At 37.1% G+C, this 60,948-nt stretch overlaps 2 protein-coding genes across 5 annotated transcripts in view; both read right to left on the bottom strand.

Annotated features, from left to right (window-relative positions):
• The window catches only part of LOC149064783 (protein DENND6A), a 33,489-nt gene extending 19,640 nt beyond the window's left edge, over positions 1–13,849 (bottom strand). Inside the window, exons 1-11 of the mRNA XM_089254826.1 lie at positions 13,302–13,849; positions 11,213–11,251; positions 10,574–10,726; positions 8,769–8,849; positions 8,563–8,668; positions 7,380–7,459; positions 7,218–7,283; positions 5,377–5,432; positions 2,086–2,146; positions 1,083–1,144; positions 70–165 (exon numbers count right to left, since the gene is read on the bottom strand). Of these exons, the coding sequence (XP_089110952.1) occupies positions 70–165; positions 1,083–1,144; positions 2,086–2,146; positions 5,377–5,432; positions 7,218–7,283; positions 7,380–7,459; positions 8,563–8,668; positions 8,769–8,849; positions 10,574–10,726; positions 11,213–11,251; positions 13,302–13,493 (992 nt within the window). The 5' untranslated portion in view covers positions 13,494–13,849. The remainder of the gene's footprint in view (positions 1–69; positions 166–1,082; positions 1,145–2,085; positions 2,147–5,376; positions 5,433–7,217; positions 7,284–7,379; positions 7,460–8,562; positions 8,669–8,768; positions 8,850–10,573; positions 10,727–11,212; positions 11,252–13,301) is intronic.
• Positions 13,850–36,077: 22,228 nt separating this feature from the next.
• LOC149064784 (suppressor of tumorigenicity 7 protein homolog) lies at positions 36,078–60,720 on the bottom strand. Of its 4 annotated transcripts, none has more exons than XR_016195755.1 (15): positions 60,498–60,719; positions 58,220–58,302; positions 55,776–55,959; positions 55,170–55,340; positions 53,050–53,128; positions 52,679–52,733; positions 51,001–51,100; positions 50,045–50,142; positions 49,817–49,931; positions 45,405–45,477; positions 44,741–44,843; positions 43,463–43,613; positions 40,506–40,598; positions 40,170–40,414; positions 36,078–36,335 (listed from the first exon to the last, which is right to left on the bottom strand). XR_016195755.1 is itself a non-coding variant. In XM_089255493.1 (15 exons), exons 1-15 carry the CDS (start codon positions 60,646–60,648, stop codon positions 36,240–36,242), a joined length of 1,692 nt encoding a protein of 563 aa, XP_089111619.1. In that variant the 5' UTR covers positions 60,649–60,719; the 3' UTR covers positions 36,078–36,239. The 4 variants fall into 4 exon arrangements, 3 of the variants coding, with proteins under 3 accessions (XP_089111619.1, XP_089111618.1, XP_089111620.1); XM_089255493.1 differs by having other exon boundaries at positions 40,170–40,309; XM_089255492.1 differs by having other exon boundaries at positions 40,170–40,309; positions 40,506–40,613.
• Between the last annotated feature and the right edge of the window lie 228 nt (positions 60,721–60,948).

Consider the following 60,948-nt stretch of genomic DNA (forward strand, 5'->3'; position numbering starts at 1 on the left):
AGTGATTTCTCCAGTCCCTTGGAGTTTGTTATAATGGGATTCGGCTGTATTATAAGTTGCATTACTTACGGTGCTTGAACTTGAGAGGTATATTCTTTAAATTCACTATCATGAATGGTGAAATATGGCCGGTAATCACAACAATATCGCAGAGGCCACATCATTCTAAAAAAATTTGTCTTCACTGTTATCACAAAACAAAATATATTTCTTACACAAGACTCATAAGTAGGAATTTGACAATCATGTATAAAGTATATATAAAAAGAATCACTCATCTATTTGACTTGAAAGAGAAAAATATTAGAAGAAATACTTACCTTTCAATTTGAAAATATAAAATTAATACAGAATGAGGAAAAACTTCAGCTTAAATAAAAAACTTATTTCATGTATAAAATTAACAGAAAATGTAAATTTAGAACTTTTTGTCTACTTATTTGACATAAAGGAGGTGCACAACCTCCAGCCTGCAGACTATATGTAACCCGCCAAAGAGTTTGATGCGGCCCATGAATAATGTTTACAGAAGAAAAGTATAAATATGCATGACACGGTGCATACCTAGACTGACCATATTTCCTGGATAAAAAATTTTTAAAAACCCAGAAAATATACTGTGTATCGCTAATTAACACCAAAAAATTCGTCGAAGGAAAGCAAAGTTGCCACTTATTGATTGAAAAATGATGGGAACTGAAATGCTACTACAAGTACCAGTTGATCAAAATAAAATTTATGAAAAAAAAATGTTTGGTTTCACAAATATGTGAGAGGAGTAATTATGTGCCTTCTTAATTATGATAGCTAAAATTATAATTATCCTCATATAATTTATAAGCCATGATCCATGATTTCAATAAAAAATAAAGATTTAAATAAGTTTTGTAGGAAATGCAGGAAAAAACTGAAACCTTTTTCAAGAAATTTGGGATGGCTAAAATTACAGCAATGTACCAGGATGTGGCCTACAAGAAATAGCAATACTGCATATCTGGCCTGTGGACTGAAAAGGTTGTGCACGTCTTGAAATAAATGGACCTAAAACAGTCTTGTTTTCATTTCGGGTCAAGTTTTCTCACCTGACTAGCGCTAACACCATATCAGCACATACTGTTGGTGAAGAGGCCATGATCACAATTGGCTGCAAGAACACAAAAACACTGTATGTCAAAATAAAAGTTTTGGAGTGTATATTGATACACGTATACACATATTAAATTTGTATTCATTAATATGCAATACAAATCACATCATTACAAAAACAATTTTTGACCAAAACAGCGAAAACTAGCAACCACAGATAATTCTGTTCTCCTCACAATATAAATTGTTTTTTGGAGTCTTCCACAGTCCAATCTGTCAGCTCCCTCGACAATGCACAGCAAATTGTGAAGGCATTTAAGATTTTAAAGAATGATGCTCGTTTAAGACCACTTTCAAAAGCATAGTGCAAAATGTGTAAATTACAAGCTCAGGTGTAAATAAGTCAAGATGAACTAGATGGTTTTACTGCATTGCCATTCCTTTTTTAAAGTGATTTGTTTCCATTTTACTGTTCAATACCAGTGTAATCGTTTTTGAAAAATAAAGCACTTCCATTTTTCTAGCTCTTTTTGTTTTTTTTCAGTAGTAGCTCTTTGCCGAATATTATATACATTGTTTATGCCTCAGTATGCCCTAAAAATACAGAAAACAATGGAATGCTATTGAGTAGCATCAAAATCACCAAACCTAGAATAGGCCTATGTATCCAACTGCTTTGTAATGCAAATTGTTGTTTCACCTATACACAAAATGTGCACCATAATTTTAAATGATGAATGTTAGTTACTGTGCAACACAGTGAAGTAGCAAATACAGAATTATTTTTTCCATCCAGACAGAAGTTTTTAATGACTACTCTACTTGTTAAACCCTGAAATTAAGAAGAAAAATTAATACACCAAATGGTCTAAATAACCCGAAAAATGATACAATTTCTGCTATTTCTGCAAAATGATACAATTCTGCTGAGTTGAACTTGAAAAATATTGATAGAACACACATTTTTTTTTTACATAACACTTATAGATCCATACTTACTTCGGCAGTGATAACAAGTTCCCAAAGCAACTGTATATGAGACAGTACAGGAAGGAAACACCTGCACAAATGATAAAAATGTGTTTTTGCATGAACTATACATGTGAGAGTATGTTACAGTAAATGTGACAAATTGGTAATTATGCATATTCGCCAATCTAGTAAATTTGATGAATTTCACTGTATTTATCACTTTTACTTTCAAATTATTCATAATATCCAAAGCTTATTGGTAAATTTGAAGACTGTTACAAAATTATAACATTTACAGTGATTATAAATAATCCTCATCGTATCTGGTAAATTTGATAAATACTTGAAACTTATTGCTTTCACAGTTGATTATGCATAATACCATGTATCGGGGTAGAATTGAAAGATTAGTTAAAAAGGGAATTTATTATATCACAGAATTCATCCAATAGGAGTTTTATAAGAGTTATTTCTGGAAAAATTCAGAAAAATTAGTTCATTAATCCGAGTTCATCTATCCAATTCAAACTTTGGCTCACAAGTATGGTCATCTAAATAAAAAATCTTATCATGGCAATGGAATTTATCATATTCACCAATACAAAACGACGATTAATAATCGGCAAATGTGAGGAATTTAATATGATTTATCATGTTCACCAACAATACGGTGAGCATTATAAACTTTAAGCTGCAGTAAGCTATAGTAAAAGTGATATTTTTTATATTTATCAAATTTACCAATGGCGTATGTGTATTATGCATTAAATATAGGGAAATTCCTCAAACTCAACAAAATGATAGGCAGATTTATCACATTTACCATAACAAATATAAGGTATAATACAAACAAATCTCAATAAGATGAACTCACTGTATATGAATTCAATACCCATCTTGCTTGATGATATTGAAAATAACAGCAATTCAACCATTTAAGTCAACTTAAAGTTACAAGATTTTCTGTGAAAAAATATATTCTCTAAATTTAAGCCTAATCACAGTAGTATCGCTCAGATGATACTTTGATGCAGAGTTTTTCTGCATCTGTCCTCCATTCATGTTTATTCTGTATAATATTCTAAAACTTTGTAATTTGTATTTCCTTCCCTATCTTGCTCTATTACCAACTAGATTCAAAAAATGCTACATCACTAGGGGTATTGCAATTTATTCTGAAAAATTGAGTAAGTACACTATGGCAGTAAACTACCCTAACTGTCCTGCGTCCCTGGAACTAAGGTTGTTGAAAAACCTGGGTCCCCCTTTTAAGGCAAATAAAATCATTGTTACACCAGTTACTAAACTTGGTATGAATAATTTCTTGTGCCCCCCTATATAACTTTGTCTTCTTAACAAGCTTTGACTGTAATATACATATGAAAGTTTCCTCTCACAATTCACAGCAGAGTTTAAAAACGATAAACTCCCATTCCTAAATGCATTGGTTACAAAACAAAGCATGTTCTTCCATACTATAGTTTTTCACGAAAGTCATCATCTGTTTTGTTACCATCCCCATGCCAAAAATCGAACCATATTCTCAACATAAATACAAAAATTATCAGTTTTCCACTCATACATAAGAAGAGCCTTCAAGATCTGTAAAGAGTCAAGTTGATTTCATTCCAACCATTTGCTATAAACCGTGGTTTCAACACCAATCTAATTATTAACATTCACAAATTTTGCAAAGTGAACTCTGCTACTTCCCTCAATAACTAGCCCAAAGATATGCCCAGGGACAGTGTTGCTCTTCCATTTGATCTAAATTTAGCATGTAAAATTAAATAGCTGGTTCAGCATTTTGAATTTTCTGTTGTGGATATGCCAGTGAAAAACTTCAAGTTAAGACACCCTCCACCTTCCCCAAAGGCTCCTCTTCCACTAAACTGATAATGGGAAATTTATTACATTCTTTGAAATGACTGTCCAAAATAATGTTGGTCAAACCAAAAGATCTGTTAAACAAAGATTCAATGAACATTGAGTTATATTAATAACTAGGAAATGGGCTGATCCAGCATTGCTTCTCATTGTTAGAACGAGAATCATAATTTCTGGGGAGGAGGGCAGAGTTGTACAGAGTGAAATCCAAATACCTTCTGAATTTCTATGAATCTGTATTCATTAACATTTTTAAGGATACATTAAAAAATTATACAAAATCGACAGCAGCAATTCCATCATCATAGCTATTTTTGAGGTAATGTTTGCACCAGCCAAGTGAACAGCCAAATCCAATTTGTCCAATTAGAGGATCGGGATGATGGCCAAGTGTGATGGAATATAATGAAAGTTATGGATGTTTCATTCTTGTAGATTAAATGTTAATTACGGGCGCGATCAATGGTGAGGAAAGTGTGTGTGTGTAAAGACGTTTCATCGGAAGTACAATCGGTGAAAACGAAAACCCCGTTGCTAGTAGGAATATATGGAATTTATGGGCATCTTTTTGTCGGCCACCTCGTTGGGCGTTTGGCCTGTTGTGGCGTTGTATTTGTATTTTCAATTAATGAAAAATTTTCGTGGCCCCTCACAGGGGCGGTGTCCGATAAGCTTCCAGGTCAGGGCCCCATGGAAATGTTGGTGCTACAGGTGCCGTTTCAACGCCATTCATGGTGTGAGTTTTTTATAGTGTCGATCATTTTGCAATGCATGGAAGTGGTCGGCTGAAGTTGGTTTTCTGTGGTTCCCAACTTCGAGGCGCAAATGCGAGCCGATCTCCCCGTTAAAAAGTCTCGCCACAGAGAGCAACAGACCTACAAACAGCACAAATATTCAGTCCCGACACATCACTCACTTCACTTCTGACATATAGATGGCAGCACTGAAAAATCATACACAACACTAGATACGCACTCAGACTGTTAGGTACACACAATTACACTTCCGGCACAACTCACTAGGTAGAAAATTGCCTATGGCGATAGACCTGAGTTGTGCTCCGTTTAAAAAAAAAAAAAAAGATTAAATGTTAAGTCACACAGTGAAACCTTTGAAAATGGAATCCAGGAATGCCGAAACAAACACATGAGGTTATTTAAATTCTTTCACTATTTGTCTTAAAAAAGTGGTTTGAATTGCAAATTTATTAATGTAATATTTGTGTACAAATTTTGTATCGCACAAAAAGCCATTTCAATGAATATTCATCAAAGAAATAATATACACATGGTTATTTCAAACAAAAACTTTGGAAACTCATAAATTTGAAACTTTTTTTCCATGTTGTGCATGTTAAACACATACATTTTGCATTGAAAATAAAGCTTATAAAGAATGACAAGAGATTATGGCAGGAAAAAAAACTCTCACCTAAATATATCTACTTCATGGACAGATGACACTGCTAACGAGTCTGTAAGGGATATCTGAAGAAGAAAATTTGATTCAATATTGGATCAATATAAAATAATATGATTTTAATATTGATGTTCTAATGCCAGTATTTTGTTACACATTCAATTAGAAAAAAAAAATTAATCTCTCACAAATTTTGGAACATAGAGATATTCAACTGAAAAATATTAAAGCAATCCTGGAAATACCCTTGGCAAAAGTTGAATAGTAAAATATAATCAATAGCACAAACAACTAAAATAATATGAATCCACCTTAAATCTTACCTTACAGAATTTTATGTGGTGTATTGGAAGCAAAAATACTTTTGATGCTATATTAACAGTGATAGCAGAAATGCGGTAGAACTTGGTTAATTCAAATTTTAGATAATTCAAACTTTTGTGAATTCCCCTTGAGTTTTTTTTATCTAATTTAATGTTAATGTTTCTTGTTTAATTCAAACTTTTTCCAATTTTTTGGATTATTCGAAGTTGGAGGAGAAAAATCATGAGTTTTGTATGATCAAATTTAGTTTAGGGAAATTCCACAAGAGGACAAGCTTTGCTTTTCTCGATCCAGTTGTTAAACAACAAATTTTTTAAAACTAATAAAAGTTTGAAAATTCCGGTATTCTCTATTATTATTTTTTTGATAATTTAATACCCATTTTAACACTATTCAACTGTAGTGCATCAAGACAATATACCACTTAAATGGTTATGCTTTTCCACCAATAGATCAAGGTTTACTAATCAATATCTGAATCTTCCTACTATCATTGAGGATATGGAAAGTATTGGAAAGTTCAGACTAATACATTAATTAAAGTACATTCCTTGACAGCATAAGGATAAGCAAAATTTGGGAAACAATTTCATAACAGATGATCATGAACTGTTTCCGTAAATCAGGCTTTGAACACTGTCAAGAAAGTCTGCGGTAATACTCGTTCCAGAGCAGTGGAGTAATATAGCAGTTAAAATCTATTATAATTACAAATTATCAAAATTTGGGAAAGAATTTCATACCTGATAAAATTTAATTAATAATTATTATCGTATATGAATGTTGATGATTAAATTACATTCGTAGTAATTTTGCCGATCAAGGATAGATTAGTTGGATGATTCAAACTTTCCCCAGTGACTTTGGACATCAAATTAAATTAACCAGGTTCAACTACATAGCATCCTGAAAGTGCTTCAAATTATAAATTTCATCTCATGACTTCTACATCAGATAGGCTGATGGGGGGGGGGGGGGGGTCTTTAGCAAAGGGGTCCTATCTCCAGGATGCAGAGGCCTTTTATATGTATCCTCTATTCAGTGTTTTGTGATTTTTTTTTTCATTTTGTAGGAGTTGGCACTTTGCTACCTAATGCCAAGGTCACAGGGACAGCTCTAATATTTTTTAACTTTTCATGTCATTTGAGATTATCCCAACTTCACTTACTGGCACATCTCCAAATCAATTTCCAGATTATTTAGAAAATAAGAAAAGGTTTGCTGTCATGCACATAACACTTGTTCGTATTTCCAGGGTTTTCCTGTAAATACGGAACAAAATCTGCTTAATCGCTCTCTGACAAAAACAAAAATTTCTCCAGCTTTCCTTGTCTGAAACTTGTAAAGAAGAAATATAGGCTAATTTAAAATCTTAACATTCCAAAAGTTATTTCTTCCTTCACAGCAATCCTTCCCCCCCCCCCCACTTTTATCAAGTATTTGCATACTTCCCCTATATTGGAAACCCTGAAATACTGCATATGAATATGCACAATTACTTTATGGAAAAAAAAAATATGATTGCATACTTGCACAGCTGAAGATTCACTCTGGGGAGAGATTGAATGTTTGTCAGACTCTTTCGGTATCCGCACCTAAAAAGAAAATGTTAAACAGAATAATTGGGTCATAGTTTATGCACGTTAAAATAAGATTAAGACGAATCAGATCCAGTTTTGAAAACAATTTACCTGTAAAACAGAGCCCATCAATGGAAGATTCAATAAAGCACCAGGTTCAGGTGATGGCCACTGATCGATATCATGGCAGGCTATATGGAACAGGAAAGTTTTAATTTTTTGAGCAAAAAAGCAATCTGGCTGTGTGCACACCAGTTAGGCATGCTAGACAAGGCAGCTTTTAGACAAGCTTAATCACTGTTCACATTGATTTGTATGGCACAATGCACACTGGTTAGTCAGACAAATTGAAACATTGCATCGTCCAAATCAATGTGCACAAAAAATGACTAAGCTTGTCAAACGTTGTCTCGTCTTATCGTGTCTAACCATTGTGCACTCAGCATAAAAAGCTTTTACTACAGTAAAAGCTCCCCCCCCCCCCCAACTATACATTCATCTCACCAGTTTTGCTCTTTATTCAATTTGAGATAACTCATTAGCTAGGACTGCCAAACCCCTTCAAACTGAAATTGTATTTATAATAGATAACATGAAACTAATTGTATGTTGGTGGGGGAGGAACAAAAACAGAGGTTTTTAGGAAGGTATTTGAAAAATTTCAGCACCTCAAGTTAGCCAGAACACTGAACTTTCAAGACATTAATCATTTAGACTCCATTGAAATCTTTTATGTGTTTGTATGGGAAATTGTACCTCGCTTAAGAGACTTTAACTTAAGTACTTATTGTCAGTCCCACCCATTGCATGATTTTAGGGGAGTGATAGTATTGCTGTACTGCATTGCTTTACCCTTTAATATCTGAAAGAAATATTTGTTTTTTCCATATTTGTTTTTCAGTCACATCATTTGCTTTATTAAAAATTTAATTTTTACAATATCACTTTGAATGCTCATAGATGATTGAGTATTAGAAGGGATCATATTTAATCCACATTCCTCACTTAATTTTGAATATTAGGGTAAACATAAATTCAAGCTGAGATTGAAGTTAGGTTGACTTGATTTTTTTTTTTCACTAGGTGAAAAAAACCTTTCAAACAACAAATTTATAACTTCAATTCAATAAAATGACTCAAATTATTAGCACATAATAGGCATACATGACATGCTACATTTATATCAGAATATTAGGAAGAACCATCCAATTTGAGTTTGAATAGCACCCAATGTTAAATAATCAAATAATATTAAACATAAGAATGTGACCAAATAAAGTTTGCATAAACTCACCACTCTCAAGGCTAGGTTCACCTTCATCAAAATAAAGTGGAGCAATAACCGACAAGACTTTCGTGAAAAACTTTGTTAATGGCAGTTTTGTGATGAGTACCATAGACTGTTCCAAAACAAATGGACAAAAGTTAGCGGAAAAAAAGTACGGAGGGGGGTAAAATTTCACATATTAAAGCAGCATATTGAACTGACCATATATTTACCTTTTGAAAATAACCCCTTCGAATACTCTTGTCTTTTACTTGGCGGAAGTAAACAAATCCATAGAAATATGAAGGTTCTATCTGAGGAAGGAAAAAAAATTATGATGCTGAAATACTGCCTTGAACTATAAAAAAAATTTTTAATAAATTTCTGAAAATAATCTCCGAGATTCATGGCACTACAGTTATCAGTTTACTACAGTTATTATCATGGCACTAGTATTTTGAAAATTTTTAACATGTTGCTTATGGAGTACTTTCTATATATAAATAAAATTAATTTTCTGTCTGTATATTTTCTTTACACAAATCTACAAATTTAGACTGATCGTCACCATATTTTAAATAAGCCATATACCAAATAGGACCCAACTTGAACAATAGACTACTTCAGAAATTTGTCAGAGCTGGGAAAATGATCAAAATGGGCAAAAAAAACTCAGGCAATAATGGTTCTTGGGCTACAACACACAATGACTTTCAAAGCATTTACTTTGAGCACCATGGTTTCCAAATAATACGTTTCAGACATGCTTATTTCTTTACAGTGGTTTTTCACTCTTAGGTTCCCAGTATAAGAAAACCCAAGCAGTGATGGGTATTAGAGAGATTTAGATGGCTTTTTTCTCAGCCAGAGATATCAAGGAAACAGTTATTTTCCGGATATTATGCTGAGGTGAGCTCGGAAAGAAAAGTCATCACGTCTCCGCCGGGACTCGAACCCAGGCCCTCTTGCATACCGGGCAAGCATGCTACCATCTACACCACTGGAGACACATGAATCTGCCTTCCTAATTTCACGCACTGTGTCGTGAGGCGCTGAAGTAGAGGCATTAGTAGCCTCTCTTAACTTCAGGAAATGGCCCCCGGGTGGGACGGTTTAGAGAGATTTAGATGGCTTTTTTCTCAGCCAGAGATATCAAGGAAACAGTTATTTTCCGGATATTATGCTGAGGTGAGCTCGGAAAGAAAAGTCATCACGTCTCCGCCGGGACTCGAACCCAGGCCCTCTTGCATACCGGGCAAGCATGCTACCATCTACACCACTGGAGACACATGAATATGCCTGAGAATCTGCCTTTCCTGAAGTTAAGAGAGGCTACTAATGCCTCTACTTCAGCGCCTCACGACACAGTGCGTGAAATTAGGAAGGCAGATTCATGTGTCTCCAGTGGTGTAGATGGTAGCATGCTTGCCCGGTATGCAAGAGGGCCTGGGTTCGAGTCCCGGCGGAGACGTGATGACTTTTCTTTCCGAGCTCACCTCAGCATAATATCCGGAAAATAACTGTTTCCTTGATATCTCTGGCTGAGAAAAAAGCCATCTAAATCTCTCTAAACCGTCCCACCCAGGGGCCATTTCCTGAAGTTAAGAGAGGCTACTAATGCCTCTACTTCAGCGCCTCACGACACAGTGCGTGAAATTAGGAAGGCAGATTCATGTGTCTCCAGTGGTGTAGATGGTAGCATGCTTGCCCGGTATGCAAGAGGGCCTGGGTTCGAGTCCCGGCGGAGACGTGATGACTTTTCTTTCCGAGCTCACCTCAGCATAACATCCGGAAAATAACTGTTTCCTTCAGTGATGGGTATTTTCGCTAGTCTATAAACAAAACTGATGGTTCTGTTTGATTCATTAGACACATTTAAGGATATAATTCATGTACAATGATTTCAGCAAAATATAAAATTATGATTACAGTGATACTTTGGCTAAAAGAAATAATTCATTGCCAAATTGCATCACTTCAATTGTATTTTGATCGATCAATTAAAAAAATAATTTAAGTATATAGTCAGGCACATTACTGATAATGGCGGTGGACATGATTTATTATAATCCTCGTGGGCTTGAATACTCATCCGTCGAATAGGACATTGTCTGATTCTGAAGAAGAATTGAGTATCACCCATACAACCAGAGTTCGAATCTGGAAACGCCATGTAGCATATGCTTGTTTTCTGAAAAAACAAACAAAACTTATTTATAAGCAAACAGATTTAACAAACAATTGCCATCAATATACGAGTAATAAATAAACAGATTAACAAAACACTTTATGTTAATGGTTAGTTAGTGTATGACAAGTAACGGGACAAGCAACGTGCCTGTGGGTCACAAGGATCCACTTAATGTCAAATGACTCGAGTCATGCCTACAGAATCATGTATGGCAGAAATCTGTGGTATTTGGCAATGGTATACACATACATGTTTCTTCTGTGTGTGTGGAATGACAATGTACCATATCCACCAAAGCTTGACAAATCAAAGACCTCAGATCCCTATGGTGACTAAAAATAATATTGGCATCTAAAATTTTACATATATGATTGCTGAATTAGAGCGTGTAAGGATGACACAAAATTTTCTGATCTCATTGAAAAAGCATTATCTAAGATCAGTAGGCTATCAACTAACTGAACTAAAAAAATGAATATGACTCACCTCCTTTTCCGTAAGCTTCACATGACTGGGATACATCAACTGTAAATCAGTTAAAAACATATTAAAACCAGAAAATACATGAAAATATCTTCAATTTTTTTTTTTCTAAACATTAAAACACTTATTTAGATGCATGTGATTCCATTTATATTTACAGCCATCATCCAAAGGTAAGGCCAAAACATCTGTGTACCCAGCAAAGACATCATAGGCTATTATTATTACGATGGGGAACAACCCAAGCATTGACAGATATTTTTACTAGTCTATAAATAAAACTGATGATTCTATCCAACTCATTAGAAAGATTCAAGGATTTAATTTTCCATGATTCACTGACATTTTGCAATAATTTCTTGCCACCATCAGACACTTTATGGTTCATCATGGGAGCTGGTGCTCAATGAATCTGTAGCCTACTCTTAGAGTCTTTGCATTTCTTGAACAACGAACTAGAATCACGCTAATCAAAACAGCTCAAAAAGAGTAGGCCTACATAAAGAATAAAAGAATGAGCCGCCCCAGGACTATCTTGGATATCACGAATCTCTAGCCACTGGAATCTCTGTAAGCTTGTCCCTAAGGTCTGTTTACAATTTAATGTTAAATGAGATTTAGTAGTCAAGATAAATTTTAAGTTGCTACCTTCTCAAAAAAATGTCCACACATCATGGATATAATGACTGCTCATTGGGTAATTTTAATACGAAGCCCACATGCACATAGGTCTACTTAACCAAAAAAATTTGAATTCGGTTAATTTACCACTCAACTAAATCACTTGACAACTTAGTGGCATGTATACGGACGGACCTTAACATCAGCATACATTTCGAAGTACTTGACAACTTAAAATTTAGTTAACTACTAAATAACTTAATGCCTGTAAACAGGTTTTTAATTACAATTTAATGTTATCAGTGACACCCACTACATAAGCCAGTGTATGGGCTAAAGTTTGGACCAGTTCTGAAAACACTCGTACAGTTGAACTATTCTTTTGAGCATCATTAAAAAGTATTGTCATGTGTCCTCTTGCAAGTCAGGGCCATCTTAAGAGCATCATGGGCCCCCGGGCCAATTGGTTTTTTCTGAGGCCCTACCTGGAAAATTCTTGAAAATTTCAGTTAGTTCTAATTTTTGTGAGACTTTCTTTTCTTAAGGCCCCAGGCCCATGTGTTAAGATGGCACTGTTGCAAGTTACTAAGGACATTGATTTCATATTGATATCTTGTGTTCATATCTTTATTACATCAATAACAGCTATTGGTGAGAAATTATCTTTTGGTCGCATGATGCCTTTTCCTTTTTTCAGCCTACCAACTCTAGTTATATAGCTATGTGACAATTTTCGGAAGAACTACAGAATAATCGGCTGCCTTTTTAACTTTTTCTCCAACAATACCTTGTCAACATTGTTGAAGCGTCATCTATCAGTGGTCCTCTCAGCTTTGATAGGGATATATTTTGTTGCTGCTCCCTGGCATCAAACATATGAACCAGGCAGTCGCCTACCTTGTTCTATTTTTCATCTACTACATGATAGTAGACGAACATCTTACCACTTTTCTACTTGCACTGTGTGCTGACCTGGGTCTCAGTCACTGTTTCAATCACTTCCATACTTTGATCCTCTCTAGATCACCAACTTGGTCACTCCCAGGCCTGCACATTGTTTTGGTCACTCACATGCTTGCACTTTTCCAAGGTCACTCATTCGTTCTTTCTCTACTTACACACTGTATGGATCACTCTTTCAGTCACTCACATGTTTGCACACTCTGTGTGGTTTGATGTGTTTGCACACTTTCTAGGTTTTTTGTTGCTTATTGACCCAATGCCTCTCTATATGTTATATTTTGGTCGCTCACTCACTAACCTACTCCCTCACTCTCTAGATATAAGCGGATTTGTGGTTATACGATTACTCTTTCCTTAAATTTGCCACCTCTCCGAACTCGCCGCCCTGGGCTACAGTCCGATTACCGCCCCCGTAAATACGCCTCTCAATACGTTTCAACACACCATATTAAACATTTACTTTTCATAAAAGTGGGGGGGGGGGAACTTTTGAAATTTGGTGACTTACTTCCATGGCTTGCCCGAGTTCCAGGTCGAACGTGACTACACAGATGCAGTAAATCCATTGCGAGAACGTGTCCCAGGGCAACACCGTGGGACTGAGCGGGCTCGAGTTCAACTTGTTCAAACATTTCAAACTTCTCTGGTCCAACGCCGCGTGAACGTTGTTTTCGTTGGCATCGTTCAGCTGTACGTCCATAATATCACCGTTTGTTGATTATGCCTCCTCCGGATAATAATAATAATAATAATAATAATCTATTATATTTCATGACCGGCCGACCCCCCACCTCCGAGAGAGATTCAGTGCATATTAAAATAATAACAATAATAAAATTTATTGTGTGTGTGAGATAATCCTTTCACATGTTGTTTATGACGGCCAAGATGATTGGAGAAGTTCGCTACTACACGTACACACACACATGCACATGCACACAAACAAAGGGAAGTGGGGCAGGGGGAGAGAAAGGAAGGGAAGACCGAGAAAAGCGGTAACGCGACGGCGCGTGCGTATTCGGGATAATCTCGTTATTATCATGGCCGTGGATCCACACCTCCCTATCCCCCCCACTCTCCCCATCATGGGAATTATACACAGCTGCTGTAGAATAATTCCATTCTTCAATACGTCAATTCACAAAACTGCTGTAATGCAGACCAATCACGAAGTTTCTGTTGTTGTCCCAGCTAGAGGGAGGGGGGGGGGGCGCTGAGCGGGCAGCGAAAATTTGAGGAATGGGTGATCAAGATGAAAGTAGAATGGAAAAAGGCGGCAGAACCATTATTCCGCATCTGCAGGGAGAGAGGAAAGAATAAGTCGGTGAGCGACCTCATGCCCCCCCCCCCACAAGGGGTGGGCTGACAAGGCTCCAGCCCTGGGGCCCGGGACAATTTTCACTTTTTTTTTTTTGCTTTTTCACTCTATAAATTCATCATAAAAGGGCACGTGAAAGTCTGGTCGGGGGAAAGGGGGGCCCGCAAAAGATCCCAACCTAGGTCCCTACTCCAGGATGTGGGGGCCATGAGCGACCTAAAGAGTGACCCAGACCATTTCTCCTCGAGATACAGTACGTATGTATTCCAGAAGGTAATGCCCATACTAGAACCCCTTTATACATGACGGCGTCTAGAAGATAAGGTTTGAATGAAATTTGCGCCCCCTCTGGACCAGCCCCGGGGCACGAGACCTGCGTGACCCCCCCCCCCCCACACCTTAGGAAATGTACATACTTGCTGTCTAAAATTATATGCAGATCTTGTTTTCATGAAGCTCTTCCGATGTGAGCCCGAGGTGGGCGGCACTGCCAGAGAGTGTGCACGCACGTGAATGACCTAGAAAGTGTGCAAGCATGTGGGCGCTCACAAAAGTGACCTTCAGAACGATACATATGAGAGGGATTGAAAGAGTGACCGATAGAGTGAGATAGGCACCTGTGAATTACCTAAAGAGTGAGTGACTTCCTAAAGCGTGAGCATGGTAGTGATCTAAGAGTGCGTGATGGTGGGAGTGGCCTATAGCAGTGATTTTCAATCTGAAAGCTCGCGGCCCGAATGATTAATTTTTTTTGGTGAGTGGAATTCCCGGCCATATACACGACCAGGAAATGAATAAGGGTAAAATAAAACTCGTGGCACGAGCCACGGCCTGGAGGTTGAGGAATACAGACCTAGAGTCAGTGTACTAGACCTATATACATAATTATGGGAATGACCTACAGCGAACCCCAAACTAGTCAAAATACAATATTTTATCCTGTTTTGCTACTCCTAAAATTTAGCGGCCCAGTGTTGCCGCACCTTCCTCCATGGTACCCAGAGGGTTTGGCTGACAGCGCTCTAGCTCTGGGCCAGAAACAACTCTCATAATTTTTTTGCTTTTTCACGCTCCAAATTAACTATAGAAGGGACCCATGAGAAAAGACGGAAGGGCCTGCAAGAGATCCCTACCTAGGGTCTCGCTCCAGGATGTGGGGGCTACTGTGGGTGCCGAGCACCCATCAGTATTATGTACCACTGATCTGAGCAACCACAGAATTATGACCCCCATAAGGATGGGGCTGAGAAGGTTAAAGCCCGGGACAATTTTATTTTGTATTTTCACGCGAAAAACACATTATAAAAGAGCCCGTAAAAAATCCGACTTGGGGCCCACCAAAGATCCCAGTCTAGGGGTCAGGCCCAGAATTGATTTAGGAAGCAAAATTTTCTATATAAAGACCAAGCCAAGCACCCGCATAGATGCATAACACTTCCGACGTCTCTGAGGATCAGACATTACCCTACAGTAAAATTAGAAACGGCTCTGAAGTAGGGCCCGGTGCCTGGCTCATGCCCCCTCCCCACTCCACGAAACCCAGGAGGGAGAGCCAAATCCACCAATCGACCTCCTCCTTCAATCAGGTTTGTAACCAGAAACGATTATTTAATATAGCTGTCGCCCTGGACTCAATACCGTCTTAACGCATGGATCCGCTCACGCACAGCCCAGAGGCCTCATGAGAATGAGATCTGGTTCAAATGTTCAAGATGAGTAAGCAACACGTTATGCAAGCACTTCCAGCCAGGAAAGAGAATCTTAGAAAAGTCACTTTGCCCGAGGGTCCACGAGACGTCCCTACCTAAGCGCCAGAATCAATTTTGGCGTCCCCCTCCCCGTAATTTTTAACGAAAAAAGAGAAAATTTAGCCCCTTTCCTGGCAGTGCCATCTTAACGCATGGGCTCACCCGGGCACGGCCCGGGGATCTCAAGAGAAGAGGGCCTCACAAAAATGAGATCCGGTTGAAATTTTCTAGGATTTACCAGGAAAGGCCTCCGAAAAACCACCTGGCCCGGGGGGCCCATGATACTCTTAAGACGGCCCTGCTTCCTGGTCCGGCGCATCAGATCACCGTTGCTTCAACACGTTGCTCGTGAGCACCATGATGCTCCCTGAAGCACCCAGAGTGCTCGATGCTTGCGTCCGATTTGGTGGTCGCGAGCACTTGATCATCAACGTTCTAATTGAACACCTTGTGAAAATGGCATGCAAGGATTGAAATGATCCTGATTTTATACATTCGTGTGTCAAGCGTGCTGTAAGGGTGCTCTGCTTTTGATGATAGATGCAGGCAGTGCTGACGACTAGAAAATGATTGAAGACCTCTGTCATTAGGTGGTCGTCCCAAGCTCAAGATACCACTTGTTTTCGTTGTTTTTGTTTGATATGCGTGCTTGCTTGCCACAGCTCAACAAGTATCACCAAGTACCTAGCGGCCTTCAAAAAATACCCATGTTCTCTGAAAAATTTGTTTATTTGCATTGACAATCCATCATAGTCTTCAATTCACCATCGTAAACTTGATATCGGGACAATGCCACCCCCCTCCCCACAATATTACCACCGTGTATATTTTACAAAATATCCATGGAGATCTTCGGTTTGAGAGCCCCCCCCCCCCAGTATTTTTGAGCACTTCGAATATTTATAATAATTTTACGCTCAAATATGTTAATTCAACATAAGCCAATATATGACGAGCAATTTTGGGGAAATAGAAATTTGTGGGCCTTGAGCATACTGTATGTCCCGTTTGGCCATGCGAGAAAACGGCACTGTCGACTCTCTTATTGATCTACTGGTGTAAAAAAGTTTGTTTTAAATAAAGAGTAAAATCTTTGGGTGGGCTCTAGTCATGGGTGACTTGAGTCTAACAACTTAGACATCGTTTCGATGCCTTAGTGTTTTAGCCGCATCAGTGAAACGACCTGGAACATTCGCAACTGTGTTCCTAGCTAGATTATAATTGTAGCAAAAATTAGTTTTCTCTGAATCTCATTCAGTTCGATATTTAGGCAAAACATTTTTTCCAACTTTTCTGCAGTTATCCCCTTTCCCCCTGCAATTTGGCGCCCTTTCCACAGCGGCAACCCTGAATAGCCCGCCTTCCACTTATACTTGTTGGGGTCATGAATGCGTTGATAACAAAACATTTCATGAGGAAAAAAATATTTTTTTCTGAATTAACATGTAGTACTTAGATTGGGATTAGCCGTTCATAGTGGTATTTTTCTTTTCGTGATCCCGTTATCAGTCATTGTATCTAAACAAATGATAACAGACATTAACATCTCCGAATATTTTTATTTATTTTATCGGGCATCACATCGATTATATGATCAATACTACACATTATGCATTACCATCAAAGTTCTGAAGATGAACAAATGAAATAGTTGTCAAGAGATTTCAGTTAATTTTGGATCCATAAAAAAAAGGGAGGGGAGGAAGATATAGAAATTATTTTTTTGTAGTCGACAAAATTGTAATTAAAAAGCAGGATCAATAGAAATCTAGTGGAATATGAGGGCAGAGGCGAAGAAATTTATGGTTGTGCCGCCGTCTACTCATTCTGGTCTAATTTACTTGATCATTTATTCATCAGATTTGCCACCCTAGGTTATAGTCCACTTGCCCCCCCCCCCTCCCATAGACGCACAAAGGATCGAACTTAGGAACGGGCAAAAAAATTTTCTTCCCGAGAAATTGGGAGTTATCACCCTTCAAAAAAAAAAAAACCATTTGAATTAACAGAAATTGGTTCCCCACCCGTAAATATGCGTCGGCCATTAAGTCACTATTTTTGTCGCTCATATGTTTTCACACCCTCTAGGTCACTCTTTTCTTCCTTCACTCAGGTCATTTACTCGTTTGGTCACTCTCATGCACAATTCTCTAGTCTAGGTCAGTGGTTCTCAACCGGGGGCCATATGGCCTCAGGGAGGCCCCTAGGATATTGCGGGGGGGGGCACAGATGAAAATCTAGCAAAAGGGGAGCCACGGCTACTGATGCGGGGGTCACGAAGAAGTTTGTGGAATTAAATTTTTTTAGTCACTCTGACTAAAAAAAATTTAATTTCAAACAAAATGTGTATAGAGTATATTTTTCGCAATTTCTCCGCTATTCAAGTAACATTAACATGAGGAAGGAAATAAAAAAAGTGTTGCATGTAATCTCGGTGGGTTTACGACTTGGGGGTGACAGTAGGCCCTGACACAAACTATAGAAGAGGTTTAAAGGAAAATGAAGTAACTGTAAAGACAGAAGTGTTGTGTGTGTTCGAAGACTTTTCATTCAAAGAGGGCTGCCATAAAGAAAGCAGACAAAGATTTGTTGACCATTCATTGACATTCTTTCAAGTGCTGGTAGTAAATGCAATCCAAGAAGTATATGGGTGAAAAATGAAAGCTTGTAAAAAAAAAACCATCGTTTTTTCATGCAATTACAGACGGATAGCCATCTAGTTTATCACAAAGCTATCTTCAACCGGCACTGAGTGGTCTGATCATTTTTGTCGCACCACGGTCATTTTCTGCACACGAGGGCTAATTAGACCCCGGGACCTGCAATTTATTGCCGATTCCGAACGGCAGGCTTGTTTCTTATACTCATCGAGAGGTTGGTGCGCTAATCTGCTCGATGGGAGACTCACTGCGGTAGCAATTTTTCGCTGCGGTCAAGTCGCCATTTTTTGTTGTACCCCCCCCCCCCTATGTCAGGAAAGTTTTCTGACAAGGACGAACCGGGTACCGAACTCGCGGCACCTCTAAACCTGGTGGTCTGATGGGGAATATATTAATAAAAATCGAATAAAGAATGATTGCTCTGGGGTATTTTTTTATGAATTTTTGGGGAGGGGTGTGCCAACCCATTGCCCCCACTGAAAATAAATAAAGTCGAATTCAGTTATAACGAACTCCATCCAAGAGACCAAATCATACATGAGGAAAAATACCCGCGAAATTAAATTTTTTAAAACTACATTGCTGTATAACTTAAGAAACTGTAATTGCATAAATTTGCTGTTGTGTCTCAATCGCAAGTGTTCATATGTCATTCCTTTCAATTTAACAGGAAAAACGTGATTTTAAACATATTGTTGCGGATAGTTTTCCACAAGACTTCGAGATTGCAAAACAAGAAGCAGTTTGACGGACGAACAATTTATTTACAGAACAGCAATTTACACGTATTTACAACCTAACCAGAGAGCTAACAACTTTCTTGCAAAGTTTAAACGCAACTGACTTCAGCAATAGAGTCTGTCTATTCGAGTCTCTTTTAGCCTGTCTAGCCTCTCTGAATCTGCCATCTGAAAACCGAACCGAAACCGAAAACCGTAATTGGTCAAACGGGGTTCCAATGGATAGTTATAATCCATCAAACCCCCTTCATCATGACTCTGCCAATTCCTGTGCAGTAGTGCGCTTTGCAATGATAGTTAGATTCTAATAAGGTGGGTGAAGACGTAGGTTCACCTGAGACCCAAGGGTTTTTTTTTGTTTTTTGTTTTTTTTTCGTTCAAAAGTTTTCAAATGTTCATAGACCTGGCAACACAGGTCGAGGCATGTGTAGAAAATTTTTTGGTCTTTTTAATCGTGCTTTGTGTCTACTGTCGTATGTTGAAATCTCCGCAAGGTCTGGAAATTCAGAATCGTTCAATTTATCAAATAAGTTCTTTGCCAGTTTCTTTGCAAATGACGTAACATCAGCCACTCCGGAATCACGTCTGATATTAACGTTTCTAACGTACCAAGGTAGTCCGGTGTATCTCCTCAGAGTCTTGTTCTGAAATCTCTCCAGAGCGATGATATTCATTTTCTTCGAGAACAACCAGACAGGCGCAGCATACAGAAGAATCGGTCTAATTGCCATCTTATACAGAATAATTTTATTTCGAATTGAAAGACTTGAGTGCCTGTGGCTTAGTCTGTTGAGAATGACCGAGGACACGGTCGCCCTACGGATGGCATCAACACACTGCCGGGAGAAACTGAATCTCTTTTCCATTATCACCCCCAAATATTTATTGTGAATGACTGGGTTGATTATAACTCCTTGTACCTCTATGTGTGCTTGTTGTGGTAATGAGGACTTGTTAGTGAACCACATGAATTTGGTTTTATCTGCATTCAGTTCAACACGGGTTCGCACACACCAGCGCTCGACCAATCTTACCATTTCTTGCAAGTTTGAAAGGGCCTTGCCAGGGTCCCTATCTGTGCAACAAAGGGCACTATCGTCGGCATAAAGAGCGGTGAAACCCTTAGGGGCAACTGGGAAGTCATTCATATGAAAATTGTGTAGGATAGGACCTAACACACTTCCTTGAGCTATTGATGAACGAATCTGTCTAGAATTAGATATTGAGTCATTTATCTGTACTCGGAAAGAGCGCGAGTCGAGATAATTGCTCACAAATTTGATGATGTTATACGGCATTCCCATGCGAATCATCTTAAACAGCAGCCCATTGTGCCAAACTTTATCAAAAGATTTCTTTAAATTGAAAAAGGCTACTGCTGCAGTGTCTTTATAAATTTTGGCTTCTTGAATTCGTTCTACGAACCGCAATAATTGAGTGGTGGTCGAGTGCTTGCTGCGGAAACCGTGCTGCTCTGGACCGATAATGTTATTGTCCTCTACAAATTTGTGTAGTATGATAGCTACCACTCTCTCAAAAAGTTTCCCTAATGAACTGAGAAGTGAGATTGGGCGCCAATTCTGTGGATAGTGTAGGTCATGTCCAGCTTTGGGGATGACCTTAACTTTAGCGAGTTTCCATTCTGCCGGAAAGTGGTTTGTACGAAGTAATTCGTTGAATATGTTGACCAGCTGGCGAACCATATTTTCGGGGAGATTCTTGATAGTGTTGTTGGTGATGGTGTCCTGACCAGGTGCTTTTTTCTTTTTGAGGTTTTTGATAATGTTTGTTACTTCTTCAGTGTTCGTAGGAAATAAAGCAGAGGGTTGTTCTGGGGGAATATCCCTAAAGAATACTTGAACTTCTCTGTCAACACTGGCAATAAGCTGAGGAGGAGTGTTATCACATGGAGAGAACTGTCTCTCATATGTGTCAGCAAATACTTCCGCTTTATCACTGTCACTATATACTGTTCCGCTTGTGCCGGGTTTACGGAAAATTCACCGACAACAATTCACCGCCGGAAAATTCACCGACAACAATTCACCGCCGGAAAATTCACCGACAACAATTCACCGCCATGCAATTCACCGCTAGGAAAATTCACCGACCAACAATTCACCGCCATGCAATTCACCGCGAGGAAAATTTACCGACCAACAATTCACCGCCATGCAATTCACCGCTAGGAAAATTCACCGACCAACAATTCACCGCCATGCAATTCACCACTAGGAAAATTCACCGACCAACAATTCACCGCCATGCAGTTCACCGCTAGGAAAATTCACCGACCAACAATTCACCGCCATGCAATTCACCGACGACAGTTCGATGCGAGTCAGTTAGCGAGGGAATGAGCGATTGGGTTACTGAGTGAGTGAGTGACCCAGTGAGGGACTGATTGACCGAGTGAGTAAGTGATTCAGTGAGCGAGTGGGTTACTGATTCAATGAGCGAGTAAGTCAGTCCGTGAGTGAGTGAGCGAGCTGCTAAGTGAGTGAGCGATCTAGTGAGTGAGTGATCTATTGAGTGAGTAAGTGCCATGTCCTAAAGATATGGTGGAAAGTTTAAATAATGACTTTATGAGAAGAAATTCAGATGATACGGATTCGGGTTGCTGTATTTTTGAAATATATGACATCCATATTTATTGTGGGCATCTTTTTCTCAGCCACCTCGCTGGGCGTTTTGCCTGTTGTGGCCTTGTATTTGTATAAATTACAATTTGCTGTTGCCCAATACAAGATAGTATATTCAACAAAATTCCATTAACTCGGTTTTACTCAGAAACTTCTAATGGAATGTTAAAAGGGATAATAACAGAATTAAAAGATAATAAAGTAAGTGGATACGCGATAAATCAACCCCCTAAAAATGTTTAAAATCATCTCCTGTTATCACTTTGATATTATAAAAAACATCGCTGATCATCAGTAACCAATGGATTTTTTTATGCTGAACTAGCTGTTACCCGCGATTTCACGTGATGAACTTTCAGGAACCCGCCTTAGTGCGTATCTAGTATATGTACTCTATATTTACTATATGCGTATATATATACTTCCTATGCAACGGAAATTAGTGACGATTTTTTTATTACGGGAGTCGGTGACGTTTTTTGAGTGATGGAAATCTGTTACGTTTTTGTGTTACGGAAGTCGGTTACGATTTTGGGGTCAAGTTTTCATTTAACTCTTGCATATATCGGGACCCATTTGACACATCGGGACCAAGTAATGTGCATATACCCCGAGTTTCCCACATCCTACAGCAGGTCCCCTAAGCTGAAATGGATGGCGGCCCCCAAACCAGCTTTTTCACGGGCCCCTCTGTACTTAATTTATAGTGTGAAAATATCAAAAAGCGATAAGAAACGTTCCGACCCCTGTCAGCCCTGCCCTCGTGGGGGTCATGCCGAGAGGTATGTATACGTAAAATATACATATATCACCAGTGCTCCCAACATACAGGGTCGGGGTACCCGGGTTATTGCACATATACCTTCATGGGGAAATTAAAAGGTTTCATTTCCAGGGGTCCTAGCGATAGTGGAAGCCCAAGGTATATCCAGTCTGGGACCCCATAAAATTTCGGAATTCGGTCAAGGGTAAATTCTTTAATCTCTGCGCAGAGTCCCGGTATTTCTTTCTCCTAATCAATGTGATGGTTTTGTCCACTTACAATTTGCACCATCCGAACTTCATTCAAACTCTGTTCTCTTTTTATGGCACCGATGAACTTCCATATATCTGGGTGGTGAGCAGATAATTGCTGTTGGAACGCTCGATGCCATCCTTCTATAGAATTGTTGGTAAATCGTTACGCGTTCCTTGAAAGCAGTTCCAAATGTCGATGCCAAAGCGCGGCTGACGACGACCACCACGACGAAGAGGACGCCCGATCCAAGTGTCTTCAAATCAACACTTCATCATAAATACGTTTTCGGAACAATCGGATTTTTTAATCATTTGTGACACTACTAGGTTAAAAACTAACTAACTAACCAATTCACTCACTCCCTCTCTCACTAACCAATTTACTCGCTCGCTCAATCACTGACTCGATCAATCACTTACTCACTCGGTCACTCACTCACCCGCTCAATCACTGACTCGATCAATCACTTACTCACTCAATCACTGACTGGATCAATCACTTACTCACTCGGTCACTCAATCACTTACTTACTCGGTCACTCAGTCACTCACTGGGTCACTCAATCACTTACTTACTCGGTCACTCAGTCACTCACTGGGTCACTCAATCACTTACATACTCGGTCACTCAGTCACTCATTGGGTCACTCACTCACTCACTCGGTCACTCAGTCACTACTGGGTCACTCACTCACCCGCTCAATCACTTACTCAATCGGTCACTCAATCACTTACTCAATCGGTCACTCAATCACTTACTCGGTCACTCAGTCACTCACTCGGTCACTCGGTCACTCACTGGGTCACTCACTCACTCAGTAACTGAATCACTTACTTACTCGGTCACTCAGTCACTCACTCACTCGGTCACTCAATCACTTACTTACTCGGTCATTCACTGGGTCACTCACTCACTCGGTCACTCAGTCACTCACTGGGTCACTGACTCACTCGGTCACTCAATCACTGACTCACTCGGTCACTCAGTCACTCACTGGGTCACTCACTGGGTCACTCACTCACTCGGTCACTCAGTCACTCACTGGGTCACTGACTCACTCGGTCACTCAATCACTGACTCACTCGGTCACTCAGTCACTCACTGGGTCACTCACTGGGTCACTCACTCACTCGGTCACTCAGTCACTCACTCGGTCCCTCACTCACTCGGTCACTCAATCACTGACTCGGTCATTCAATCACTGACTCACTCGGTCACTCAATCGCTCACTCCCTCGCATTGAACTGTTGTCGGTGAATTGCTAGTCGGTGAATTTTCCTAGTGGTGAATTGCATGGCGGTGAATTGTCGGTCGGTGAATTTTCCTAGCGGTGAATTTACCTAGCGGTGAATTGCATGGCGGCGAATTGTTGGTCGGTGAATTTTCCTAGCGGTGAATTGCATGGCGGTGAATTGTTGGTCGGTGAATTTTCCTAGCGGTGAATTGTTGGTCGGTGAATTTTCCGGCGGTGAATTGTTGTCGGTGAATTGCTGGCGGTGAATTTTCCGGACACGCTTGTGCCGACAATCGGAGGAATCCTCGAATAAGTGGGCTTACATGTTTTATACACTTTGTATAACGTGCCATCAGCACAATTTGCCTCACGTAAAAAGCTGAAGTAACGCTCACTCATAAATTCTTTGATTTCTCTAGATACTTCTCTTTTTATAGATCTGTGTCTATCTTGGTAGTACGGATTTAACGTTCTTTGCCATTTCCTCCTAAATTTGTTTTTTAATTTGATGCGTTCCTTAATCCAGCGGGGAATACCCAGTGGATTATTAGTGGGAGCATCTCGGGTGGATTCCTTAGCAGTGTTAGTGATGGTTTCTGTGAGAAACAATAAGTCAGATTCAATTTGATCAATATTGCAACCCGTGAAGGAAGGCAAGGTTATTCTGGCCAGCTTTCGCTTAAATAATGGCCATATCACTATTTTCTTTGGTTTACATACAAAAGGAATATTGAAATCCGCTACCATATTTAAGACGGTCTTAACGTCATTTGGTTTGTGCTGATTGGTTTCTATATGCAATCCAAGCAGATAATGTATGGGGACTTCCTCTAAGATTGACACGACATCTTTAAAGTTTTTTTAATCTATACTGTGTAATGCTTCCTATTAACTGCCCTACTATGTAAGCCTGCTGCTGGCCTACTACTGGCCTGCAACATCCCAAATAATTTCAATGCAATTTTCCTATCCTGCAAGAACAATGTTGTGGACATTAGAAAAAAAATTCTAAAAATGGCGTATGACGACATTTAAAGCAATTTAAATCCGTTTATTTGAGACTCACTGCATCTGCTAATTTCTCAGAAACGTGTAATAAATTCTCACGTAAGTCTTCACTTTGAAATGTTCATAACCGGCTCAATGCGTATCTTTGTATAATATTTTTTTCCCGTTATGACGGTATTCGTTAAAACGAGAGTCGACTGTATTTCGTCTCAAACTATTTTTTACGTGCATATGCAGACTGAACGGTTAACAGGGCGTATGGCACTTTACTGGCAAGCCGTTAGTCTTAGAGACATACCCAACTAGAAAAAGTATCCAAATCACGTGTCCAACTCAGATATGTCATTCATGTTGTAAGGGGTTGTATAGTTATAAAATTAAAAAACAACTTTTTATACCATCCCCGTGTGCCAAAGAACCCAATTAAGAAGTTGTTGCTTTGTCTTTTCCGAAGGCAACTAAAATAATTTAACGTGTCTAAGAGCAATATTCACCGAGACATGCGAATTCGAAAAATTGAGGAAATTTGGGAAGAAAAAAAAAACAGTATTAAATGCGGGTAGAATGGTTTCCTCTCATTTAATGATGCTTTTTTTTCCAACCTTCTTCAAATATCTCAATGAATATTGCACTTAAAAACGATGAATTTTTTTGTTGGAGACCGGGAAACAACTTTCCACTTGGGTTTTGGGGCACAGGGTGTCCACATAAAAAGTTAACATTTTTATTTTAATATCTATGTAACCCCTGGCAACATGAATCAAATATCTGAGTACAACACATTATTCGGGTACTTTTTCCAACTGGAAGTATGCCTCTAGGACCAATGGTTCGCCATTAAAATGCCATATGCCCCGTTACCTATGCGCCTTGTATATTGAATATAGTACAGACTATTATGTCAGGGGCGTAGCCAGAAATTTCGTTCGGAGGGGGGACCACTTTCATTTCGTGGGGGGGGACCAAAGTGACAGAACAATGGATTTGGCCATCTTTTTCCCTCTTTTCGGTCATTTTCTCACATTTCGTGGGGGGGGGGGGGGGACCAGACCCCGAAGTCCCCCCCCCCTCGCTACGCCCTTGTATTATGTGAAATATTGTGTTATGTTTAAGCCAACTCGCACGTTGTTTCGTTCGCCTGCGAGAGAGCGGCCATATTACGAACCAAAAAGCCACTTGAAGGCAGCTTGTCATCCAACAAATTGATAATTTTCCTATTTGAAAATCTGATTAGGGGTCATTCAAGTATTACGTCTGCATCGAGGGGGAGGGAGGAGGTTTCGGATTTGCTGACTTTTGATGACAAGGGGGGGGGGGGTTTGAAGGTTGCTTACGTCATCAACCATCCCTTTTTGAAGATATGAAATATTCTAAGCTGCTGACGAAATTTTGCTGACAGGGGAGGGAGGGGGATCAGTGTTTTGCTGACAAGGGAGGGGGAGGGAAGGGGGGTCAAAAATGGCTTAAACTTTGCGTACGTAATACTTGAATGGCCCCTTATTTATATTTTTTCCGATGGGCTTGAAATCCTGATAATAAATCATTATTATGTTCACATGAACAGTTTTGTCACTGCGCTCCACAATGAAAAAACCCGTGTATACTGGGTGACTCAAAATGTTACGCCGTCCGCTAAAGCAGTTTTTTTTTTTTTGCCTTGTAGCATTGACAGCGAATTCACAATGGCACTAACAATTTTAAGGGAATTAAAATTAATTTAATACTCTAGAATATACTTTTAAGAAATTCATTTTTAAAATATTGTTGCTGCTGCTACCTACTTTCAAAATCAGAAGTGCCTTATGTGGTGATGACGAGAAGCGCAGGTATAAAAAACTATATTCTTCATTCAGCTTTGCTCTTTATAAAAAAAACTTATAAACTGACCTGAAAAATCAAACTTATAGTTCAGTAATTTTTTCAAGACCCAAGAAGACATCCAAAACAAGGGTCCTCCACACAAGCAGACGACAGGTAAGATCGTAAAAAGTAAATTTTTCCACGCTCCACTTTATAGTAATGTGCTGCCATCTAATGTCAAATTTAAAAGTGACTCATGTGGTGATGATGAAGTTTAAAGTAAAAAAACTATATTCTTTATTTTGCTCAGTTCCTTATAAACAAAGCTCGTGAATTGAACTGGAAATTCAAACTGAAAGTTCGGTTATTTTATTTGAGCAGAAGGAGACGTCCAAAACAAAAAGCCTATTAATGAGCAGACGACAGAGAAGAAGTCGGTTCCCTACAAGCTAAGCTCACAAACAGAACTGCCAGTTCAGTAATTTTTTCAGGACACAAGGAGACGCCCAAAACAAGTAACCTGTAGAGAAGCAGACGACATTACTGGTCGGAATTATTACGAGAGGGAGCATCCAGCCACCGCGACTGCAGCGACATCAAATGCAAGGAAATCACGTGGCTCGGTCAAAATAAACTTCCCGCCTGGCAATTTCTCCATAGAAACGTACAGTTCGGGCTCTAAAGATTGGGTTTTAAAGATTTAAAAAAGGATAGAGAGAAGAACTCATCTAAAGAGAGATGAAAAAAGATTAAATTATTTTCATTTAATACCGGAATCATTTCTTTCATCATTTCCTGAATTTTCCTTCATCAATTCTGGATTTTCCTTCATTAATTATGGAATTTTCCTTCATTATTTCTTGAATATTCTTTCATTATTTCTTGAATATTCTTTCATTATTTCTTGAATATTCTTTCATTATTTCTTGAATATTCTTTCATTATTTCTTGAATATTCTTTCATTAATTCTGGAATTATTTCCTGCATTAATTATTTTATTTCTTTCATTACTTCTGAAATAATTGCTTTCATCAATCCTGGATTTGTTTCTTTCATCAATTCTGGATTTGTTTCTTTCATCAATTCTGGATTTGTTTCTTTCATCAATTCTGGATTTGTTTCTTTCATTTCTGTCATTGGTTCTGAAATTATATCTCATTAATTCTGGAATTGTCTCTTTCGTTAATTCTGGAATTTTCCTTCATTATTTTTTGAATATTCTTTCATTAATTCTGGAATTATTTCCTTTATTAATTATTTTATTTCTTTCATTACTTTTGAAATAATTGCTTTCATCAATTCTGGATTTGTTTCTTTCATTAATGATGAAATTATTTCTTTTATTAATGCTGAAATTATTTCTTTTATTAATGCTGGAATTATTTCTGTCATTGATTCTGAAATTATATCTCATTAATTCTGGAATTGTTTCTTTCATTAATTCTTTCACTAATTTTGGAATTATCACTTTTATCAATGCTGTAATTATCACTTTTATCAATGCTGTAATTATCACTTTTATCAATGCTGTAATTATCACTCTTATCAATGCTGTAATTATCACTTTTATCAATGCTGTAATTATCACTTTTATCAATGCAGTAATTATCACTTTTATCAATGCTGTAATTATCACTTACATTAATTCTAGAATATTTTCTTCCATTAATGCTGAAATTATCTTTCTTTAATGCTGAAATTATAACTTTCATTAATTTTGGAATTATCTCGTCCAAGCTGAAATTATTTTTTCATTTATTGTTTTAAATTCCTATTTATGCCATAAGAAAATAACAGTGGGGGGAGGGGAGTCGAATTTTGTTTTCGCCGAGTCACATGATGTTCCGACGAAAGATGTTGGGGGACATAGTTCTCAGCACTGCCAAGGTAGAGAACTCCTTAATACGTATATGAAGTAGAGAGTTCTCTTTGTTATTTTTTGGATAAATTTTTTTTATGAGACGAAAATTTTGGTAACAAAATTCGTATATTTGCAATAATCGATTTTATGTAGAAAAAATAATTATTTCTTTCCACAAAAACAGTCGGACAATATGGATGATCGAACAAATAAGTGAAAATACGGATTAGATGTGGTCTTCAGATAGGGTTTCCAGATTCAATTTACGAATTTTTCAGGTAGGGCCTCCAAAAAATCCTTTGGCTCGGGGGCCTATGATGCTATTACGATGTTCCTGCCTGTCAGCCCCACTCTTGTGGGGGGGGGGGGGTCCTGGAATTCCAGTACTTGATTCCTTTACTTCTATTAATTTACATTAATTAAACAAAAACATCAATAAAAAATTCGAAAAATGATCAAAGTTATCGAATTGCAACGTATATTTGATAAAGAGATGATGAAGCGCTTTAAAAGTATGACAAAATTTTATGTCTGTTCAATATGATTCGAGCCACGATGAAGTGTCAGCAGGTGGACCACGTGCTAATTATTATTAATAATTTATGAATTTTGTAAAATTAATTTAAATGTCATTCTCTCTCAATGGATCGTGTTTGATTACGATCCAGACTATCAACGCGTTCCTGAAATAATGAAAAAAAAATGAGTGTGATAGAATTCGTTCTTTTCGTGAAAACAAAATTTCCCCTTCAAGATTTATGTTCGTAACTCGAAAAGTTTGTAAGTCGGGGAGCAACTACATAAAAAATTTTAGAGGGGCCGCAATTTTTTTTTGTTTGCATTTAGCCATGAAATTCTCCTAAGCCAGGACTTGTCTCCGATTTTTGAATTTAAATATCTCAGGGTATAAAGCAGTTAAAAACATGTAATTTGTTTGTTGGGCTCAGAAGAGAAAGAGCAACAACTCTCTAATTGGAAGTTAGAGGACGGGGGGGGGGGAAGAGGAGGTGTGGATATCGTATAAAAATCTTCAATTTTCATTTTGTGTACACTGTATTTTCATCCTCAAAACTCGTACAGGGTAACTTCTGGTCACATTTTGAGAATTTTTAAAATTAGAACCATACCACTACGACGAACGGTTGATGAGATAAAGGCTGTAACAACACTCCAAGGAGAAACCATTAGAATGGCCATAATATTACCAATAGGCAGGGCCGCAAGTAGTTGGGGGGGGGAGCAGGCGAGTCTGGTGCCCCGGGCGCATTAAAAAGGGGGCACAGACCCCCCCCCCCCCCCGTTATATATATTGGGTATTTTTTATTTTTAGATACATTCTCAAGTTCGTAATTTACACCTGGTAGCATTTCTTTTACTTCTATAGATCAAACTACACAATTGATCCACTAATGACCCACAAAAATCATGTCCTTATTCTGTAGAACTTGGTTTACTGCATGGGCCCACCTGAGCAACTTCTGGCAACCAAGTGGCAATTAGATCTGGTTCCGATTTTCAAGAGTAAATATGCAAATAGGTAGGTAGGAATTTTTAGCTAGGTTGTAGTGCCTCTCTCAGAAAAATCGCTTTGTATGCGGGCGTGTGATAATGTTAAGAGACAGCCCTGGGCGTACTTTATGAAAATTGCGAAAAGCTAATCAAAATGTCAAATCAAAATCAATAATGTGGTCTAGTTCTATTAGCTTCTCATCTTTTGTGCCATCCTTGTGATAATAATCTTCAACTATTACAATCAAGTGTTCTTAAAATTTTAGGATCTTCTATCGGATGATCGATGTTGGAAAAAAAAAAATCGCGCATTAAAAAAAATACCATATGATATCTTTTTTGTGATGCCCCTTTTGTACTGATGCCCTAGCACGTCCTTATTTTGCTCAATGGTTAATCCGGCCCTGTGACTGCGCACATGATTTCTCTGGAATGAATGTTTCAAACAAATATTTAAATATTTTTCACACGTATTTTAGTTCATTTTTTTAAGTTTATAGTAGGGCTACAACATGAACCTATATCCTTGATACATTATTGAAAACGATGTGAAAGGTTGAACTTTTCAATTGTGATTAATTTGTGTGGCTACTCTTAACTACTTTTATCCGCATGAAGAGAATAAAATTAATAAAACTGCTTGCTACCACTTTTTGCGATTGTTATCACTACAAGAATGCGTATTTTGGAAGTTACAACACTGGCATTTTCTCAACGAAACCATAATCATTTACAAAAAAATTAATTAATTTGAAATAATACAAATTTCAATCATGATGAATTTTCCTACATGTGTAAGCGTAAGAGGGTTCTCATACTAGGGGATTTCAATTACCCAGGTATTGATTGGGTGAACCTTTCATCTCGAGATCAGTATGAAAGATACTTTCTTAAGTTGGTGCTCGAAAATTTTTTGTATCAGCATGTATCAAAAGCCACTAGGGGTACTGCTATTTTGGATTTAGTTCTTACTAGTTCTGAGGATCTTGTTGAACATGTTTCGGTGGGGGAAGAGTTTTCTTCCAGTGATCATCGTATACTCAGATTTCACTGTAACTTTTCTTCGGGTAAGGTTGATAACCAAAGACTGGTTCCTTGTTTTCGAAGAACTAACTTTGATGTTTTGAGAGGAAGTTTTCAAAGACCGGTTGGAATCAGTAGGGATGGTAAGTCAATGGGAAGAATTTAGTACGAAGCTGTCCTCTGTTTTGCCCGACGTCATACCCTTTGTTCGAAAAAAACGTATTTTTACATCGCACCCTCTATGGTTCACGGATAGCGTGCGTAACCTTTATCTTGAAAATAAGAGAGCATTCAGAGAGTATAAAAGTGGACGAGGTGGCCTATCATTGTTTACTGATAAAAGAAGAGTGTTGAAGAGAGTGATAAGGGATAGTAAAAAGGAAGTTGAATCTCTACGTCGGCAGATAACATTATCTTTAACCCAAAATCATTTTTTCGATACATCAATAATGGATGTAAGGGGACGGTTGGGCCCCCTCTCGATAGGAGGCTCTAGGTTAGAGAGCAATGTAGGCATGTGTAGTGCTTTCAATGACTTTTTCGCGTCGGTTTTTAATGGAGATAATGATATTCGATATACGGGTGATGCATGGGGTAGTAAAACCCTCAACGATATTCAAGTAGAAGACGTGGAGGTCCTAAATATTCTAAGAAATGTATGTGCAAGCAAAGCACCAGGAGATATCTATCCCAGGGTCCTCAGGGAATGTGCTAATAAATTGTTGGGGCCAGTCGCACAGATATATAGGAGCAGTGTTGCTGAGGGTCTCGTCCCAAGGGATTGGAAACTTGCTAATGTTGTTCCGATATTTAAGAAGGATAGTAGAGAAGCGGTGTCCAATTATCGTCCAGTGAGTTTGACGAGTTTCATCTCGAAAATTTTGGAAATTATCATCAAAAGGCAGTTTGTGAAGTGGATAGACGAGAATAATGTATTGTCTGATAATCAGCATGGGTTCAGGAAGGGGGAAGTCATGTGTAACTAACCTCCTTTGCTTCTATGATCACGTGACTAAGGCTTTGGGTAAGAGCAAAAATGTAGATGTTGTTTACCTTGATTTCCAGAAGGCATTCGATCGGGTCCAACATGGCAAACTCTTGAAGCGTTTACGCGAGATTGGAATTGGGGGCAACTTGCTGAATTGGATAGAATCGTGGTCGAGAGATAGGTCACAACGAGTTATGGTGAACGGGGAATTCTGTAGTTGGACGACGTCACAAGTGGAGTTCCTCAAGGAAGTGTCCTTGGCCCCATACTTTTTTCACTTTTTATCGATAAGATTACTAGCAAATTCGCAGATGCTGTGAAGCTAATGGGGGGAGGGGGGTAATCGGAAATCAATGCGATAAGGAGTTGCTCCAGGCCAACTTAAACAGGATTGCAGAATGGGCAAATCAGTGGAACATGAGCGTTGATAAGTGCATGGTCGCTCATTTTGGTTCGAACAACCCACGGTTCTCTTACGAGTTGAATGGTGTCACTATCCCGGATGCAACTAGAGTCACCGATTTGGGAATTCTCATTGACGAGCGACTTAAGTTTTCTGAACATTGTTCAGCGGTTGTCAAAAAATCGAATAGAATGCTTGGTCTCATTTTCAAAAAGGTCTCTTCGCGTTCTCCTAAAGTCATTCTTCCGCTTTTTCGAGGCTTAGTTCGTCCTGGACTGGAGTATGCTGTAAGGTTTTGGAGACCATACCTACAGAGGGACATAGACTTGGTTGAAGGGGTGCAGAGGAGAGCTACGCGTGTCCTTATTGGCACACGGGGCTTGAGGTATGAAGAGAGACTTCATTTTTTGAATATGTTTACACTGGATGAACGCAGGTGTCGAGGAGATATGATCGAAGTGTTCAAAATTTTCAATGGGATGGATAGGATGGACCATGAACTTTTAGTACACCGCCAATCGACTGCTTTTACAAGGGGACACCAGTATCGATTGGTGAGGGACAATGCAAGGTTATGGTGTCGCAGGGAATTTTTCTTTAATAGGGTTGTTAATAAATGGAATAGCTTACCCCCAGAGGTAGTAAATTGTAACACAATTGACACGTTTAAAAAGAAATACGATAAACATGTTGGGGTAAATCGAGAAGCTATCCATACTTAGAATAAGACAACCATAAATATTCTTTATGGGCATTGTATAGTATTTTATCATGTGTATATATTGTTTGTAATTGCATTTTTAATTGGGTTGCTGTATTTTTTTGAAATATAGACATCCATATTTGTTATGGGCATCTTTTTCTCAGCCACCTCGTTGGGCATTTTGCCTGTTGTGGCGTTGTATTTGTATTTACAGTAACTTGATGACACTGTATCGTCTTCAAGCGCAGAACTTACATTGATTGAAAATGATTTATTCTATTTTTTTTTTACTGTATTCTATTATGTTTATTTTGCTCTTTCGTTATTTTCATAAATTAAAAATTAATCAAATTAAATTCAAACAATATTTATATACTTCAGACAATTTTTGAAGAACTATCTTCTAATGGAAAAACGGGGGGGGGGGGTAGAAAATTATTCGTGTTCGCAAGAGGGGGGGGGCATAGGAATGAGAAATGGTTCGGGGGGCCATGGACAAAAAAAGGTTGAGAACCACTGGTCTATGTTACTCTTTTGGTCATCTACACACTTGTACACTGTTTTGGTCATTCACATGACTGCACACACCCAGGGCCGAAACTAGATGCTTGCGCAGCCGGGATAAGAGCTCATCTTGGCGCCCCTCCCCCCAAAACGCTGAAAGAGAGGTTGAAGGGTAAAATTTGGCAACCCCTCTCTGGTCCAGCACCAGACCCGACTGTACCCCCCCCCCCCCCCCAGTTACGCACCCACTCACACATACACCCTGTGGGTATCTCTTGCATATTTAGTCCCGCGCTCTCTACGTCATTCTTTTGGTTACTCCCATGCTTGCACATACACACACTTTTTGTCACTCACATGCTTACACGCTCATTTTTTCTAGCTCTCTACAGAGAGGTGGATTTATGATTTTTCCGTCCTTCCATTCTACTCAAATTTGTCGTGGATCATTACTTTTGTTCTGTGTTATATTGCTGTTCCCATTTGTCTTCCATATTTTGAAGTGAAAAATATGCCTAAATTTGTGTAAGTATCACGTTGAAGGCCTACCTGCTCTCTGCGGAGAACATAGGCGGGGATAGACATGAAATTCTGGGAAGGAGGGGAGGCACGATGATGACGCCAATTCATATATATGACTATACATTGAATCAGTCGGCTCCGTCATCGACTCTGGGGATATCCCCCGTATTTCCACTCACGGTGGAGAGGCTTTTCAAATGGTAGAACGGGGCTTCTCGCATTCGCACCTTGAAGTTGTTAAACAAAACCCCAACCATTGGGCAAACTGCTTAAGGCCATCCATAAAATCGCAAAATGTGCAAACCGAAACTAGGGAAGGCGCGGGTCTGGTGTTTCAGGTACTGGATTAGAAGGGGATACGGAATTCACTTTGTTCACTCAAAATTACGGAAACGGAGTCGTAAAAATTTATGCTTTTAACGCATATGTTACGGTAAATGTGATAAATCTGAGATTATATGCATAATCGCGGGAATTATCACACCGTAACACACTCATCAAACGGTAGCGTACACAAAATATTATCTGAAGCAGGGGTGTCGGAAGTGTTTCGAACTTGTGGGTGCTCTTCTGAAGTTTCATGTAGGAAATTTTGATTCCGAGTCATTCTGGGAGTGCTCAGCACCCACAGCTCCAAAGCCACAGTTCTGTAGGGGTGCTCAGACGGTTTTATCACTATCACCAACACAAGGATTAACTAAAACCCTATAGTTCAGTGGTTCTCAGTGCGTGTCGCCAATGAGGCACCACACTGGCAATATTAGTACGCGCCTTTTCTAAACAATTATGATTCACGGATAAATGACTTGGGCAAAGAGTGCTCAGCTTTTAGGAGTGTGGGGCCACTTGATTGGTTTGAAAACGTGCCTCGCGGGCCGCTTAAGTGATGGTGTAAGGACTGTGGCGCAAGTCACTCAAGTAATATAGAAATATGTCGCGGGTTTGTTAAATTATCTGTAAATGCGTCGCGGGGCGTTTGAGCAATCTGGAAAGATAGCGAAGGGTCACTTAAGTCTTAAGTGATCAGTAAACGTGCCGCTTAGTTCATTTTTAGAAAATCAGGTTCTAGGTTGCGGACCACATCAGATGACAGAGGGCCATGGGTTGAGCAGATAGGACTTGGGCAAAGAAGCTGCGGGAGGCAAGAGTTGAACCTCTGCTCTAGTTGGAGAGCACGGATCTGAATTCCAATAGGGATATCCTGTCATTTTATCCCCCCCCCCAGAGCAGGGGGTAAGAAAGGTTGCCTTAACGAGTTCATGGTACCTCTTTCAAATTCAGTAAAATTGTCTTTTAATGACAAGCGTGTTCTGCTGACAACCACTATGCTGCCAACAGGGTTAATGATCACATGCGAGTCCAGCACAATGCCCAAACACACACCTATTTCTATTCGACCGTACACACACACACACATGCACCTCCTACATATATTCCTCAGCAGAATTTCTAACAAATTGATACATGCTGGAATGTTTTTATTCTATATGTTTTGTGTGGCCTTAACATATTTGTGTTGTCAGAGTTATACTTGTTTTTGTATTCAGCATCTATTGCTGGATGCATTAAAACATCCTCAGGATAAATAAATGCAAACACATATCAATAACAAAACATGTTTATTTTTCACAGCTATACAATGATGTTCGAGGCAAATAAATATAAGATGAAATTAACAAAGATATTTTTTTTAATCAATGGGTGTGAAGGAATGATCGGTCAAAAAAACAAAATGTAGTCACCATGCCCTATATGAAATGCTGTTCATATACGAGACAGTTGATGCAACAGACTAGAAGGCAAAACTGCTTCCACTTTTTCCAGTATGTAACTTAATGGAAGGGAGAGCCAGGCGATAACCTGAAAAACATCAATTTATTGATATCAACATTTCAACAATCTCAGTCACACATATGTTTGAAAACAAAAAACTGCTCGATGTACAAAAGCACTAAGTTTCATCTGAAATATTTAAAGCATGTCTTACAATGCAAGTTGTCTGTAATTAAACCGACAATTCTCAGAGTAAAACCATTAGGCGGAGATAGGCTTGAAAGGGAGGGGGACATGATGATGATGATGTCAGTTCATATATACACATATGCATTAGATTAGTCGACTCCACCTTTAATGCTGCCCCCCCCCCCCATATCTTCGCCCGTGAGTAACACTACTTGGTCAAACAACTGGAATATACCAAACTTGGTAAGGAGACTAATGACAACAAGGGAAGAAGGATTCAGTGAAACATTCTAGTTACAAATATCATTGACAGGGGAAAATGTGGTATTGTGTAGTTTGAAAAAAAAGTTAGAGACAAATGAATGAAAGACAAAATTGCAGTGAAAAACATCACATTTTATTCATAACATTTACTTATAAGCCCAGGCAAAAAACTAACATCCTTCAATATGACCGATGTTCATATGGACACATTTTGTGTGTGTGTCCTCTGTTCAATATTCTCTACAACTGAGAGAAACACTTCACAATGAATATTTATCACACTCCATGGTATGTTGTGATACACCAAGATACACCTTCTACTTGGCATATCCCCCACAATGGAAGGCCGCATGGAATTAGATCCATGGAACAAGGCAGCCATACAACCGAAAACTTGTGACAAATAACCACTTCATATAAGTGATGCAGACTCTGATGTACATTCCTTGTGGTATGTTTCATTTGGCAGAAGAGAATGTTGTACACAGGACAGGGTTGGTAGAAAAAAACCACCTTTTTTGTTTTAAACTGGTTTTTTGGTTTTGATAGCATTTACATTAAAAACAAAATTTCTGAAAAGTCACTCAAACTTCTAATAATTAATTGAAATAAAATGTTTATTAATAAAATTAACACAATTCCCATATTTAATTAGTCTATAAATATTTCTTACATTTTAATAAAAACCAACTCTTGCAATTTAGTTATTTTATAACTTAACTAAAGGAAATATTTTCTGTTTGAGAATACTTAATGTTATTATTAACCCTATAATAGAGATGTTTTCTACAGTTACTTTCAATATGCTTAATTAGGATGCTAGTTTGCAACAACTATGATAAAACCTAAGCAAATACAATGTGTTTAATGCAGAAAAATTAAAAATGATTTACGATATACAGGGTGATTATAACTAAAGTTCTAATTTCAAAACACTGTACAATAAAAACCATTGGTCAAAATAACTTGAAAATTTGCATGAATGTTCCTGAGGCAATGGAATTTTGCATGGCGAAGGGGGAAAATACTTTAAACTGTAAAACAGATGACACTGTACTCATCCAGCACATGTTAAATTTGCTTGCAGAATGGATATGATAGCCAGTCAAGGAAAAATGATGATGCAATTAGCATGTCACAATTTTGTAATTCATGGAACATCACAAAAATGAAGTCATTTAAACAAACAACTACAACTTACAAAAGAAATGTTAAATATGTTGTCCACTGTGTTCTGGCTATGAGGTGGAAGAACAAAAGTACTTGTTCAACAACAGATCAAAGTATGTCATGGTAATGATGTGAATGTGCTTTCAATTCAGCAAAGTTTGCAATCTGACCACTTCACATAATACATATTCTGGGGTATCTCCAAAGCCAAAAGTTGCAAGGGTTATAGTAGCGTTCACATGTCAGGTATACATGGCAGACAGGTGTCGTGTCACGTTGTTATTTTCAAAATGGTTCTTCAGAAGGTGCTTCACTGGTGTTGTTGCAATGTGCAGCTTGATAAAAGTTGTACTATCTACCAGGGCTGGACAAATTGAAAAAAAAATTATGTGCCAGTCAACTTTGTTAAGAGCGAAGCATGTTTTCCCCCAAGAAAAACAATCCTGTGAGTAATGGTTTTTTTTTTACTTTTCCAGGACTTTATGACCCATTCTCATTTTGGAAGATACATTATTATGAAATCAAAGAAAAATTGTCTCATATTTACACTTCATTTCAGCAATGATACAAAAAAAAATTTCAGTGCCAAAACTGATTTTCTAGTCACCCCAGCATCTGGGATTTGTCCAGCCATGCTATTCAGCACCCGAGTGGCTCAGTGGTAAGATGATCGTCTTCCACTAAGGAGGTTGCTGTCAAAGTCAGTCCATGGATTCAAATCCAGAAAAAAAAGATCATCAGAAGCAAGTTCTTTACCATCTGCGCCTGGGGTGACCACCAATAGATGACGCCTTCATTTCCACCCAACTCCATGGTTGAAAATTTCCGTATTGCAATATATGATTGGAGTTGGTGTGCAGTAAAGTAGCCCAGATATTCACCCGCTGATGCTGTTGAAGTGCCGAAATGATTTGGTTGCGCAAAATATATTATACTGCTGGCCAAGTAGAGCATCATCAACTTGTACATTTTAAAGTTTTTTTTCTTTCCCCAAAGAAAATCCATTGCTTCATGCAATGGACTCATGAAAATTTTCAAGTCATTCTGACCAGCAGTTCTCATTCATGTTTTGGAATCAGAACTTTTTAATTATAATCACCTGCATATAGCTGATATTTCATAAATCACTTACTACTGTACATCCTAACCAAATGGTGACAGTCCATATTCCAAGGAATTTCTAACTGAAAAGTATTTGGACAGGGATAACCAGCCACTTCATGAACTGGCAAATTTCAGACTTTTACTACTATACAGTAGAACCTTGATTAACTGGGGGCAATATTGAGAAAATATGTAAAAAAATATTAATTCAATATTAAGGCTGGTGGCAATATACAGTATATGGTATGCTTCTTATAGAAAGAAAATGAAAATGTCTGTGAGGTAATTAAATTACTAGTACACTACTCTTTTTGGATTAAAAGACTACCTGCCCTTAGCATGAAAGTGAAGTCACTACAGTAGCTTCTTTGTAAAGGGGTGGGGGAGGAAGCCTGTGAGATAATACACCATCACCACATGTGTGAGATGCAATACTCATTATTGAATTTGCTTAAGATAGAGCATCGGAATGTAGTGCAAAGTTAGAAAATGTAGTAAGAATGAGAAATTTTGATACTGTATATAATTTTCAGCAACTAAGATACTTAATATGAAAGAAAATTTATATTCAGGCCACTTTTATGAGATTTCTTTGAAAAAAAACACTTATATCATCTTACACCATTTAAAGATATAACATCAGAATGTACACCAAGAATAGAAAATGTGGTAAGAATTAAACATTTTTGCTAATGAACCAATACAATATTTCACAGGGGGAAAAATTTTATTTAGGCCACTTTAATGTGTTTTTTAAAAAACCACTTGGCTAAAACCAACATGGTTTAAACTAAACAACCCTGGCAGAGGATATAAAGCAAGATCCACGAGTACAGTGGTCAGGTTGAAGAATATTGATGTCTTCGCCAGAGAAGTGAATAAAATTAATAAAGCATGACATTTCCCTAATTTTGGATTTCTTATTCATTTGTCTCTATGTAACTTCTTTTTATACTGCACTGTGCTACATTTTCCCCCACCAGCAATATTTGTGATTTTTAAATTAATTTTTTTGTGGAATCCTTCTTCGCTTCTTCCCCTATGTCATCACTCCCTACCAAGTCTGGTATTATTTCGGTTATTAGAGCTACAGATGACTCTGAGTGGTGTTTGATTTTACACTTTACCCCTTACACCTAAAATAATCTCCATGAGTTTTACCACTACCACTTTATTCTAAAAAGTAACTCTTACCGTCCTTGCGAGAGATCCCATTGGTTCTGGATACTGATGTGTGAGTAAAGCTAAAAGCGCTGTGAAGGAACACAACCCCGCTGTGAATAAGATGAAAAATGGCAATTCTTTTTTTGGATACACAGACACCTCATGGAACGCTGATACAAAAGAAGTACATAAAAAAATCTTTTGAGTCAACACTTTCTTGACCAATTACAAATGCAGCCTTCTGTAATTACTTTACAGATAAATCTTTAAAATTCCTGCAAATATGGATGCACAGAACAACTTACGAATCAGTTAATCGATAAGAACATTAAACTAGAAAGATAAATGATGAATTTAAATATTTACCTGGTAAGAGCTCCCGGTCTGTGTTTTCTGTGCATGTGGGGTACGGGTAAAATAGATGACCTTTCTCGAGTGGGTAAGGAATCATCCTGAATGCTGAACAAATGAATGCTAATATTAAAATTATAGTACTCCCTTACACTAATTTAGTACAATTTATTTAATACTCAAAAACTACACAAAAAAGTTTAAAAACTACCAAGCAATGGGTCTCAATCTCTTACTTTCAATTAGATTTTGCTTAACATACCAGCAAATTTAGTTAGCACCCTGTATATATTAGGCCCTGCTTAAGTCCTCTTACCACAAATTACTAGCGAACCCTTGATATTAGAGGCATACTTCCAATTGGAGAAAGTATCCAAATAAGGTGCCGACCTCAGAATTTAGTTTTTTCTTCACATAAATTAAATGATATTGAAATAAATGTAATCTGGTATGGTTTGCATATTACTGATATGTGATAAAGTTTGTGATTAAAAGAAGTATAGAAGATCTTTTTGGGGTAAATATAGACTTAACTTAATCCCTAGATACAGCGCAGAAAGAAAGTTGCTCTATTTCTAGATTTTGTGCATGGAAAACATTGAAGAAAAATAGGAGTTGAACTTAGCTAGCTTAAACTGCATTATTTTCAATGCATTGCCATGTGGCCCTAGGGTTCCAATGATTAAAAAACAGAGGAATTATTTTTTGTATAAAGCCTTGGATTCTATGCCCTAATTGCTGATTCAAAATAATATTAGATGTTGTACCAACATATTATTTGGCTTTTAACTTTACTTTTGGTATTAAAATTTTGAGTTTATTCGTTTTTTTACCAAAACTCATTAAATCTGTGAAAGAACGAAAATGAGTAAACTATTAAGTAACATAATGCAAGTCAGAAACACATCCATTCATTGGGCAAAAAACAATCTAGGCAATAGAATTTGTTTTATTTAGTGGATGATGAATGGCCCTTTGTTTGTATGTTGAGTGAATTGACATGTCTGCACCAGATGTGTGATACTGAGATGCCACCACTGATTCACTTTAATGGAGGTGGGGGCTCATGAATAAAAACACTTTTCTCTACAAAAAAATGTTAATCCATGAAGTAAATTTGTGCTCAATGACCTTTCATGTTACATAAACAGGTTTTTGGTGTTCGTATTTCTGCTTATAGTTCATTTGTTATTTAATCATTAATGCTTAACTAAATTTGAATTAAGAGGAAAAAAGCAGTTAGATGATATGAAAATATGAATTCTTGGTGATTAACAAGATTTGTTTTAATTAATAAGCAGTCAGTTAATTTTAATTTAAAAAATCTGATTTAAAAATAAAAAAATATGATTTTTTCATACGCTGGTATACAAACATCCTATACTAAAAAACTTAATTAGAAAATTGGTGCCGTCTCTTGAGGCCAGAATAAACTGTCTTTTGGATCAATGGTTCACTAATAATTTGCCACAAGGGGACTTGTGGCAAAGGGGATAACCGGGCTAATCGCCTCTCTCCCTAAAAAATTACTACTAGCCTAAGTGGAAAGGTGAAAATGGAAAATTCCCCCTCCATCACTATACAACTCCCTACTCCATTCGAAGAGTATGTGCTTATGTGTAGGAGTTGGTAGTTCCAACAGTTGTTAGCAGGGCTGGACAAATTCCAGGTGCCAAATCACCATGGGGACTAGAAATTCTGCCTAAGAGGAATCACATCGAAATCATACAACAATATAAGATCATTCTATATCTTCTTATGCAGCAGAGAGGGCAAGAAATTAAAAACCTGAGTGTAAAGATGGGTCTACGGCATTCACATTTGAATCAGCAGTCATGAGTTATATCAATGGGATGGTGAATCATCAGACAGGCTAGAGATGTTATTGGTATATTGGAAGTCTTTGAACTGAAATGTCTGAGCCACAGGAATAAGACTGCTTGCAGATATGCAGATACTTGAATTTATGGATTCTTGCCAGTTAGAGCCTGAAGGGTAATTGAAGTGTCATAGACTTAAACCAAGCAGGCACAAACCGGAAGTCACCAATCAAGCATGAGTAATGCCATCTACCTCAAGAGAACAAAATGCATTGATGTTACAGGAGGAATTAAAATATTCATCAATCAGCTTGAAAGTATTGGTGGGAATCACATACATAATGGAAAATTTTTGGCATGTCTCAAAGTATATAAAGACTATTTAAATACTTAACATCTATAGCATCTAAACATAGCTATGAATCCCATTTGTGAACTCCTTCTGGAAGTTTCAACATTTACCTAAATATTTAGTCATGAACTGGTACATAAATAATTCCAGTCATAACTGAAGTCATAAACTTCATAGCATGGCACAAGTGCGAGCCAGTCCCCCATTTGAAAAAGTCTCTCCGCAGAGAGCAGGCAGACCTTTAACATGACACTTGCGTATTGAAGCTCTAGTAAGAACATGAAACAAGTGCAAATCTCGCAATGTAAATATGCTAGGACCACACACACACTTAGAACACACACATTCTGACATGTACTGATTCACTGAAAATTCCACAGAAGAAAATGTGTATGTATGGTTAAGTAGTAGTCATAAACTAAACAGATGGCACATCAGGAAAAACATAAAACAAGCACAACAATGATAACATAAATATGCCAGGGCCACACACAACATGTACGGCATGTACCAATTTGATAGAAATTCTGCACGAAAATGTATATGAGATGCACACATGGTTAAGTAGTAGTCTTAAACCGGTATAGTACTATCCAAGCTTAGCACCAGAAATTTTCAGTCAACTTCTACCATACAAGGATTACAAGTTTAACTATGAATTTATATATCGTCGAAATTGTTTGAAACATATAGTGGAGTTGAATTCAGAGATACTGTATAATTGGTTTACAGCATCTTCAATGAAATATAACTTAGACATGAATAAATTCTGAAAAAAAGTTAGAAAAAATCTTTCTTACTTCCTTCCCATGTGCAATGGAGTAAGTTGAGGGCTCCTTCAACCCTTTTCCAATGCGCTAAGTGAAAAAATGAGTATGCCACTGCTTCACTGTCACCACGTTTGAGAATATGTTCTGGTGGGAAGATGAGACTTTTCATTTCTAATAGATACTGAAAGACAAATAAACCTTCATCACATCTTTGTATATAATCACATCATGGCATAGCTGCCAACTTTGGAGAATGAGAATTACAGAAGTTTCCATGAATTGTTTTCTGAAAAACAATGTAGGGATTTTTCATTAACAAAACAAAAATATTGTAAGATTTTTCCCCCTTTCAAAAATGTGACATCGTGCAAGCCATTGCTGATTAGCGCCATTCATTGCCAACTAGTGGGTTGAAATTACCTGCCATTACTACACCTCAAACCAAATCTTACTGACAAAACAATCCATTGGGCCCGAACATATAGATGCTAATTGGTTTACAGAAATGTGGGCCCAACATTTCACCCCTAGCATGCTTCTTGATTAGCACATTTCGGCCTGGAAGGAACTGGGTGAATGATGATATGAGTAACCAAGTAACCCATTCACTCATGCAGCCACCCACTTGGCTCTGTCCGGGGCGGGAAGTCAAGGGGACAAAATGTCAGATGAATTTTCCTGATTGAATATATCACTTTGTGTTTCTAGTGTACACATTTTCACAGTGAATTGGTGTGCAAAGTTTAGAGTGAACACTGGTCTTGACCAAAATCATATATTTACAAATACATTCCTATATATTCACAAATACACTGCATAACTTGTTTTCAAGTTTTTATTTCTAGTAAATCCCAAAAATTGTCCTCCTATATTGGGGGGGGGGTCCCTTTTTTGTTTTTTTTTTCACAAAAAGGACACAAAAATGCAGTTAAGTTTTATGAAAACTTAACATTAGATTAGATGTTTGAGAATGTTTACCAGATGAAACTGTGCCTTTTTTCACTGAAATATAAATAGCTATGATTGTAAATGTTCAGGTGTTTTAGATATAAAAGTCTACCCATATTAAAAATATATTGCTAGCGCTAAGGTAATCAACTGCGAAATACTGTAAGCAATATATTTAATGTTGAGGGACAAAAGGTTTCTTTTTACACGTTACACTCACCTAATGTTTTCGCCTTCAACAGAACAAAATACAAGAGAAACTGACAAATACAAATTTACTCGGTAGTAGCAAATAGCACAGTAAAAGATTAAAATGAATCCAACAGGAACACTCAAATCAGCTAACAACACAAAAAGTACCTTTGGCACATGAGGATTGAATTCAACAGCTCTGTGGATGGCTTCAACAGCATTCATTTCTGCCGTGCTCAACCCTCTTTTAGAAGCAACATCAGGAGAAAACCTGTGTCAAAATAACTTTAACATTAGGATTTCTCCAACTATTAGCACATACAAACTAATGGAACATTTTTCTTCAAACAAGAAAGGGTAATGATGAAGATTACGAAAGCATTTTCACATCGTCTTCATACAACACATTTCTGAGGATGAAAGTAAAAACTTGACTACCCAAACCACTTGAAATAACTTTATGAAAATATTTTGAACAATAACATTGATTAATTCATTTACAAGAAAACTTTTTGCCTATGTTGTAAGATTTTTTACACAAAAAGTGAAATTCAACAGTCACGAGAAACAAAGAATAGGAATAACAAATAATGCAAATTTTATTTATATCAGCATTTTAAAAATGATTCACCAAGGGCACGGGTTAAGCATTGTTAAACTTCTTGCATCATAAGATCGATGCATCATAAGCTTCAATAAAAGCTTGCTTACAAATTATTTCCATGGATTTCACATACATGGAGATTTAATACCTAATTTCCCACATCTTTATTTATTCTATAGAGAGATCATTCAACCAAAGCATTCTAATACCATTGAAACATATACTTACTTGTCACTTACTCCTCTTGCTTTTAATAACGCAGCTGTGTAGCAAATTGTGGCTGACTTAGGGAGATTTATGTCTGGGGATATAAAATTCCAGATTATAATCAATTTATCATTTATATATTAGAAGTAGAACATTCAATTTCAGTTCATTTGAGAAATCACATCTTACCTTGCTAATTCATTGCAAAATCATATTCTTAAATTTTGTACTGATGAAATTTCTAATTATCTTTTAATTCGCATATAGAAACGTCCTCTCCACTTGTCAATACAAGATTCATCGAAAGACTGGTTATTTGTGGAGATGAAGATTACAAGGAAGAAAATTCATCACTGCCCCCACGGGGACTCGAACCCTATTTGTGGAGATGAAGATTACAAGGAAGAAAATTCATCACTGCCCCCACGGGGACTCGAACGAAGGGATTCGAGTCCCCGTGGGGGCAGTGATGAATTTTCTTCCTTGTAATCTTCATCTCCACAAATAACCAGTCTTTTGATGAATCTTGTATCTTTTAATTATCTTCAATGTCTCATTGACCATATCTAACTTGCCCTCTGACTGGAAAATTAATAAGATTATCCTAATTCATATATAAATCAGGTTTTCTTTCAAATCCCCTTAACCCTTTCCGGCGTGGTGTCCCCATAGTGAAACCCTCTTTTCAAAATTCCACCAAAAAACAACTAATATTCGCACACAAATCATTTAAACCCTATTAAATAACTGAAGATTTAGATTTTTTATCAGAGATGATAGCATCATACTGGTTTTGTTTTGCAAGTGGTAAAAGAATCCATTTTCTCTATTCTTATGATACTTGTTTTAAATATTTAATTTCCTAATAAAAAAAATTTTCTCAAAAATTGCAGATGGTTTTTATAGCTTTGGTCATATTTGTTGAAATCAAGCCATTTTACAAACTTAAAAGAATAGTTTAAAATCAAATTATGGAAATTTTAAAAAAGTGGTTCCATACTGAGGACACCCCAAATGTTGTCAGTATGAACCCACTACTCCAAGATGAAGCGACCTTGTTTTTCTCCCCCTCTTTCTTGTTTACTAGAAAATGGGTGGCAGCAATGGCATTGAAACATCTCAGACGTGTATTTGTGAAGAGTTTCTGGGGTTAGAATGGAACACACAACCTGCTATTTTTTGTGACACACATAGTCACTTTCATTCTAGTGGCTTTAGAGCGGCTGTTGGCAACTACTTTCTATGCTCTCTCTCTCTCTATAGTTTTAATTTTATTTTCTGGAATTTCTTTTGCCTTGAGTCCCCCCCCCCCTGCCTCCTCGAATATTGTGTATTTATTACTTTTGTTGGTGGTGATTAATTAACTGCATTAAGAATTCCTTAGTGCAGAGGAAGCAATACTGTACTAATTTTGAAGCTTCCCTCTGATCCGGAGTCTAATGCATCTGATGATACCAGGCCTGTCATTTGGGGGGTCGGGGGCAGTTGCCCCCCCCTGGCTTTTGAAAATACACTAAAAAATCCTACAAAATCTGTAGAAAGGCAATTTTTGAAAATAAATGTTGCTTTTCCTGCATTACACCCTAGGATAGCTCTTACAGTGTTCTAGTACCTATTTTTATTTGATATATTGAGTACATGTCTTTGCCCCCCCTGGAAAAAGTTGAAATGATAGCCCTGGATGATACTCCAGAAGAAAATAAAAAAAAGCTTACTCTATAGATGGCGACGAGAATGATGGTGATGGTATACATTTCCCCAATGCTTGGATCTTCTTGACAATTTCAGAGTTCGGGAGACCAAAACCCATATTACCAGGAAGAAGTGGGACCATCTCAGGAAATTTTATCAATGCCGGATACATCACCAATCTGTATGTTCTTATTCTTTTTTTTTCAGTGTCACTGATGGAAAATTTGGCATTTCGAACAAATTTATATGCCACTGAAGAAGGAAAACTTACACTGTCATCTCAATGAAAGAGATGTACCAGCTATCAATACACTTATGTTGATCATTTTGGCCTACAAAATCTGTAGAAAGGAAATTTTTTTAAACAAAATGTTGCTTTTCCTGCATTACACCCTAGGATAGCTTACAGTGTTCTATCTAGGTGGGCAGTGCCCCCACTGTGCGATCACCTGTTTGCTGGATTTTTATAAAAAGAAAAGAATAGTTGCAAAATACATTTATATGAGTCCTATGTACTAAGTATGTGAAGTTAGTTTGACCAATTTATATATATATAGTGCCCCCTCACCTCAAAGGGTTAATTTCAGACCAGTCGCTATCACCTCCACTTGCTGCAAGCTTCTTGAGCACATGGTTGCCAAGGAAATCCACACACACATTGATTCAATGAACTTCTTTTCTCAAATCAACACGGCTTTTGCTCATCTTTGTCAGTAACTACCCAATTGGCTCTTTTCTCTCTCTCGTACATGATTTATTCAGCAGTATCTACAAAAACGTCCAAACTGATATAATTTTCTTGGATTTTCTCTAAAGCTTTTGACAGGGTGCCCCACCATAAACTTCTACTTAAATTCCAAAACCTTAGCCTATGCGTTCAACTGCTTAAATGGGTGGAAGCCTTCCTCACCAACCGCAGTTAGTGTCTCCTTCAAGGGCCAGAGCTTCCCATCTCCAGGATAAGTCTGGCACTCCCCAGGGTTCGGTCCTCTCGCCATTATAAAAATCTTTCCAATTCCATCAATTGCCATATCAGACTCTTTGCAGATGATTGCGTCATCTACCAAACAGTGCACAACGAATCCGACCAAGCATCTCTCCAAAATAACCTCAACATTGTATCGGAACGGTTCTTGTTCTGGCAATTACCCCTCAATACTTCAAAAACAGTTTTTATGAAAATTAATCACAAAAGACTTCCCCTCAATTCTTCTTACACTATCAATAACTCTTAAATCACTGAAGTTTCTTATTATAAATATCTGGGGGTAATTATTTCTGCCGAACTCCACTGGAACCTCCATGCAGATTACGTCTTTCATAAATGTCTCCAAAAATTTTTTTTTCTTTGTCAAAACATCAAAAACTCCACCCGTCACCTCAGACATTCCTATTCCACACCTTCCAAACCTATATCCTTCTTGTACTCTCATATGCCTGTGAAATCTAGGACCCCTGTACTCTCTCCAATATAGACAAATTAGAATCTATTCAAAATAAATCTGCCCTCTTCATTTTAAACTGTTGGTCATTCTCTGCCTCCATTACTGAACTGAAGTGCCAACTCAACATGCAATCATTTTTCACCCATAGACACAATTAACTCTCAATTAACTTCCCTTTTCAAAATCCTTCACTGCCATTTTCATATTGACAATTCCAATTTTCTGACTCCAGCTTCATACTTTTCCAATACAATTAACCATTCCAAAAATTGAAACCCATCTTTGCGTCTAGATTGTTTCAAATTTAGTTTCTTTCTCCAAACAATAATTGATTGGAACAACCTCCCATCAAACATTATTGATTGTACAACAGTTTCAGATTTCTTTTGTAACATCAATCATCTCCTCTGTTAAGCTTCACCACTGTATTCCCTTGTATGGGCCTCGGCCAAGCAATATTGCATAAATAAATAATTAATTGAGTCTCATTATAACCTAACTTTTATATTATTAATACATGCCTGAACAAAAAAAAATTGATTTTGGTATTAGTAATGATAAGGATGCAAAATTACTTCAGTGTCAAATTTAATATTGTTTTATTATAAACAAGTTTGATTAAACCTCCCAGCGACAATGATAAAATATCCACTCTACTCAATGAGAGATTGTGTTCAAAATATAACTTTTCTTTCCCTTCCTTTTAGAGAATATGCTTGCAGTATAAGTAATAAAAAAAAGGTATTTCCCTTTTTTTAGTTTTTTATTATTATTCTCTGAGTTGGGAGGGGAACACTTATCTCCTGCAAAAAAATCAGAAAATAGGAGTTTTTAGTCTTGCCAAATAGGTCTAGTCCTCTGAAATAGGGGTTCTATAAGAAAATTCTTCGCTGGAAAAGATGGGACAGATTCTCAAAAAAAGATGTGCTAGTTTACAGTGGGTTTGGTTATTTCCACTGCACAAGTTACATATTGTGGATCAGTGAAATTTATAAAACCCCCTAAAGGGTTAGAGGAACTTTTACCAAGGCTTGGCAAATCTTAAGTGCATTGGTATTGGCACCTAAACTTCTATCTTTTAGCATGGGAAGGAGTTGTTGAGTCCTGGAAAAGTGAAAAAAAAATTTAGGACAGTCTTTTCGAGCAAGTCCTGATTGCCTCATAAGAAATTTGGCTGGCATCAAAATATTTTTGTGATTTGCCAAGCCCAGACTTATACTATTTTCTTTTTAATAGTTCACAAATTTACATACTTATTATTGGATAACTAGCATGACACTGAAAAGAAACTTTTACCATCATATTTTGCAAGAACAGCCTGAACATCAGCATATGCTTGCATCTCGAGAAGAGCTTCTATTAAATTTTCGTGGATGTTGAAGACGTTCATCATAGGAAATTCTTTTATAAGCTTTTATAGAAGAAAATTAGAATACATTAATAAAAGATAACCAAGAAAGTATGTTTCATAATGCAAGATATATAAACAAGGAAAGAGGGGAGGAAGGAATAATTTACACATACATCTCTCATCATTTTAACAGCTTCTCTTAGCTTTCCAAGTTTTCTTGCACACATCGCAAGCCGCCTCCTGATGTAAACCAATACATTCGTGTCTCGCCCTGAAAAAAAGTATAGTAGATATGCAAACATGTAATGTACTGCTCTAAGAACATTTTCAACTTACTTACTTCCCCACAAAATTGAGATGCATGTTGATGAATAGTGAGAACTATTATTATATACTTAGTGAAAATAAATTAGTGAATTTGATATCAAGATCCTATTTCTTTCAGCTGAAATTCAAACTTGATTAATACCAGAAACCGAGAGATATAGAATTTTTTATATTACTTGATTCCATGAATGAATGAAAATTTATAAGTAACATCTTGCAAATTCGAAACTCACCGTGAATCATCGTAGTAAACACCTTTACCAACTGAATATGAAATTATACTTTTATTGAATTTTTAGTTTATTAATCAGCCCATTTTGCAGGAAACTATGGGCTACACCAAAATACTAATTGAATCAAGAAATACTGCATCACCAGGGATTGACAAATCCCAGGCAATATGTCGAATAAAGAAATTAGTGATGGTAATTGAAATTCAAAAACCAAAATCATGAAAGGCAAATAACGATGTGCGAAAATAAAGCTACTAATTCAACACATTGAAGTTCACTGAAAATTTATTACCATGCTTTCCACATGCAGTTGAATCTCCATACAATGTAGTTTTTTTTTCATGCAAAATTCATTACATAGCAAAAACAGCATGGGGGGGGGGGGAGAATAAATTGCACCATAGAGTAGAAATAATCCATAATAAGGATTAACAAAGTATGAATGTTCGAGTAAAAGTTTTGCTTCGTAGAAAGAAACATGCTATACTTTTTAGATAACATTTAAAAAAGATAAATTTTGATGTTAGTTCTTGTGGGGAAGTGATAAATTATAAAAAATAAAAACATACTATGCAGCATTTCTTGTGTGGGTCCTTGATGCTGAACCTGTTGACTTCTTCTGTAATTGACTTCTGCAACTTTCAAAGCTTGACGAAACAACTTTTCACACTAGGGAAGGAGAGAGAGATGTAATTTTTGCACTATATATTTCAAAATTAGAATTTATACACGCAGGGTGAAAACTCAAGTCTGTTCAACCTCAAATAATTCAATCTGCTGGCTACAGAAAAACATACTTCCAATTAGAAAAAGTATTTAAATAATGTGACCATCTGAGAAAAAAATTAATTCTTTATATGCCCCCTCCTCTAAATTCCGATTAGGAAGTTGCTGCTGTGTCTCTCCCAAGACAAAAAAAAGGGATAAAAATAATTCACATTTCTAAGTGCAATATTTGCTGAGATATTTGAGTTCAAAAACAGCATATGAATCATAGAATGAGCTTGTCAGTTTGTGCAATTCTTTCAGTGATTTTAAATTCAAATATTGCAGCAAATTTACATGCTACTTAGAAACACGGATTTAAGGCCAACAACTTTCTAATTCGAAGTTGGAGGACTATATAAAAAGTTGAATTTTGTATCTCAATACATATGAGTGGGTTAATGTCATAGTGGTAAAAGTCAATAAACCTCATTTTTAGAAAAAAGTTTCAGTAGAATTGTTGTCATAGAGTCCTATATGTTAAAATTTTTATAATTTCACAATCTAGTGGAGAATTATCAAAGCTGAGCCAGTTCATTTTTTTTCTTTCAACAGTTTAGCACTTCTAGGTTGTATTTCTGTACTTACATCTATAGCATCTAACCAAGTCAGAATTGGTGGAAACTGACTTACACCACTCTTTTTACCTCCTCATATATAACCCTTAATGAAATGAATGACACATCTAACATGGGCATGTTATTCAAATACTTTTTATAATTGAAAATATGTTTTATAGCCAATATTTTACAAGTTATTTGAGGTGAAACAATTGTTTTCACCCTGTATACACAAGAATGGTAAAACAATAATGAAAAAATAACATTCAACTGTTCCAACTGATAATTTCAATTCACATAAATTATAACTATTGCAAGTGATAATTTATTTATTAAATTGCGACATTGACACATAAGAAAGATATCTGGAGCTGTTATGAGAACATTTGTAAAAACTGATGCCCATTTGTTTTTCAGATGCAATATATTTTCCAGGTGCATAGAAATAGACACTGTTAATGAAGTGGTGGTATAATGGTATATACACTACATTACTGAAATAATACATTTTATAAGTGAAACATGAATACACTGTTCATCTAACCTATTCTTAAACATGATGAACTATTTTAAACAATAAAATGGTGGTATGAGACAGGCTTTTTTATACATCTTGTGTGCTACCTATCCCTTATGCTAATAAGATGGCTTCAGAACGATATTCTCCGACACCCTTTTCAGAATGATGTTCAGTAAATAATAAAATAAGGTGTGGTTATTTTCTAATACAAACTCACAGACTCCCTTAAATTGTTCTAAGGACTCTCAAGGGATTGTGAATTCCTGGTTAATAATACCTGTATTAGATGCTTTGAATATCTTGATTATATTAATTCATAGAATGGGAAGAAAACATATGGTTCATATACCTAGTTAAAAAGGATGAAATGTTTTTTTATAATTGATTCCCTGATTTATATACCTCAAGTATGGTCATGGATTCCTCTTCAGCCAGTAAAATATATGCTGGTGCGCACCTGTAAAACAATTCAAAGGAGAAAAAAGTTTAGAGCTATTGCTCCATACATACTGGGTTACAAACTCTAATTTTTTAACTCTCTTCCCTTAGAATGCACAAAGCTTCATATTACAAAGCAAATACAATATTTACTCAAATCCAACAAGGATCATATCACTGTGTGTAAAAAATAGATAAATAATAAATAGAAAATATTAAAAAATATTTTTGAAAAAGCAAACAGAAATTGAAAATGACTAAATAAAGTAACAACAAAAAAAACTTCTAATTATAACTTTCATTCATTGTTATTAAAAGTATCAAAATATACAAACTCTGGATTCTTTTCTAAAGCTTCATGAGCAGCCTTGATGCGAACCTCTGGATCTCTTTCTCTCCAAGCAGTCTGCATAACTGAAGACAGAAATATTGATAAGCATGTTAACTGATGTGAGGTATACCAACTGACATATACATGTGAGGTATATCAACTGACATACACATGTGAGGTATATCAACTGACATATACAGAAGGGAACATTTAGCATTACAGCACTTGCGCTAATCCTGCACATATCAGACCAGGGTGTGCTGAATTACTGAAATTACTGGATTGCTGAAAGTTGAGCGAAAAGTTAATTGCCCATTTAAATAAAAAAACTTGCGCACAGAGAGATGCAGTAACATGTTTTTCTCTTTTATACTTGAAGGAAACCTGCCTAAAAAATGCCGGATTACTGGATAGGTTAGATTAGCACACAACTGTATCTATAAAAACTAGTGAGTTAAACTGCACGGCACAGGAATTTTCATATTTTTAAAATAACAAGAATGTTTAACTTAACATACTCCCTGTCTTATGAACTCTACATGGCTCACTGGACAGAACATCTCAAAATTGATTGGAATATTTGTAACATAGTGTTTCTAAACTCTAATATGACAAACTTCAAGAAGTGATAAAGTGCAACAAAACAGTTTTCACCCTAGACAATATAGTCATATGTGCAGCAGTTGGCTGCTTGAGGGTGCATTAAATTTTGGGACACACATGGTTTAACACAAGTTCAAAAAGAAGAGGCCTAAAACATAGAAAAACATGTTTAAATGAAGACACAAATAAACATCAGTAACATCTCAACATGACGAAATACAATAAGATTTGCAGAAATAAAAATTAACAGACATCAAAAGATGAAAAAGAAATGACATAGAAACATCAATCATTATGTACGAACAAGAGCAACACAAAAGCTGTTCAAAATTTTGATGGTCACTCCTGCTTTTCTTCACAAATCATTTTTTTTATCGTGTTTGTCCCAAAATTTGAAGCACCCTCTAGCAGTCAACTGCTACACATGCAACCATACTTTGAGGTGGAAAATGTTTGTTTTGCTATGTTCTATTACCCTTTTACCCTTTAAAACTTATCGTATGAGTTTAAAAACACCCAGTATTTAAAGAAATTAGTTATCATTACAAGCAATCCAAACTACATGGGAAAACAAAATCCAAGGGACATGGGGGAAAAATTTTGTTTATGTGGAATTTGTGGTAAAAATGTAATGTCATGTCCATCTTCATTCTTTTTTTTTTCATTACAATTCCAAAGCCCAATTGCACTTGAAGTTTGTGATTAGTCGAAAATACACTGACAACATTAATATACAAGATCAAAAATAGGGTTGCAAAAGCGAACTCCTTATAATCTAGTCACTGATATGAGTGTTGAATTTGGTAATTTGTTAACATAGACTGAACACTACTTCACCATACATGCACCTCAGACACATTTCTCTGCAGAATTTTCAACAAATCAGTACATGCAGGAAAGTGTTCGACAGGACTGATAACCTTTTTAATGAAAGTCAAAATTTGGCTGAAAAGCAACATTTTTCCCTCTCCTTATAAAAACTTTAGTAGTAAAGCCAGAGAATTCCACAAATTTTTAACAAATATGAAAATTCTAGTTTCCTGGAACCGCTTTTTTCAATTAAATTTCCCATGGCATTGTCAATCTGTTGTATGTTGTATGTTTGATCTCACATCAATGAGATTTGGTGAGTTGTATCTGAGAATTTCTCACTTTTGTCTCAACCACATCATCAAATCCAATGTATCTGGTTGTCAAGGGATTTAACTGAAAAAACTTCAATATTTGCAAGCCCATTTCCGGGATAAAAGTTAAACTCCAAGCCAAATTTTACAGGTGGGAATTCCTAAAATCAGCTTTTAAAAATCGCGAAAAGCAAAACCATGTAAGACAAGGGATACCTGTATGTGTTTCAGTAACACTTTCATTTTTGAATAAACTTGTCCACAAGAAAAAAAAAGACTTGGTAACAATGATACTAATATACTGAAAAAAAGTTTAGTTTAAATATCAAAATTGAGTAAAATCATGTAAAATGCAGTTTCGCAGAACTGCAAAACTGAACAGAAACAAATGTCTTACTTTCATATTCGATTTTACTTCCGTCCGCTTCACACGTAAAAAAAGTCTGATGATCCTGTGCAGACAAATTCATGTCATAATATGTTAATGGTTCTTTCGAAGTTGCCCATAAAAACCGGTTGTATTCTGATCCTCGAAACAAGCTTAATGGGTTTCTCCATACTTTGCATTCTGAAAACATGAAAAGACAAATATTATCTGTATTTTTTAGAATGGATGTGCACTTTTACTAAAGATATGCAAACAAACAAACAAAAACTTGACTTCACATTTTATCAATGTTTCGTACAGAATAAATTTTACATAGGCAAACAAAAGCAAGAAATTGTAATTCAGGTGCTGCAAAAATGAACAGAAACAAATTGTTTTGCTATGTGCAGGAGTTTCATTTCTGTAAAGGTATCAAATTTTTTATGATATCACATTGAAATTTACATACCAATCATATTATTAAATAGAAAATTTTTAAAATTCCTGTGCAAACTAGGTAAATGTGTAAATGACACTGATTGGCCATCAGGGAGAAGTTTGAGCATCCATGCCTTCACTCATAAAAAATAAACAAATAAATGTACACAGTGCAAGACAGCAAAAAATGCTAATTACCTGGCGCTGACTGTTGGCTGCTATTGTTTCCTCCTCCTCCACCATTACCATTCCCGTTATCTCCATTCGTCGAGCTACTGTCACCATTATTGTCTCCTCCCCCAAGCCATGGTGATATGTGGTTTAACGACACTTGCTCGATGAATGATGTACCATACTTTCGAAAGTACCACCATTCAAAGATCTAAAAAAACAAGAACTGACATCAAACATTTTCATTCCAAAATCATTGATTAAAATTATAATCACAATGAAATTGCTGACAGCATATGTGAAAAGTTGCATAAAACGTGCACAACAGTAACAAAAACATCACATCTTGAACATCCATTTACTTCACTGCAATCATGTTTTCATGCAAATATAAATCTAATGCCCTCACTGAGTCAACTTTTACCAGCTACACTTCGTGTTACTTCTATGATTTCACCCTAGACCTGTTGAACTGGATGTCAACATGCTAACTATTTGATGGCATATTTACAGTATAGCTCAGTGTTCGATCAATACTCATCTCATAGCTGCCAGGTTTTCGCACAGATCCAAATTCCGCACAAAACAAATGTAAAAGGGATTTTCAGTAAGTAAAAGGGAAATAGGGATATTTTCCCATTGCAAAAATTGTGACACATTGCAAGCCATCGCCAATCACGGCCAACCAATAGGCTAAAGTCCTTGGGTTAAATTACCTCTCAAAAATCAAATCTTGCAAACCAAAAAATCTTGGTCAGGCCCAAAACAGGACATATAAAGCAGATACACACAATTATGCCAACTTTGAATTTCGAACGGTTGGACTGACACTTGCTGAATTTTGTGTTTTCTCCCAAAAAATTAATTTTTTTTTTGTGATTTGATGAAATGGGGACAATTTACAGAATGCTTATGAAGCAGCAGTTTTTTCTGGTAAATTCTTCGGGGAATAATTTTTTCCTAAATTAGGGATTTTTTACAGTCATGGGTGAAATTCGGGAGATAAGAATTTTTTGGAGTAGAAATTCAGGAAACTTGGCAGCTATGCCATTTAGATGCCTGACTCACACATCAAAATTCAGCTTTACTCCTCCAAATTTCGTTGAGTGGTGAAAATACTCCTCAATTAGACCACCTTAATTCTGGATAATTTTTAAATTTATTTCTCAATATTTTGAATTATTTCTGACTATTAAAAAATACCCCCTATAATTTGGAAGAGGAGTAAAATTACTCTCTTCACAATTACTTTTTCAGATAACAATGGTATAGCTATGTTTAATCTGAGCCGCACACAGCTAAAAATGCTTTTGCACACACAGTTTTTACAGACCAGAATAAATTCCGTCCATACTGAATTGTATGTGCAAAATGTTACATGGACGAAATTGCTCTTTACTCATCAAGAAAAATTGCAGATTTTTTTATGTGTGCATAGGGTGACAACATTTCATTAGAACAAAATCCAAACACCAAGCAAGCTATAGCAAATTATCGCTCAACAGTAAACTAAATGGTCATAATTATGATCAAACCAAAGCTATACCAAGGGAAAAATCTCTATCTGGGGGGAAGGGGAATAGGATAATCACATTAAAAACCGGAACTTATGGCCACCACATGCATGCCTGAAACTATGGATTTCACTATCAAGGAGCAGAATGGGAAATTGGTTTTCGACAATTCAATTTTTTTATATATTAATGTGCCAAATGAAACATTTTGATATTCAGTGCAATGCATAGACAGAGATAGGCATGAAAGGCTGGTGGGGGGGGGGGGGGGAGTCCCATGATGATGGCAATGCAATTATATACATATGTTACTGCCAAAGCCTGAAATTGGCCAATGTTTGAATTTCCGGAATTCGCTAGGCTTTGGCTGACCCTATATATTGATCCCTTAGATAACATCATTCCGATTCCTTTGATTGTTAGGGTTGCCATAGCTAACCATAATTCTAAATGGCCATAATATTATTTAAAAAAATACGCTAACGTGGCAGACTCTGAATCATAGGGATTGATCAATACACGGGAGTTGACCAAAGTCAGGCAAAAGCCTGAAATTCGGACATTAGACGGATCAACTGGGCCCGCCATTTCGCAAACTGGCAGATTTCAGGCTTTGTAAGTAACATACATTAGATCAGCCTACTTCGTCACTGATGCTGGGGGTTGGGAGAAGCATTGTGTACCTCCATGCCCAAATTTATTTGACTGGTTTTCAGTCAAATACATTGTTTTTTTACAAAAACAACTATCAACATTTTGGTCCCGACCGAAGGTTAAAAACAAGTTTTAAATAACTTTCTTTAATCTAATTTTTGTAATGAAAATAGGGGTTATGTAATTCATTTGTCAAACAAAAACCCATCTTGATTAAAACTCCATTGAAATCATAAAACCATTGCTCGAACCAGCCCATCCATAGATGGATTGATTAAAAAAAAAAGTCAGATACCAACTTACTAGAATAAGACCAGAGATCAATGATGATGTTCCAGTGAGAGCAACATAGAATTTAGGGGTGAGTGTATTTAAAAACATTGAAGCTGAAAAAAAACATAGGCCTACATTAATTTTTAAAAAGATGAATGAAAACATTATTTATTACTATAATACACAAATACATGTAACATTATATGTATTTGTTCAAATATCATGGCTTAAGACCATGCAACTTGCAGCATTAAATCAGTTCCCAACTTTGAGGCTAAAATGCAAGCCGATCTCCTCGTTAAAAAGTCTTGCCGCAGGGAGCAACAATTCTACAACGGTATGATTATTCAATCATTACACTGCACTCGTAGTAGGAAAAATTTATGGCAGCACTACACATAACAAGTATTATGAGAAATAAACGTTAGGTTCACTACATGTACCTACTGTTCATTAAACTAAGATTTTAGCAATTCTTAATTAAGAAAAAATTGTTATGGTTGGTTTTATGAGTCAGCACAGTGGCGCCAGCCATTGTGAAAATTGATGAGAGGGTGCACGACCTCCTTTCTTGGTATTCAAAATCTGGTAACCCTACATAAAAACAACTCTTATGATACCAATCTGACACTGATTACGATTAACTATAAAAGGTCATTTATAGCTTTCAGCTACACAATTTTCTTGATGAGCCACCTTGTGGTGAACGAGGGATCTCTGATTACCTTTTATAACAATAAAAATCAATTTCAGTCTTGTAGGAAGCCCTCAATGTATTGCTCGGCCTCGAGACCCTTTTGTCTGTCAAAAGATGGCTCTGACAGATCTTGATAAGGACTAATTTGGTATAAACTCATGACACACTGAACATTTTCTAGTATGGCATGTGACTGCTTTCTCGACTTGGACTATCCAACCCAAAGATTACAGATATGGATACCTTCGATTGAGATTAGAAAATATCATAGAATGTATGTGTGAGAGAATTATTTTTTTTCAAAAGTTTAAAGTGATAGTGCAGTGAAATTCCTCTAATGTTCACCCCTTTTTACAGCAGAATAATATAGGCCTATTATTTTGTTTCATATTAAAGGGGCTTAAACTCAGTTTTACGGTCACCCAGATGCAGATTTATGGTTTTGTTGCCCGTAAGCTCTATAAATTTCCACCCTTCTCCCATTCTAGTCACATATTCTTGATCACTCTCATGATTATAAATCTTCTAGGCTGCTCACTGCCATGGTCCCTTTCTCCTCTTTTGATCACTTATATGAACTTGTAAATGCTAGGTCTTACTGACCTGGTTTCTTGCTCTCTAGGTGACTCTTTTTGTCTCCCATTAGCCTTGCTCACTCGAACGCTTGCAAGCTCTCCAGGTCACTTAATGACATGGTCCCTTGCTCTCTTAAATTGCTCATTCACATACTTACACTCTCTAGGTCACTCCTTTGCATGCAAACTTCTTATGTCACTAAACTGAACTAGTCCCTCAATCTTTAGGCTACTCTTTGATGACTCACATGCTTGCACAGCATTTTGGTCACTTTTCTTGCCTACACACAGTCCAGGTGACTCTCTTGGTCACTCACTGACCTCATACCTAGCTGTCTAGATCACTCACTCACGTTGTCCCTCCTACTTTCTAGACAGAGGTGGTTTTACGACCTGTGGGCTAGACAAATTTTACCACCCGTCCATTCCACTAACTGACCACTCATTCCTCAAATTTTCTGCACTGTCCATAGCCTATCCCCCCATTAATGTCCCTGCACTCAACCATCTTTCAGACAAATTTTTTCCATCCCAGAAACTTTTACAATCCCTGAATGCAGTAAAACTGCTCTTTCACATACACTGGCTTGTCTGCAAATGAGCAGTTTTACTGCATTTAATGCATATTGTTCAGTGCGCTTCAATATTGAAGAGACCTTGACATGTAGCATTTAATGAAAACAAAACAAAAAAAATTCATCCATGTATCAAGCCCATAATTCAATAAAACCGGAAGAAAACAAACATTTAAATCCAACTATAAATCTCACACCATTAAAACTTGTTGCATCACTTTTATTTCACCAAATAGGCATAAACCTCATTTAAAAAAAAAATATGAAATGACAGCTGTTTGGGTACAAATTAACATTAGGAGTTCCCGGATCCCAGTGACAACTGTGAGAAAATTCTCACGACGGCAAAGAAACGCTTTAACACGTCATATTCATGTATAACAATAACTATTAAGCGAAGATTTTTGATATATATACGATGACAATGATAGAGATGCCAACGTCACCAACAACAACATTACCCATGGTGAAATTTTCGTTGACTCGCAGCGGTCCCCTGAGGCAATAAACGAGAAATATGACAAGGATGAACCACAATAACCATAGGTATGTCCACGAGCAAGTTAGCCAGCGTTTGATTGTTGATGTAAAGTTATTGAAGGCACCCGCCATCGCAACGCTCCATTTTGCACGCCGTGCGTCAACAACAAGCTTTGGCTCGCTGCTCGATGATGATCGCCAGCTGTGTTGCCAGATCGTCGTCATAATCAAACGACATTTGTTTACGAAATTTATTGATTGACCATATGTCCCGTTTCGACAAGAATGATCTTTTCAATGATTCTTTTCTGGTCACAAACAAAATTTATCGAACTTTTTTAAACGATGGTAATGTTTTGATTCCGATCTGTCATGTATCGATATTCATTGAAACTTTTGCCGAAATCTTTCACAAATTCAATGTTAGTTCGC

The sequence above is a fragment of the Pholcus phalangioides genome, unplaced genomic scaffold (genome assembly GCF_987345545.1).
Source record: "Pholcus phalangioides strain wild (caught in Gottingen) unplaced genomic scaffold, Ppha-v1.0 ptg000042l_1, whole genome shotgun sequence".
NCBI lineage: Eukaryota > Metazoa > Arthropoda > Arachnida > Araneae > Pholcidae > Pholcus > Pholcus phalangioides.

Excerpts from the sequence above, each read along its gene's own strand:
- LOC149064784 (XM_089255492.1), bottom strand. The coding sequence starts at position 60,648 with ATGGCGGGTGCCTTCAATAACTTTACATCAACAATCAAACGCTGGCTA. Across the intron at positions 49,932-50,044 it reads CTGTTAAAATGATGAGAGAT|CTTATAAAAGAATTTCCTAT; the intron begins GTATGTGTAAAT and ends CTTCTATAAAAG. Across the intron at positions 40,310-40,505 it reads AGACCGGGAGCTCTTACCAG|CGTTCCATGAGGTGTCTGTG; the intron begins GTAAATATTTAA and ends CTTTTGTATCAG.